Source organism: Schistocerca piceifrons, chromosome 3 (assembly GCF_021461385.2).
Source record: "Schistocerca piceifrons isolate TAMUIC-IGC-003096 chromosome 3, iqSchPice1.1, whole genome shotgun sequence".
In the NCBI taxonomy this organism is placed as follows: Eukaryota; Metazoa; Arthropoda; class Insecta; order Orthoptera; family Acrididae; genus Schistocerca; species Schistocerca piceifrons.
Genome location: NC_060140.1, coordinates 186,612,934 through 186,685,022, shown reverse-complemented (window position 1 = coordinate 186,685,022; position 72,089 = coordinate 186,612,934). Strand labels below are relative to the sequence as shown.

Sequence of the window (72,089 nt, the reverse complement as noted above, 5' to 3'; positions counted from 1 at the left end):
CAATGTGACTGTGTCAAGCGCTACACTACTAATGGAGTATTCAAACATTATGGGATTCTTTTTCCTATTCATCTTCATTAATTTACATTTATCTATATTTAGAGTTAGCTTCCATTTTTTACACCAATCACAAATCCTGTCCAAGTCGTCTTGTATCCTCCTACAGTCACTCAACGACGATACCTTCCCGTACACCACAGCAAACAGGTGCACATTGCTATCCACCCTATACAAAAGATCATTTGTTTCGATAGAAAACAACAGCAGACCTACCACACTTCCCTGGGGCACTCCAGATGATACCCTCACCTCCGATGAACACTCACCATTGAGGACAACGTACTAGGTTCTATTACTTAAGAAGTCTTCGAGCCACTCGCATATTTGGGAACCAATCCCATATGCTCGTACCTTAGTTAGGAGTCTGCAGTGGGATACCGAGTCAAATGCTTTCCGGAAGTCTAGGAATATGGCATCCGTCTGATACCCTTCATCCATGGTTCGCAAGATATCATGTGAAAAAAGGGTGAGTTGCGTTTTGCAGGAGTGATGCTTTCTAAAGCCATGCTGATGCATGGACACCAACTTCTCTGTCTCAAGGAAATTCATTATATTCGAACTGAGAATATGTTCAAGAATCCTGCAACAAACCAATGTTAAGGATATTGGTATGTGATTTTGAGGATCCGTCCTTCTACCATTCTTATATACAGGCGTCACCTGCGCTTTTTTCCAGTCACTCAGGACTTTACGTTGGGCAAGAGATTTGTGATAAATGCAAGCTAAGTAAGGAGCCAATGCAGTAGAGTTCTCTCTGTAAAACCAAATTGGAATCCCATCAGGACCTGGCGATTTATTTATTTTCAACCCATTCAGCTGCTTCACAACCCCAGGGATGTCCATCACTATGTCCTCCATACGGGAATCTGTACGAGACTCAAACAGCGGTATGTTTCTACGATCCTCCTGCGCGAAAGATTTCTCAAATGCTAAATTTAAAATTTCAGCTTTCATTCTGCTGTCTTCCGTTGCCAGGCCAGACTGATCAGTGAGTGACTGGATGAAGGCCTTCAACCCACTTACCGATTTTACATAAGACCAGAACTTCCTTGGGTTTTCAGCAAGATCTTTTGCTAAGGTATGACGGTGGTAGTGGTTGTATGCTTCACGCATCGCTCTTTTTATGGCAGCACGAATCTCTACTAACTTTTGCCTGTCCTCATTCTCCTGATCTTTCTTGTACCACAAGTGCAACAGTCTTTGCTTCCTGAGCATTCTCCGAATTGCACTGTTAAACCACGGTGGGTCTTTTCTGTCTGTAACCACTTTTCGGCACATACTTCTCCAATGCGTGATTTACAATGTGTTTAAAATTTGCCCATAATTCTTCCACGTCCATCGTACCGGAAGTAAATGAAGTCGATTCATTTACTAAGTGGGATGCTAATAACTGCTTATCTGCTCTTTCTAGTAAGAATACTCTCCTAGCCTTCTTGACCGACTTTTTAACTTTTGTAACTGTAGTCGTAATGACAACATCATGATCACTAATCCCTGTCTCAACACTGACACCGTCGATGAGGTCTGGTCTGTTTGTGGCTACCAGATCTAAAATATTTCCATTATGCGTTGGCTGTCGATTTAGCTGCTCAAGACAGTTTTCGGATAATGTGTTCAAAAGTAATTCACACGACGGCTTGCCTGTACCACCTGTAATGAATCCATAGACATCCCAGTCTATGCTATTTAGGTTGAAGTCGCCTCCAACTAATATAGTATGATACGGGTACTTCTGTGATACAGAGTGTAGACTCCCTTTGAATGATTCTAGAACTGTCATAGTGGAACGTGGTAGTTGGTAATAACACCCAACAATTAACTTTATTTCTCCTAGCCCTGTTAAACGTGTCCAGATAACTTCACATGCTTATATGGCCTTAATTAGCATGAAGAGCTTAGAAGATGTTGCAATTTGTGAACAACAACAAAAATTTGATGAAATAAAAACAAAAGATCTCTGCCAGCCATACACTCTGCCAGCCATACAGTCTACGTGAGCAAAGCTGCGGGCAGTAAGATAGTATGGGGTATATGCAGCTGACTAATTTGTTCTAATCTGCTTTTTCAAGAAGATTCATGGCTTGAACCCTACCTCTTTTACAACCAATTTGATCTGCTACTGTCAAAGAATGGTTGTTGAAGATATTGTCAACTGTATCACCTTCATCTACAATGCTTCCATTATGGCACACTTTGATAATATCTATATCTTTTGAAATTTTTGCTGTCTCCTTTTTGACCACCTTCCAAATAGTTTTTATTTTGTTATGTGAACCGTCAGTTTCAGGTTTAATACACGTGCTCTTGGATTTTTGATTACATTCTTTAGGACGCTGCAGTATAATTTGGAGTGTTCACTATCCTGAGGCTTGTTAGAATTTCTGAACGAAAGATAAAGCATTTGCTTTGTTTTACAAGATATTTTGATTCCTTTAGTGAACCATTGTCTCCTGTAATTACTTAGGTTCGTACTTTTTGAAATTTTCATAGGAAATACAGATTCAAAAAGGGTAACAAATTCATCATAGCTATTTTTTAGCCTTATATAATGTGTCCCATTGTAACTGCTGTAAATGTCTTCTTAAGGATTCCAGATTCTCACAGTTGGTTAATCTAAAAGATATGTTGATAAAACAACTCTTGTTAGCATGGCTTATGTCATGCCTTTTCACATCTGCCCATCATGGTTGGAAAGGCCATTTAAGATTTGTGTTACACAAATGTCATAACTTTGGTGCTGTCTACAAAAATACCATCAGTCAGCCTTGTGCAGTCATTTGTCATGCTTGTGGGAAAGACAAAAACTGCCCTTAGATTAAAAGAGCTCATTACAGTCTTAGAACAGATTTTATCATTATTATGCGTAAGAAAATTTACGTAAAGCCACCAAGCATGATTATTTCTTTGGTTTTTGAGAACAGTAGAGTTAAAAGTGATGCTAATTGCTTGAGGGATATACTAAACATTCCTGAGGGAGCTCTGCAAACAGTAATCACATAAATTGGCATAGTATTAACATGAAGTTCAATGCAACAAGCCTCAAAATGTTGGACAACACAATAATTTTTTCATCTGTATACTTGTATGGTACATTATTTATAACATACATTATTACTCCACCTTTATCCATTGTATTCCTAGTGTAATATGCTGCTAAGTTGTACTTATATAGTTGCATCATTTCAATCCTTCCTTCAAATGATGTTCAGTAAAACATAATACATGGGAATTGTTAAATGCATTGCTGTCATTAATGCAAACAGACAACTGGTCCAGTTTGCTTCTTGGGCACATTAGATACTGGTGAAAAATACAAAGTTTACTAAACTCTTTGTTCTGGCATTCCCGTTTTGTTGTAAACTGCAGTTAGACATTATAGAAAGTGTACCTGTAGGTTTATGACTTAAGTTAGTCCTGGAACTGAGGGCAGATACCAAAAATCCTGTAGAGTTGTGTGTTTCATGGTTCTTGTGGTTCTTCTGCTTCGCTCTGTTACTACTGCTGATGATGGAGATACATCAGGTGGTGAAGGGTCTTGCACTGCTGGAGACTATTTGTTTTTGGGGGGGGGGGGCAAGGTTGAAGGGGGGAGGACTAATACTGATCATCGTAGGTCCTGAGATGTTGATGGAAGGTCAACAGCAGATGAAGTTTCTGACACTGCTGCTGATAAATGCAGGGAAACAGTAATTGTAGGTTCGATGACTATGTTTTGAGATCCTAAGATCACTGTTGCTGCACCTGAATTTTGTGGTAGTGTCCCTTGTTGATTTTTCAGAGTTAGGAAATGTTTTAAACTTAATTAAGCAATTACAGTGTGCACTAATAACATTTAGTACAAATAACTGGCAAGTGATTGTATTGCAGCTTTGGTTTGAGCCCCACAGTAACTTTCTCAAAAAGAATAGAAGATCATAATACAACTGTGACTGATAATTTATTTCTAAGTTCAGCAGACTTTCATTAAATAAATGTAAGTCTTATAATAAATGGTTTATCTTACCATGGTGGTCACATAGTGGTAATGAAGCATCCCTATCAACTAACTCACCATCAGTTAGTTACACAACTCAAGGACAATTCAGAGGATGAAAAATGGGAAGAAATTTTTCATGGACACGCACAGCTGACAAACTTAAAATTCTCCCGACATTATGAGCTCAGTGTTCCTTTACAGTGGGACAAAGAAAATTATGGTGGGAGCTGAGAAAAAGGGTGGTAATATCTGTATCTACCTATATCCTCCAAAAACCACTGTAAATTGTATGGCAGAGGATACTTAGTATTGCACCATCACACGTTAGGGTTTCTTCCTGTTCAATGTGCTTGGAGTGTAGGAAGAGTGACAGTTTACATTTCTCAGTGTACCCTGCATTTGTCTAACTTTGTCTTTGTAGTCCCTACAGGAGGGACTTGTAGGGGGCTGAAGTATGCTTCTAAATTCTTCATTTAATACTGGTTCTTGAAACTTTTAAAGTAGGCTTTTGCAGGATAATTTGCAGCTAATTTAAAAAAAACATTTCTCTGAAACTCTTCTGCAAGTCAGACGAACCTATGGGTATTGATGTTGCCTTTCTTTATGTATGTTCAGTATCTCCTTATAGTCTTGTTTGCTATGGGTTCCTTACACTTGAACAGTATTCTAATATGAAACACACAATTTTTTTTCAAACAATCTACTTTGTAGGCTGCCTGCATTTTCCCAGTTTGCTGCCAATAAACCAATGTCTGCTACCTGTCTTATCTACAACCACAACTATGTGCTCTTTTCATTTCATGACCATACAAACTATTACAGTACATTATTTGTAAGTTTTGAGTGATTCCAGTTGTGATGCATTGATATTGTACTCACAGAATACTACTTTTATAAATTTTGTGAAGTGAAAAAATTCTGTACATTTAAAGCAAGTTACCATTCTTTTTACCACTTTCAAATCTTATCATGATGTATCTCAATATTTGGACAGAGTTTTCCAGAGAGTAGTTCATTGTAGATAACTGCATCATCTGTTAATATTGTCTGTCAGGTCATTAAGAAATGAGCTGAACAACTAGGGATTCAGTACACTTCCCTGGGTCATGCCTGAAGTTGCTTTTACTACCATCAGTGATTCTCCATCCAACATAATATGTTGTGTCCTTCCCACCAAGAAATTTTCAATCTAGTCACAAATTTAATTAGATATCCCATTAATTTTTGTTAATAAGTGGTGGTGTAGTACTGAGACAAATTCTTTTTGGAAGTCAAAGAATACTGGATCCACCTTATTTCCTTGATCCATCTGGGATCAAAGTATCTTGTGCCAGGAACAAATAGCTTTATTTAATGCAAATGGGTAGCTCTATTGTCCGCCACTCATAGCCTAGTGGTCAGCTTTGCTGCATCTTGAACATGGGGTCACATGTTTGATCCCTGGGCAGGTCAGATTTTACCCACTCTGGGAATGAGTGATGTACAAGTCACCAAAGTGGCATCAAATAAATAAAAAACTTGCCATAGATGACCAAACTACCTCAGAAGTGTTTCCCAGCCAGTAATGTCATACAATCATTTCTTCATTCACTAACTCCAACCCAGACTTAAAAATGCACTACAAACAGTAACATGTCATCATAGCTGCATAAAATGTGCTAGGTATGAAAAATTCAAAATTGTGAGTACAAGGTAAAACAATAAGAGTAATTACTAGGCAAGAAATGTATAAATTCTGTAAGGCATGCAGTAGCCAGTTCTCAGATGATGGTAGCAATGGGACAGATGATATGAAATTTGAATCATCAGCTCATCAGCTACTAAATTCAGTGAAATCTTACAAACAGTAGCTGCAGACAGAGGGATGAAAAGTGGGTCCATTAGACTTGGACAGGCATTGGAGACTCCACCACCAGACATCAGTTTTGTCTGCTGTTACCACAGGAATGACAATATGACAATTATTTACAATGAAGATGAAGCTGAAACAATACTGTGTAAGTCAAACTAGGTGAAGAAAATGTGCAAATTCCACATAACTGCAAAACAATGAAGTATGAGAAGCTCTTTGAGGCCGTTCACAGATGACACTGTTGTCTAAAATGAGACTGCTATGCCAGAAGACCAGCAAGATTCAGGAACACATATAGGGGATTGAAGATTGGAGAAGTAGCAAGAAGCTGTCAATCACTCCCAAAAAAAAACAAAAACCTCTGATTTCATGCGCTACTTTTAATAGAACAACAATTTCTTTGAGAAGGAAAGTTGCTGCTCACCATATAGTGGAGATGCTGAGTTGCAGATAGGCACAACAAACAGACCCTCACAATTATAGCTTTCAGTCATTAAGGCCTCTGTCAACAATAGACAAGCATATGCACACACACACACACACACACACACACACACACACACACACACACACACACAAATGCAACTCACACACACGACTGCACTTTCAGGCAACTGAAACCACATAGCGAGCAGCAGCGCTCGTGCATGGTGGGAGTGGTGACTGGGTGTGGGTAAGGAGGAGGCTGGAGGGGGGAGAGGGAGGGATAGTATGGTGGGGTGTTGGACAGCGAAGTGCTGCAGGTTAGACTGAGGGCAGGGGAGAAGTGGGGAAGGGGATGGGGAAGTATCAGAAAATGAGAGAAATAAAAAGACTGGGTGTGGTGGCGGAATGACAGCTGTGTAGTGCTGGAATGGGAACAGGAAGTGGCTGGCTGGATGAGGACAGTGCTTAACATGGGTTGAGGCCAGGAGGGTTACGAGAACTTAAGATGTATTGCAGGGAAAGTTCCTGCATGTGCAATTCCGGAAAGCTAATTATCCTCCCAACCTTGTACAAAAACAAATCTCCCGTGCCTTATCTTTCCAGTTTCCCACCACCTCTCAAAGTCCCACCGTCTGGCCACATAGGAGCATTCCCCTTGTAACTCAGTACCACCCAGGACTGGAGCAACTGAATTACATTCTCTGCCAGGGTTTTGATTACCTCTTGACATGCCCTGAAATGAGAAATGTCCTGCCACTATCTTCCGCACCCCTGCCACAGTGGTATTCCGCTATCCACCAAACTTACACAACATACTCATCTATCCTTATACAACTTCTGCTCCCAATCCCTTACCTCATGGCTCAAACCCTGTAATAGACCTAGATGCAAGACCTGTCCAATACATCCTCACCCCACCACCACTAACATCACCCACCCCATCAAAGACAGGACTACCTGTGAAACCAGTCATGTGGTCTACAAGCTAAGCTGCAACCACTGTACTGCATTCTATGTAGGCATGACAACCAGCAAGCTGTCTTTTCACATGAATGGCCACTGACAAACTTTGTCCAAGAAGCAAGTGGACCACCCTGTTGCTGAACACACTGCCAAACATGATATCCTTCATTTCAATGACTGCTTCACAGCCTGTGCCATATGGATCTTTCCCACCAATACCAGCTTTTCTGAATTGTGCAAGTGGAGACTTTTCCTGCAATACATTCTATGTTCCTGTAACTGTCCTGGTCTTAACCTTCATTAGTCACTGTCCTCACCCATCCAGCCCTTTCCATGTTCCCATTCCAGCACTACAATGATGCGATTCCACCACCACACCCAGTCTCTTTATTTCTCTCCTTTTCCGCTACTTCCCCCCTGCCCCCCCTCCCCACCTCTCCCCTGCCCACAGTCTAACCTGCAACCCTTCAGTGTCTGCCACCCCCATCATACTCTCCCTCCCCCTTCTCACTCCAGCTTCCTCCTTACCCCTACCCAATGCCACTCCCATCCTGCACTGGTGCTGCTGCTCGCAGTGTGGTTTCAGTTGCCTGAGACTGCAGTCTTTTCTGTGTGTGTGTGTGTGTGTGTGTGTGTGTGTGTGTGTGTGTGTGTGTGTGTGTGTGTGTGTGTGTGTGTGCGCGTGTGCATGCACGCGCACATGTTGTTTGTTTATTGTTGACGAAGGCCTTAATGATTGAAAGCTATAATTGTGGGAGTCTTTTTGCTGTGCCTATCTGCAGCTCAGCATCTTCACTGTATGGTGAGTAGCAAATTACCTTCTTATTTCCATCCTGGATTTTCCATTGTTTAACAGTTTCTTTCTCAGTGATAAGAGCATCTTGTGAAGTGCTGTCCATTTCCATGAATTAAGCCTTAGTTTATGAAATGTTTTTCAGCACTATGAGATAGGTAACAAGGAATAACAATGTGCTATGCCTAGATGTGCTTTTGCACTTATACAGTGAATAGACACAGAGCCTGTTTTGCAGTATTGCTTCTGCAATGACAATATGTCTGTTTGAGGATGATTCAAAAAGTACAATTAGAAATCCTCTTTAAGAAAAGTTTTATTTGGAAATAAAAAAAGTACACAAAAAAGTTATTAAGGCATTGGCACATTCTAATTTTCCACATGATCTCTATGATTGTCTAAGCATTTATTCTATTGGTAAAGTAATCTATTGAACCTAGCATAAAATAAATCAGGTTTCAGGGTTAGGAGCCACTTAACAACAGCTTACTGAATGTAAGTTTTGGTTTAGTAATGCCAGCTAGCCACATGTTTCTTTAATGGTCTGAAGAGACATAAACCACTTGCTGCAACATCTGAGTTATATGGAGGATGCTACAGTACAAATCATCATAAGTACACCAAATCATGTGTAACATTTATGGTCAGGAGTCATCACAGAATGTTACATTTTTTGAAAGCAATACCGATCATTTCCTCCAAATCACCTTCTGAAACTGTTCCAGAGAGTCATAATAACTAGTAGCATATGTGGTCTCTCCATTAGTGTTAGAACAACAACCAGCAGCACAACTTGTGTGTCCAAAAAGACTGTGACCACTACTGTCTTTGACTACACCTTTGTTTTAAACCTCTTACAGGTGTGAAATGAGGTGTGTCTCTATAAAATCAATGTTTTCTTCATCTTAGATGCCACAAGATGCACCTGCATTTCATTCCCTGTGATGATATCTTGCAGAAATGAAACCTTACCTATTGAAACTCTCTGTATTAGACACTCATAATGATACATGTACATACTAAATTGGTGTTTTGTGACCTGATGACGACCTCATTAATCAAAACTTATAGCACAAAACAGGGATTCTCTTTTCAACTGTCAGTGTGCTTTACAACATGACATCCATAAAAAATTATAGTTATGGATAGAGTCTATCATTTCTGCTTTCAGACTCACCATGTCACATACTTGTAGCCATGAGGTGCAATGAGACAAGAGCCAGCAAATGAAATCTGGTGACAGACATGATGTACACTTTACTGGAAAGTCCCAGAATAAGCTTCGGTAGTTCCAGCTGGGTAATTTCAAGATAGGTAAAAGGTAAAGTTACACACGCATTCTGGATCTAGACAGACCACCTGGGCCTGCCTATCATCCTATGCCGAAGGGTATGGAGGGGCATGTGATCAGCACTCCACTCTCCTGGTCATTGTTGGGTTTCTTGACTGTGGAATCACTACTAATATGTTGAGTAGCTCCTCAGTTGGCCTCATGAAGGTGAGTAGACCCCGTACCTGCCCTCCCACCAAGGAATAATCCCTGGCACTACCACAAGTCAGACCTGCGTCCTCCACATGGCAGACTGCTGTGTTGACCACTCAGCTACCAAGGCAGACAGTTTTGAGGTACCATTTGTTAAATTTTATTAGAAATTTGTGTCATTTCATATCAGATGAATGAGTTACTCGATCAAAAGTCATCAAATTTCCCTTAAATTTTCCTTGTTTGCTCTTACAACTGTCTGGAATAAGTATGCATGAATTTTATTTTCATGACTCTCAGGTAAATATTATAAAAACTGATGCATTTCTTTTGGTTATCTTATTTAATTAAGTTATATTGGTACCACAAAAGCTAAATAGCTCTGTTATTGGGAAAGGTTCAGGAATATGAACAGCTATTACAGTTAAAAAGAATTGAAACTGGAAATAAATTTTGAGAACATAATTAAAAAGTATTCCTTTGATTTAATTGAACAATTTGAATGATATTCCCTATTTATGGAAGGAATCATCCATCAAGTTTCATATTGGAATCATTGTAGGAATCATAATATTTTCATTTGCTTTTTTCTTGCCCTCTCATTTTTGAGAAAAGTGCTTCATTATCTTAAAGGGATAAGAGAAAAAGAGGGAAGCTTATTTGACAGAACAAATCGTAATTATTTAATGCCAGATAGTGGCTGAGAAGGATACTTGTGGTCCAGTAGGTTACATTCAGTGTACTAGAGAGGAATGCAAAGCATTATTGTTATACAAGGGAAGCATCATGGGCATAGTAAGACATAACTGCAAAAATATCTAACACTAGAAAACCTGGCAATGCTTCATAATTGCTAAATATGCATAGGAGTCGCCCTAACCTCCCTCTACCTCCTCTCTCTATCCCTCTCCTCCTCCCCTCTCTCTCTGTCAATCACCTTTCCCCTGCTCCCTGTACATCTCTTATCCCACACTCTTACTACTCATCTCCTCCTCGCTCATCTCTCTGTCCATATCCTCCTTCCTTTTCTTTATATCCATTTCCTCACTCCTTCTCTATCTCTCCTTTCCCCTCTCTCTGACCTCACTTATTGCTATTGATTGGCAATAGAAGTCAAAATAAATCGGTAAATTGGTTGGAATCATTGGTACATGGGGTGTGAGAGAGATCTTTCCAGCAGCTGCGTCTGAGAGGATAGTAAATTCAATGACAGTTTTTCACACAGTTTTAATCGATGAACAGGGAGGACTATAAAGTTAGCCATAAACACATCTTTCCTGCTTTCTGTTAAAAAGGCTGCAAAAAGAAAAATTGCACATTTTCACAACACAGCTTAGTATGTTCTTTCTCACAGCCAGTTTAGCAGAAAGCGTTTATTGTATAACACGATTATATCTCCAGTCATTTAGGCTGTGTGTTTTTTGTCAGCCAACCACTCAGTCAGTCGGTTGAGAAGGGATGCATTCAGCTGGATCTTTCCTTGAATTTGTGTGAACTGAAACAAAACAATCCCAGTAAGATCATAATTTTTTGAAATGAAATAATATGGAATTCATTGTTCCAGAGTTTTAATGTATCCCACTTGAGAAATTCTTATTCAATTTGCCTCCAAATGCTATCTACACTCTTTGTCATCCCCATTGACTCAACAATCATGTAGTTGGCCTGTGTTGCATGTATGCTGACCAATATTTTGACACCTCACTGGCGGCATTTTTTCTAAAAAAAAAAATAAATCATGAACTGAAATTAACTTAATGTTTGAGCACACCAAATCATTATGGACATATAGCAATTCAGTCTTTGCAATAAACCAAAGATGTGATCACCATTGATAACACACTAATATTTTACTTTCACTTGTATTCTTTTTTTGGAAAATATCAGTATTCAATGCGGAGCTTGTTGTTGTTATGAAAAATGCAAGAACAGAACTGTCAAACTGGATGTCACAATTTTTTCTGTTATGAAAACACAGGACAACAGAACTGTCAAACTGACTGACATTTCTCTCATGGCAATTTTCATACAAAAATGCCATCCAAATTTCTGACTTTTCTGGTGGATTTTCCAATAGTTTTCTTTCATACAAACCTTGCCCTAACAAATATGGAGGGAAAAAAAACTGCCAAACTGTTCAAGCCATTCTCAATGTTCACCTTTCAAACATGCAGCAGTTGAGTGTTATTTATACAGATTCAACATCCACTAGGGTTTCAAAGAATGATAAAAAGACAATAAGGAACAAGTGCACCCTAATAAGATAATTAGATCTACATTCCTACAATGTTGTGAGTGGAGATGGCTTTATTAGTCTTTCAAAAGAACTAATTGGGATTGGTTCCGAATATGGTGAAGTGACTGCTCAAAAGAATTTATCCTTTCTGAGAATCAATTTTTGACATATTCAAGATGAAGCCAATGAAATGAGATATGAGATCTTGCCTTCAGTGAAGGAAGCCATTGACCAAAACGAATTCGCTATGATGTGCAGTCTTTAGACTGACAATTATTGCAAGATACATTATTTCAATGTCATATCCAGTATTATTGTAGATTTTGACGACGGGAGTGAACCAAGAAACAATGTGTTCCACACAACAAAAATATCCTTATGTTACAAAGCCAAGCGAAAATATTCTTACAGAGTTATATGACAAAATGTTAGAGCTACTTATGTCTCCTCTGGAACTAAGCAAAATGCCATTTATAATAGGTCAAGGGCCAAACACAAAGAAAGCTTTTGAATGCCACAATCATCTGCCATGTGCAGAACACTGCCTTAAGCCACACATTAGAAGAAAAGTTTCTTAAAGAAGAGTTGCCTCAGAATTTGTTATTAGAGAATATAAAACAGGAAGTGATCTCTTTGTATCAGCTTTATGTAATGGATGTCATAATTAGATCCCTGGTATCTTTTAAAGAAGCCACAAATAATTTGGAGGGTGAAATGAAACCAACCCTGCCTTGTGTAGTGCCACGGGCATTTAGTTTACTAGAGGAGGAAGAGGAGGAGGAGGAGGAGGAGAAGATTAGTGTTTAATGTCCGATCAACAATGAGGTCATCAGGGACAGAGCACAAGCTCACATTAGGGGAGAATGGGGAAGAAAATCAGCCATTCCCTTTGTCAAAGGAAGCATCCTGGAATTTGCCTGAAGTAATTTAGGGAAATAAATTTAAAAAAGACCTAAATTGGGATGTCTGGTTATGAGTTTGAACTATTGTCCTCTCAAATGCAAGTCCAGTGTGCTAACCACTGTGCCACTCACTCAGTTTAGTTTACTAGATTCATGCCAAATTGAAGATGACAATGCTGTATGTAAATCTCTGAAAGGATGTGCAGAAACCTTCCTAACAAAGAAAGTAATTAACAAGCTATTGGATTCTCATTACACGGCTACACTTTTTTCATCCATGTTCCAGAAAACCCCTAATTACGTGTGAGGAAAATAAAGAAAATCAAACTGCTTATCAGAAGCTAGATAGCACAGTTGTCAATAAAGAGATGAAAGATCATATCCGCTCTTCCATAAAGAAGTTCCAGGACTGGTGTTCATCAGCTTCTAAACTTAAAGGTGAATTTTAGAGCTATTTGAGCATGGATTTCCTGCATGATAACTTAAAGAAGGTGATATGTTGCTGGAAGATTAATGCCTGTGCCTTCCCTAAACTCTCCAAAGTTGCAAAAGATGTCATACGTGTTTGCACTATTATTGCTGCAAGTGAAAGAAATTTCATCATGACAGGCTTAGTTGTGTCAGAGAAGTGATGCTGTATTGACCTGGGCTGTGTTAATAAAATTTTATTAATTCATAGTAATAAGAGGGACAAGTGAATTACTGTATCAAGACAATCATACCTTAAGAGGATGAATCTGTGAAAATAGCCTCTACTTAGATGAAATGAAATGTGCATGAGCCTACAGCCTCCCATCAGGTAGACAGGTTGCCTGGTGCAAGTCTTTTTAGTTGATGCTACTTCAGTGACTAGTATGTCAATGAAGATGAAATGATGATGAAGACAACAACCAGTCCGCAAACAGAAAAAATCTCTGACCCAGCTAGGAAATGAACTTAAGCTAGGAAATGAACTCGGGCCCCTCGCATGGCATTCTACCATGCTGAACACTCAGGCGTGAAGGTGGACTCTACTTAGATGATATATACTTTGTAGCCAATGACCTTGCCACATTGGTAACACTGGTTCCCTGCTGATCACTGAAGTTAAGCAATGTTGGGCCTGGCAAGTTCTTGGATGGGTGGCCATTCGAGGAAAACCGGATGCCATTAGTTTTCAGGACACACAAGTTGCCGAAGTGGTATCCTATTGAAAGACTTGCACTAGGCTGTTGTGCTGCATGACATTTATTTATTTTGCATTATATAGAAGCTGTTACACATAATTTTTTGCTTTCTAGATACTGTCATGTACCATATTACGTTATCTTGAACGACTACTACATTAAAATGATCCTTTCTCTTTTATGAACCAGTTATCTCATATTTAAAATTTTATTTTTCATTTAAATATTGTAAAATTGTTATTCCTTTCATTGAACAGTCATGAAATGACTTCACAAATTGAGTATGATTAAAGAAGACAAAGTTTTGGTTCTAAGCAGATGATCAACAAATGAAAAGTGTGGCCAATTTATATTCTGATGCTATGGTTTCTAAAGAGGTGAGCAAGAAAATATAAAAGATCAAAATATTATGACGATGAAATAATGTAATCACTAAATGTGTGTTTGACACACATGCAGTTTTCATTGCATATCACTCATTATCAAACTTCTCTGACTTTGTTCTATCCCACTGTCCACCTTCAACATCATTTTAAAACCTTTGTCACAGAAAAATCAGTTTTCAAACAAAATTTAATAGCTAATCTCTGATCCTTCTCTTTGTACATATCCCAAAACTGGCACACACACCATATTTCACCATATTTGGTTATGCCATATTTCCACACATTTCAGCAACAGTGGTTATATTAATGTCTCTCAACATATCTCTTCAAGATGGTTCAAATTTCACATATCAATACCTCTCTGACAGATGGAGTTTGTTGACTACTCAGTGGAATACAAGGCTATTTTTGACCACAACTTCAATGGTTTTTGTTTAAAACTTTGTAGAGTCAGAAAGTAAAACAAACGAACATATTAAGAGGATTTATTTATAAATACTACATGCACACACTGATTATTTCTCAACATAATTGTTATAATGATTTTCTCAGAAAAAATGTTATTGCCCTTTTGTCAAGCCATGTCAGCATGGTACTCTTCGTTTCCTCATTTGAGCAAAGCACAGTACTTCTTGCTACAGTGACCAAAAATTAATATTGCAGCACACTGCTGTCATATTTTGTGTGTGTGTGTGTGTGTGTGTGTGTGTGTGTGTGTGTGTGTGTGTGTGTGTGTGTGTGTTTTGTATTTATACATAAGCCTTTTCTGATACTCATAAGTTTTATTTCCTAACCCATGTACATTATTGAAGAAACAAACTGGGGCTGTTAAAACATTTATTTCAAAATATTTACCACTGTGTGAATTGAATATAGCTGAAAACAGAAAACAACATCTCTCAAATTAATGTTTTTCAGTTTGTTACCAACTCCTCACAATAACTGGTTAGAAGTTCAGTACATCATAACAGGTGATAATATCTTGCTATTTGCCTTAGAGTTTGGTATTAGTATATTCTGAGAATGATGTGCATTGTATGACGCTAACTGGTGAAACCAGATTAAAAAAGAAAAATTACACGAGGCAGGAAGTTTCAGGCAAAAAACTAGCATTAAAAGCTGGCCACATCCATTGTATTTGGATTAGCCTTGCGCAGGTCCTCCACAGTGCAGGTCTTTGGACACAGTTCAGACTGTAGGTGTCCACAATCACAAAAGAGTCTTTTTATTCTGGAAGCCATGTCTCCACATGTTTTCTTTGGATCTAGCAACTTTTGAGAATCTCATACGTAAAACCACCAGCACCATCATCACAATCATCATCATTAACAGCTAAGGCACAGTGAAGAATTAAAAGTGCAACTACAACCAAGTAACAGCTGGCAACTGTGCATTGCAGACCATGAGCAATGTACCTCCACGATGCATATAACTCATAAATGGTGTTAAAATGGGTCTTTTCCTAAACAAAAAATAATTCACTGTTTGTGACCAATGGTTCTTCAAAGTTTTTTTGGTGAAATCCTGAAATAGCCACTATTTTTAAAAACAGTTCAATGGTACTAACAGATAATGGCATTGTAGGAGGACACAAATCACTATACAGTAAAGACAAACATTGTAGTTCACAAGAAATAGTATTAAGGCCCATTAATGTATTATAGGGAATGTACCCTATTGTATATTTCATATGAAAAACATCTTCACTGCCATTAAATAACTGGTACTCCCAGCAGGTGATTAAATAACAAGCTCTATTAGTTCAGTAGCTACTATAAGGAAGATTAAAATAACAGCTTGCCCATACATATGAGTCTGGTACTACGTGCCACGGAATTTGAATCCCTGCCATACGTCATGGATGTTGAAGACCCCTAGAGGTCCCTGCACCATCGTGCCGTAAGCTGTGACGGCGTGTGCCTCCTGGCCCGAATTTGGTGTGAGGGCACCACAGCGGCGTCCCCGATAGAGTACTTAAGCGCCTGCCTCTCGCTCAGCTAGTCAGTATAACCTTGCGTACATCTCTGGACACATCGCCTTGCCTTAGACAGTTTATTCACATTCTTTTTCTGTCTACAGGTTGTTTCAATCTTGTTGTTGTTCGTTCTGTCCTTTGTTGATCGTGTCTGTCCTCTCCTATCGTGTTGTTGTTCACAGGCCACTCCATGGGTCCCGCCGCGTTTTCCGTCACTTCAACCCCGGGACCGTTCCGTATTTTTTTAAATTTTGACGAAATAAGTTTTCATATTGTCAGTGAAATCAGCAGACAGCCATTTGCCAATTGCTATGACACTTGAAAGTTAAATTACACCATTCAGTTTCTTTTTTATGTGTTTACCAGCATTTAATTGTATCTTCTGAAGTGTGTGTCATTTCATTTCTTCATTCCATTACTTGTGATGAGTATTTTGTGTTTTCCTCTGGTTATTACACTGATACTCTTAAGTTACAGAAATTTGAAAATAGGCTGTGGGAATCAAATATGACATACTAATAACACCACAGAATCTGAATGTATTTCATATTTATTTACAGCAAGTTATTTCATACATGTATGTAAATAACAAAAGAGCATCTGTAAAACATGCCTCTCATTTTGTATGTGATGTATCAATAATATACTGATTCTTTTAGTTGATTTTAACTATCAGATATGTAAAATTACACCTAAGGGAACAACGGAAGTGATGTAATACCTTCAGGACATTGAGTTTTATGAACACAGTTGAATTTATTCATGGCTGTGGTATTTACTGCTAAAGGCACTGTATATACCATTGATTGGAATGTTTTAAGTTTTTATTATTGCTGAGCAGGTTTCCAATGCACTTAAAGAAGACACAATATAAATAACACCTTTGCACATAAGTTACTTTCTGATCAGCTGTTGGATACACTAAGAACAAAAAGTGCATCATCTAGCCAGTAAAATGCTTGATTGAGATCTCCTTCACACAAATATGGTAGTCTGCACCATCGTTCAACATGAAAGCCTGCTGGTTCAAATAAGTCAACAATGGCTGATGCCGCCTGCTCCTCAAATGTTTCTCCCTTGATGGGTAACCATTCAGTTGGACGATGATCTGCTTGTCCACCTTCCAAAAAACAGAACCAGTTCTTAACGTTAATATTTTTATGTCAAGGAAACAATGTAAACTATCAAAAATAATGATTATTCTGAGATCATAAAAACTAAAAATAATAACCAATTAAAAAAAGAAGCTTTTGATCTTACAGGGCTAAAAATTTACAGACTACAGCTTTACAAAAAAAGCATTACAGGATCACACAAAGTGTAGAACTAATATATGGAGTTTTATCTAATGAAATAACAGTGAAAGACAGGTGAAATCTCAATAAATCATATATAAAAACAAAATTTTCTTTTGAATGCTTTTATGTTTTGCATAAAATGAACACTCACTTTTTGCTACCTTATTTCTGCTGTGTACTGAAGATTTCCATGAATGATTTAATTACAACTAGAAATTATACTTCATTCATTATTTTAACCATTTTTATTTCAATGCAGAAAAGTGGAATTTCAGATAATATAGAAACTAGTGCATTTGACATAGTGCCTAAATGTGGAATACTTTTAGAACATAGCACTTTTATGAGAATTGTTATCTGCACAAAAATGTACTTGTTGTTTTGAATAAATGCAAGGAATTTAAGCAGTAGAGATTTAAACAAATTTTATATCTAAAAATGGTCTATTATACTTTACCAGCCGTTCAGTTCTCTGTTGTGGTATATGGTTATACTGCCACTGAGGGAACAGAGTTTGCAGATGATCACAGCTTACACTGACTTAAGGGACATATCAAAATCAAATTAAATGCATAAAAATGAAATGATAGATGAAATTCATGATTTTATTTATACTCTATTACAAGGTAACACATGCATCTGCAGCAACTCAATACCGGTAACAAAGTTAATGTCAGGTGTGGACACATCTTCATATAGTATAATGGTTTCTATTTAATGGAATTCACAATATACTTGGCACAGAGTGTGGGTAACTTATATTGATATGACTGCTAGAGAATTTGGCTGCCTGAAAGGACTGTGTATTCATATTCCCCTTGTAGCTTATTCAATATTGATTTCATATCAGATAGTATTGATTGGGGGCATCCAAAGATTCTGATGTTCAACTTTGGTTACTCCCACACAGTAGCTTTCCCAGCAAGAATAGAAAGACATGGTGGAAAAGTGGCTGGTAATTAATTTCTAAATCCAACTGTCTTTCATAAAACAATTGTGAATACCATAATAAATGGTTTATGTGCACTTGATGGTCAAAAGGCACCAATGCAGCACTCTATCGTTGAGGATTAGCTACAGAGGGACAGATACTCCACAATGAATTTTCACTCTGCACAGAGTGTACACTGATTTGAAACTTCCTGGCAGATTAAAACTGTGTGCCAGGCCAGGAATCAAACCTGGGACCTTTACCATCCACAGGCAACTGTTATACCAACTGATCTATCCATACATGATTCCTGACCTACCCTCACAACTTTCATTTCTTCCAGGAGTGCTAGTCCTGCAAGGTATGCCAGAGAACCTCTCTGGAGATTGGAAAGGAGGCAATCATAATTCCAAGAACAGAGCACAACTACTTTGGAGCATTATGAAGTGTGAAATGAATGAACAAGGTAGAAGAAATGATAATGAGGGGAACAGATTCCAATGCTAGGGTTCGCAGATGGTGTAGCCCATTTGGCAGCATATATGGAAAACTTGGAGACCTATTTAAAGGAATTGATATGATAGTTGGCACAGGATGTGGCTAACTAATAAAAAAGCATAGATGAAAATTATGAATAATAGTAGAACGGACAATAATGACTTATCAGGAGTGACACAGAAGTGGAAGGAAGTAAAGAATTCTCCAACACAGGAAGCAAGATTATACAGGATGATTGAAACAAGAAATATATCATAAGTGAATTAGTACAGGCGAAGAAAACTTTTTTCAATAAAAGAGCTCTATTGTTATCAGATGCAGATATGGAACTAAGGATGACCTTCCTGAAAGTTTTCACCTGGTATGAAAGTCAAATATGTACAATTGCAAATAACAGAATGAAACAACTGGAAGCAATTGGAATCTATTGCTATCAAAGAATGCCTGAAGGTCTGAAATGAAGTACTAAAATGAATAGGTTAGTACATAACAGAAGTAAACTATGGCGTACCCTCATAAGAGGAATGGGCAGGTTATCATCTATCGCATCCAAGAATAATTAATGTAATGCTGGAAGGATGATATTTGGTATGGTTTGTGGGGCACCCAGCTGCATGTTTACCAGCATCCATACAAAGTCCCAAACTTTTCATAGTACAGTCATGTCACTTCTCCTGAATGATGATGAAATGATGAGGACAACACAAATACCCACTCCCGGGGTGGAGAAAATCCCTGACCCGGCTGGGGATCGAACTGGGGATGCCACGATCCAGAGGCAGAAATGCTATTCACTATACCATGAGCTGTGGACTGGATACTGGATGGAGCAGACAGAGACTACAATATAAAAAAGTTTAGAAGATATGTGTAGTAGCTATTGTGGTCATGAAAATACTAGCACACATTAGAGAAAGGTTGAGTACAGCATCAAAACAGACTGATAACCTAAAATTAAATCACAGTTTTGTACATAGGTGGCACCAAAGTACTGCTGACCAATAATCATTCTGACTGAACATTAGGGCATTATACACAGCCTTAAGTTTCATAGTAAATACACTGACAAAATAGACAGGATGACATCATGAATACCTTGACCAAATGCTGCTCAAATGATACTACAGCACTTCCATGCCTGTGTCATATCTGATTAAAATTTCATCCATATTTTTATCCTTATTGTGGTGGAGATCACAGCACAGCATGTATACAGAACACACACCATGCAGCTTATCACCATTTTTCAGACTTTAATCTTTAACTCACAAGGTGTGGTCTCTCAGACTGTGCAAAAATTTTCAAACTTGCGCTCCAAGGTCAGCTGAGGTGGAATGATGGATATACAGATGATGGCTGCTGAAACCTGGGCAGAGATTATGAGCGGGGTACCACCACAAATTGTTGGGAACAGATTACTGGTATCATTTCAACAACTGCTTTACCACTGACACCATACTGCAGACAACAGTGAATTGCATTGTGAACAGCCAGAGGTAACTGGGATGCTGAGTGCTGTCTTGTGGTGTTCAGAGATGAGTCCCATTTCTGTCTGTGCCAGCCAGCTCAAGGCAAACATGTTTGTAGACAACCTGCCGAAAGGGCACAGATAGCGCAGCGACTCTTGAGATCCATACCACACTAATTCCTAGAATCATGGTATGGAGAGCCATTAATATGGCAATAGGACTGATATTGTAATTATTGAAGGGAGGCTGAATGATCACAGAGTGTGGCAACAATGGTAAAACCTGTTCCTGTATGTTTCATGATACCAAATGGTATATTCAACATGACAATGGATGAACCCACACTGTATTTCATATCACAGATCCTTGACTGGCTTTTCTGGTCCCCTGCTTTATCACCCACAGAACATGTCTGGAACGTGATGGTAAGAGACATACTTTCATACCAACCTCCATCCAGCAATCATCATGAAGTGACACAGCATATGTTTCCAGATTGGCAAGAAATTCCTCAAGATGATGTTTGGAAGCTGTTTGCTCCACACTACAATGAACAAAACAGTGTACTTATGCCAATGGCAGTCACACCTCAGACTGACATTGATGATAGGCATCAATTATGAATAGAATGCAAGTATAGTAATGTAATACCAATAGTTTGATGATCATCATCTCCTCAAAGTTCGATAAATACCAGATTGGTGCTTCATGGAGTACCATTTTACAATTCCACCAGCGTAGTAATTCTAGTGTGTTGTACTGAGGCCTGAAACATACAACTGACATGATTCTATGCCTGCTATTCACTTCTCCTTTAAGGTAGTTTGAATATATACTGCCTCTAGTTTAGTTTAGTTTCTTACATGTTCTGTGTATCTTTTTCACAACAAATTGCTATGATGTGGAACATGTCAATAGATTCACAATCAAGTTACATTTTCTTTGTGAAAACATGGCTAGACACTGGCTATTGACAACACGGATTTTTTTGTTTCAGCCTGAATCTACAACATAATGCAATAAAAGCAACCCAACCACATACATTGTATCTACTCTGAAATGTATCACTGGAGTAGGTGTGGTCAAGTAGAAATGATTTCAATTTGTTTCTAAAACTCTTATTATCATGGTTCATGGTGTGGGTTCCTGTAGTCATGTCTTAGTTCATGAACCACGGGCAACGTATGAGTGGCCCAGTAAGTGGTCCCGACAGTCGGGATACCAGTTACTTTGGAATAAGGCTGGGCATCTCGGACATATTCTGAGTCGTGGTCACCTTTGTGCTCATACGGCAAAGACTACCAAATCCACCGGTTAGTCCCTCAGCCGTTAGGGGTAAAACCCAATGGGACTCGGGGCAAGTAAGGCTAGCAACCTGCTTCCCTGGTACTTTAAATATGATGCTGGCAACAATCAGAGCAAAATGCCTCGGACCTTTGGAGGTGACGGAGTCCCACCTCTAACTGACAAACCAGGGACTCCTAAGATACGACTTGGCAAACAAATGGTAATGAGATGGGGAGCTATTAATATCAATGGGGGCTACTCTGGGAAGAAGGTAGAGCTGGCAGAGGCTGCAAGTAAGATGGGGCTGGACGTTTTAGCTGTTAGTGACATTCGGGTAAGGGGTGAGAAAGAAGAGGTAGTGGGAGAATACAAGGTCTACCTGTCAGGAGTCAAAGCAGGAATAGCACAATGGGGTGTAGGGCTTTACATCAGGAAAGAAATGGAACCCAGTGTAGTTGCAATAAGGTATGTAAACGAACGACTGATGTGGATAGATTTGACAGTGTCTAGCAAGAAAATTAGGATTGTGTCAGTATATTCGCATTGTGAAGGGACAGATCAAGATAAGATGGATAGTTTTTATGAGGCACTCAGTGATGTTGTTAGAGTAAAGGACAAGGACAGTGTTCTGCTCATGGGTGATTTTAACGCCAGGATTGGAAATCGAACAGAAGGGTATGAAAAGGTTATGGGTAAATTTGGAGAGGATATGGAGGCCAACAGGAACGGGAAACAACTCTTGGATTTCTGTGCCAGTATGGGCTTAGTAATCACAAACTCCTTTTTTAAACATAAGAACATTCACCGGCATACTTGGGAAGGCAGGGGAACCAGATCTGTCATTGACTATATAATAACAGATCAGGAATTCAGGAAGGCTGTGAGGGACACACGTGTATTCAGGGGATACTTTGATGACACTGATCATTATTTAATCTGCAGTGAAATTGGGATTGTGTGGCCGAAAGTGCAGGAGGTCAGGTCCATATGTAGGAGGATAAGAGTGGAGAAACTTCAGGATAAGGAAATCAGGCACAAGTACATAACAGCGATCTCAGAAAGGTAACAGTTAGTTGAGTGTAGTCAAATACAGTCATTGGAAAAGGAATGGACAAGGTACAGGGACACAGTACTAGAAGTGGCTAAAGAATGTCTTGGAACAGTAGTGTGTAAAAGTAGGATGAAGCAAACAGCTTGGTGGAATGATACAGTCAAGGCAGCCTGTAAAAGGAAAAAGAAGGCGTATCAAAAATGGCTACATACCAGAACCCAGGTAGACAGAGAAAGTTATGTTGAAGAAAGAAACAAAGCCAAACAGATAATTGCAGCATCCAAGAAGAAATCGTGGGAAGACTTTGGAAACAGGTTGGAGACTATGGGTCAAGCTGCTGGAAAACCATTCTGGAGTGTAATTAGCAGTCTTCGAAAGGGAGGTAAGAAGGAAATGACAAGTATTTTGGACAGGTCAGGAAAACTGCTGGTGAATCCTGTGGATGCCTTGGGCAGATGGAGGGAATATTTTGAAGAGTTGCTCAATGTAGGTGAAAATGCGATCAGCAATGTTTCAGATTTCGAGGTAGAATGGGATAGGAATGACGATGGAAATAGGATCACATTTGAGGAAGTGGAAAAAATGGTCAATAGATTGCAGTGCAATAAAGCGCCTGGGGTGGATGAAATTAAGTCGGAACTCATCAAATACAGTGGAATGTCAGGTTTTAAATGGCTACACAGGATAATTGAAATGGCCTGGGAGTCGGGACAGGTTCCATCAGACTGGACAAAAGCAGTAATCACACCAATCTTTAAACATGGAAACAGAAAAGGTTGTAACAACTACAGAGGTATCTCTTTAATCAGCGTTGTGGGTAAAATCTTCTCAGGTATTGTTGAAAGGAAAGTGCGAGTATTAGTTGAGGACCAATTGGATGAAAATCAGCGTGGGTTTAGGCCTCTTAGAGGCTGTCAGGACCAGATCTTTAGCTTACGGCAAATAATGGAGAAGTGTTATGGGTGGAACAGGGAATTGTATCTATGCTTTATAGATCTAGAAAAGGCATATGACCGGGTTCCTAGGAGGAAGTTATTGTCTGTTCTACAAGATTATGGAATAGGAGGCAAACTTTTGCAAGCAATTAAAGGTCTTTACATGGATAGTCAGGCAGCAGTTAGAGTTGACAGTAAATTGAGTTCATGGTTCAGAGTAGTTTCAGGGGTAAGACAAGGCTGCAACCTGTCTCCACTGTTGTTCATATTATTTATGGATCATATGTTGAAAACAACAGACTGGCTGGGTGAGATTAAGATATGTGAACACAAAATAAGCAGTCTTGCATATGCGGATGACTTAGTTGTGATGGCAGATTCGATTGAAAGTTTGCAAAGTAATATTTCAGAGCTAGATCAGAAATGTAAGGACTATGGTATGAAGATTAGCATCGCCAAAACGAAAGTAATGTCAGTGGGAAAGAAATATAAACGGATTGAGTGCCAAATAGGAGGAACAAAGTTAGAACAGGTGGACGGTTTCAAGTACTTAGGATGCATATTCTCACAGGATGGCAACATAGTGAAGGAACTGGAAGCGAGGTGTAGCAAAGCTAATGCAGTGAGCGCTCAGCTACGATCTACTCTCTTCTGCAAGAAGGAAGTCAGTACCAAGACTAAGTTATCTGTGCACCGTTCAAACTTTCGACCAACTTTGTTGTATGGGAGCGAAAGCTGGGTGGATTCAGGTTACCTTATCAACAAGGTTGAGGTTACGGATATGAAAGTAGCTAGGATGATTGCAGGTACTAGTAGATGGGAACAATGGCAGGAGGGTGTCCACAATGAGGAAATCAAAGAAAAACTGGGAATGAACTCTATAGATGTAGCAGTCAGGGCGAACAGGCTTAGATGGTGGGGTCACGTTACACGCATGAGAGAAGCAAGGTTACCCAAGAGACTCATGGATTCAGCAGTAGAGGGTAAGAGGAGTCGGGGCAGACCGAGGAGAAGGTACCTGGATTCGGTTAAGAATGATTTTGAAGCAGTAGGTTTAACATCAGAAGAGGCACCAATGTTAGCACTTAATAGGGGATCATGGAGGAACTGGATAAGGGGGGCTATGCTCCAGACTGAACACTGAAAGGCATAATCAGTCTTAAATGATGATGATGATGATGATGAACTCTGATTATCTGCCAGCACCTTAGTTCTGAGGGAGGTAATCAAATATTTTTATGACTGCACACTTTGCTCCTTTATAGGCAAGTGGATATTGGAGGCTATTGTTATTCCAAATGATATATCAATTAACAGCCTTGCCAAAGCGGTAATAGCAGTTCCTATAAGATCAAGGAAGTTAAGTGCAGTCGGGCTTGGCTAGCACTTGGATGGGTCACCGTCCGAATCTGCTGAGTATTGTTGACAAGCAGGGTGCACACAGTCCTTGTGAGGAGCTACTTGGTTATAAGTAGCAGCTGCAATCACGAAAACTGACAGCAGCTGGGAGAGTGGTGTGGCAACGACATACCCCTCCATATAGTAATCCAGTGACGCCTATCGGCTGAGGAGGACATGGCATTTGGCCAATAGCATTGGGCCTTCCGAGAACCGTTCAGGTGTAGTTTAGTTTTAGTTATATTTCTTAACACTAGTATTACCTTCAAATAATTGCTGACTGTTCACAGAAAACTTAATGATGGAATAAAAGTGCTGTGAATCTGTTGTTAGTATATGTAATATTTTGAAGGTCAAGCCATTATCTATACAGCACAATTAATTACTTTGAAGAGATCTGCTTCAGTTGCACTAATGATTATCCACTGTGTCCAGTTTTGGGATGTTAAAAACCCCATCTTCAGGTGTATAAAATTATTATATTTGGTAAAACACAATGTGCAGTCAGGGCAGTCAGTGCAAGGGCTCCAAATCACTGCATCTTGGTGGAAACTGCCGTTGGGAAGCTGCTCGGTGTGAACACTCATACCATACAAAATATGTTATTAATACTTTGTCTACAAGTGGAATTGCTCCAGAAATCAATGTTTCATCAAAGAATGAAATTATGCACTGTCAGCAAATTTTCTGCTGCTTTCATCACCAAAATCAGCAATTACACATATAGGTGTGGTGGTACTCTGCCCATAACCTCTGCGCAGATGTCAGCAGTCACCATCTGTATAACCATCAGAGCCAGTCGAACAATCCTATGATCTTCTCGTGGTGTCGTCTTTCTGTCAGGATATGTGCCTACTGTTCTTGCCATAAAATTGTCTCGCCCTTCTTGCCACTACTCAGTGTGCAGTCACTGCATTACTGCTAGTTGTCCGTGCAACCTGTCAGTATGATGATCCCATGCCCCTCATGCTAATGATTCAATCTTTTTCAACCCTTTAATATCAGGGTTACCTTTCTGCACAGTGTGCTAAAAAGGGGGGTTCTCTGGGACCATGATGTTTAAACCAAGATTTAAGGCACAAATCATTTGAAATTTTTAATTTATATTATTATGTAACATTTATTTTTGCAGTTCTTTAAGTGTTGTTCTATGCCACTTGTTTATTTTATTGCGCTAAATAAAGCCTGCAGCATTTTACTATTTATCACACAAAAACATACTTCTGTGTAGTTTTTTAAATAGTATACGCAAATGTAGGCCTGCACTGTGATAGTGCCACGCAAAACAACAAGGAGTGCAAGCCCCCTCCATGAAAAACACGACCACAGCATAACACCACCGCCTCCGAATTTTACTGTTTGCACTACACACGCTGGCAGATGACGTTCACCGGGCATTCGCCATACACACACTCTGCCATCGGATAGCCACACTGTGTACCATGATTCGTCACTCCATACAATGTTTTTCCACTGTTCAATCGTCCAGTGTTTACACTTCTTACACCAAGCGAGGCGTTGTTTGGCATTTACAGGCGTGATGTGTGGCTTACGAGCAGCTGCTCGACCATGAAATCCAAGTTTTCTCACCTCCTGCCTAACTGTCATAGTACTTGCAGTGGATCCTGATGCGGTTTGGAATTCCTGTGTGATGGTCTGGCTAGATGTCTGCCTATTACACATTATGACACTCTTCGACTGTCAGCGGTCTCTGTCAGTCAACAGACGAGGTCGGCCTGTACGCTTTCGTGCTGTACGTGTCCCTTGACATTTAGACTTCACTATCACAACGGAAACAGTGGACCTAGGGATGCTTAGGGGTGTGGAAATCTCGCGCACAGTCGTATGGCGTAAGTGACACCCAATCACCTGACCACGTGGGAAATCCATGAGTTCCGCGGAGCACCCCATTCTGCTCTCTCACGATGTCTAGTGACTACTGAGGTCGCTGATATGGAGTACCTGGCAGTAGGTGGCAGCACAATGTACCTAGCATTAAAAACTTATGTTTCTTGGGGTGTTGGGTTGTTTGGGAGGGAGGAGACCAGACAGCGAGGTCATCGGTCTTGTCGGATTAGGATGGGGAAGGAAGTAGGCCGTGCCCTTTCAAAGGAACCATCCCGGCATTTGCTTGGAGCGATTTAGGGAAATCACATGATGGCCGGACGCGGGATCGAACCATCGTCCTCCTCAATGCGAGTCCAGTGCGCTAGCCACTGCGCCACCCCGCTCGGTCTTTGGGGGTGTCTGGATACTTTTATCACATAGTGCATATTTCCACATAAAACTAAGTTCCAGGGTTTTAATTAGTACGTTAAAATTTCACTAGATAGGTACAAAAAGAAAGTCTGCAAAACTGACATTCAGCACTGGATCTACATTTTTCTTATCACTACTCAGAACACATTTGACTATAAGCACTGGAGAAGACGGGTCGCAAACAGTACTGTGCCAATTATAAATAATGTACGGTATGTGTAATTACTAGTGCGTTAACCGTGGTAACTGTTACGTTGTTGGCACACCTGTCTCGACGTAGTGATGGTAGGGCAGCACGAGCGCGACCAGAGCGCGCCCCCCGGGCCTGAGTGTCTCTCGCAGCTGCCGCAGCAGCGTCAGCGGACGGTCGCAGCGGTCCAGCAGATTCAGCGCGCTAATCACGTGTGGCCGCAGCTCCAGGTACGGCCACTCGTCCGCCTCCACCAGCCTACGGACACATTGCACACAATAATAAAACTAGAAAAAAAACCACAAGGAGGAGAGACGTGGTCTTTTGGAGAGGCAAGGGGCTGGAAAATCACTGTGACCTATTCACGAAGAGAACACGGCAAGTGCCATTTCGCGATTTCCCAGAAACTTCAGTCAGTGGAAGACGGGTCAAAATAATCGAAGGTGTGTCTCTGCTTATTCGTAGATACTCGACAGTTTCTGAGAAAACTACGATCAAAGGCTGACCGGGGCGGTCGAGCGGTTCTAGGCGCTACTATCTGGAACCATGAGACCGTTATGGTCGCAGGTTCGAATACTGCCTCGGGCATGGATGTGTGTGATGTCCTTAGGTTGGTTAGTTTTAATTAGTTCTAAGTTATAGGGGACTGATGACCTTAGAAGTTAAGTCCCATAGCGCTCAGAGCCATTTGAACCATTTACGATCAAACTTTTCCAGGTACTGTGCCTTTTAGAAAGTAAACACGTCGACCAAAGTGGCTAGCGTTGCGGCTTCATACTTTTGCGCCTCATGTTGAATATCCGATTATTAGTTTTATTTTTGTTTTTCATTAATCTACCCACGTCCATAGAAGATTACTACACAAATGCTTCCCAGTGTATACTGAAATAACGTTGTCGTTTTCGTCTACTAATTGTATGTCTGCTAGATGAATTAAACAAATACGGTAAATGAATGGAAAAATTATTTCAAATTGTTTTCGGTGCAATTCCTGGAGTGAATTTTGATGCTGCAAGCGCCAGTTTTTGTAAAAGCTATCCGTTACGCGTAGTTTGCGCGAAATTATTGCCAAAGCGTGAAATCTTCAGCAATGTTAGCGACGTTTCTTTTCAGAGTGAGATTAATAGGAATAAATGTCGCTGTGACAAAGTTGCCTTCTCGCGATGCTCATGGTGTTCGGAATTTCTGTTTCCAATGTTTATACGATCAATATCACCCAGGCGATTGCACTAAATCTCCCTGAAGAATAAGAATAAAATATAAGAATTAACAATGAAATTTAAGAATATGAGGAGTTAAAAAAATGGTAACCCCTGAAAATACAAAACACACTTTATTATGTGATTATTGCGAGACCCAGTTGTAATTTTACATTTAATATAACTCCCTTGTACCCCCCTAACCTGATAAGAAACATTCGTGTAGTAACCTTCTACGGATATGGGTAGATAAATGAAAAAATAACATAAATGAAAACAGTAATGGAGTTTCGAACACGGGACGCAAAAAGTGAGAGACTGCGACCCTAACCACTATGCCACCAATTGGGTTAGCTTATAGCGTGTTAAAAAGCATTTAAGTATTTCGAAAATGTTGACGGTCGTTTTCTCACAAAAGGTCAAGTATTTACGTATAAGCTGAGCCACGTGTTCGCTTATTTTGACTCCTTTTTCACCGAGCGAAGTTTTTGGGAAATCGGGGTATGGCACTGCCGTCTTCTGCTCTTCAGACAAACCCTCTCCACATTTGTCTCAAGTGATCTTCTGCAACCAGTAAAAAACTCGATCAGTTCACTGATAGAACCGGAACGAAAAACTAATCTAATCTAATCACGAGGCCTAGCGGGTCAGATTATCCCAACTGTACCACCTTCAGACATGCAGCTACCAAGAAACACCTGGAGACGCAGCAACCGGATCACAACTAAACATGCAAGATTTGTGTCAAAGCATCCTTTTACAAATCGAATCTTGCACACAGCGCTATGACTGTGTTGCGGTGGAATGAATGACCAACAAGAAGATTTGAAGGAGACTGAAAGCACTTAATGAAGGCACTCATGTCAATGTGCAGCAGACCCTTGCAGTCAGAGAAAAAGATCATGACTTTCCCAGAGGTGGCGTGCACGGCTTTGGATTTTTGCTGTGAGGGTGAATCCATGTGTCTCCATGGTTGAATATGACGCTTACTCTCTGGCTCAAAATGATGACGCCATGTTTCATCTCCAGTGACAATACGAGACAGCAAACGGTATTCTTCAGCGTGATACCGTTCCAGTCGCTGAAGTGATGTCGACATTCTCTTTAACTTCTGTTCCTCCGTCTGGCTGTGGAGGACCCATTGGGCACAGATTTTCTGGAACTTCAGATGCTCTTCCATCATGGCATCAGCGGTACCGTGACTGATGCCGAACATGAGCCGGATGTCTTTCGCCGTCGGTCATTTCTGACGGCAGCATCCACCACAGCAATGACAGAAGGGTTAATGACACGACGAGCCCGCCCTGGCCAACCGCTGTCTTTCAACGACACCCGACCTTCTTGAAATCGTTTATTCCATGCAAACACACGGACACAAAAATGGCTCTGAGCACTATGCGACTTAACTGCTGAGGTCATCAGTCGCCTAGAACTTAGAACTAATTAAACCTAACTAACCTAAAGACGTCACACACATTCATGCCCGAGGCAGGATTCGAACCTGCGACCGTAGTGGTCGCTCGGCTCCAGACTGTAGCGCCCAGAACCGCACGGCCACTCCGGCCGGCACACACGGACACGTGACATACTGTGTTCGCCATACACATACATAAGTGTACACGTACCTAAGTGTAATGTGAAATGAAATGGTATTGTTTACACCGTCTGTTGAATTTCATGTTGTTTCCTTATTTATGGAGGCCCGATGATGCCTAGTACGAACAGGTGAAACACGTTTGGTTACAAACAAAATAAACATTTATTACAAAAGATGGATTTGTTCTTATCTACGCAATAAGCATAACAACATCATAATTAACTCTCGTACGGAGCGAAGGAAAGCAAAATTCCTGTATGTCTCCGCATGCGCTCTAACTTCTTTTTCTTACGATTCCTATTTTTGCCACATAATACGATGCAGGCAGTAGAATTGTTGCACACTGCACTTCGAATATTGGTTCTCCAAATATCCCACCATTTTTCTCTGGAACATATGCCTTTCATTGAACGATTCCCACACGTTTTCTGAGTATCCGTACCACACTTTCGATGAAACATACCGACCTGTTCGATCCAAGCCTTCCGATCTCTCGATCCTCTCGACTTATGCCGTCAGGTCCATCTGATAAGGACTCAATACACAGAAGCAATATGCTAGAATAGGGCACACTCAACTAGAGTCTCGTAATGCAGCTTTCGAACATATGCGATACATTGGCACCCTTGCCGCACCTCCTAATACTTATTTCATATGTTCATAGTTCATACCGCTCTGTAGTTTCTCTGGACGACCTTTACCGTTACGATGGAAAGGCGAACACAATAGGCAATGAAAGACTGACCAGACTAGCATTAATGTCAAGTCTTCACTCGTTTCATTGTAGAAAACTGACCACAATGACACAAGTGAAGATTTAATTACAGAATACAATGGGCAATGAAAGACTGACAAAACTAGCGGCAACATCAGTACATAGCCCTCTTCCTTTTACAACAGAATATTTAAATGTCATTGCAAGAGGAGGAAAAAAACAAAGATTTTACTATAGTTATCAAATGAAGTTTTGTGGTGATTATACTCGTACATGCACATAAATAAATTTAATGTTGATTAAGAAAAGTAGTCACAAATTTGAATTACATCAAATATATATTTAAATAATTAATTATATAAGAAGTCCATCTTTCATGTAAAACGAATACCTGTTTAGATGATATATCTATCTAATCTTCAATGAACACCCTGATTTTATGCGACATGGATAGCATAAGGGAATAATATTTTCATTTTGTTGTGGTACATTAAAATATTTTAATTAAATTGGTTAACTCATTTTACAATTTGCCTGCTGCCTTCATGTGAAGACAATTGTTATATAAATCATTCACATAACGATTATTTTTACTCATGTCCTTTTGTTTAGTAGTTTTTATTCTTTTTCAAATGTTCTATAATTGCCATCAAACAGTAATTTTCTAATTTTTAGAAACAATGATATAAAAATTGTTTTCATTACTTTTGTAACAGTACTTATCTTGAGTTTGGGAATATTTCTTTATTTCTTGGTCTGACAGTATTTAAATTTAATGTTGGTTTGAGGAAGATTCCCAATATGCTTAGTTCAGTGATATTTACATCGGATGGTGGCTAGTGATCAACAATATGTACTATGCATCTGTGCATAAACAGTGATATATCATGACTTCAAGTTTTATCAGAAGAACAATGTTCCACTGTGACATGTCTTATTCATAATATCTTGGAACAGTGAGTCCAACCATCACAACCACAGAGGATTTCTGAATGAAGAACATATAAATGACAATATATGTTGTATTGTAGAGGAGTTTATTAGCATTAAAGAGTGTATAAGTATGATATTATGAATAAATACAAACTCTTTATGAGGTCGCTTGTATCAGAAGTCTAGTTGAAATCAACGTGTAAAGCAATGTTACGATCCTAAAACTGTAGCTCACAATAACTGTCTATTCGGATTTAAATAAATTTGATTGCTATAGTTACAATCTGACTTTTGGATCAATAATCTTGTTATTGATCACTTAGAGAAACTGAAGAATTTTGATTAAATGAAAGATACTTTACTGAAATTTGATGTTGAATTGAGGAACTTGAGAAGCTTTGATGTGCTGAAGGAATTCTGACTTGGTTTTATGTAAGCTTTAAATTTAAATACAAGATTGTAGTACGAAGAAAGATAGCTATTGTCAATAGAGTTTTGGACCCATTTAACTTGACAAGTTATTCAACGCAAGTCAAGATTCTTCTCTGTTATAGTGAGTCTTGTATTAGAAGACAGCTGTGTTTTGTTAGCAAAGAGGCAATACTTTATATTAGAAATTTAATTTGTCTGGCAATAGAGTGAAATTATATTACCAAATAAAGAAATATTTAACTTTGCATTGGGGTATTTGTTATATATACGAATACATGTCACACTTTATTAAGAAAAGCTTTTCTTGCTTAATTTTATGGACGAAATACTATTTGTATGAAGTTCTCCCAAAAGCAAATTGTAGGCAGAAAATTAAGGAATAAATAAATATGTTTTCAGAATAAATAAAAAAAAACATGAGCCTTTTTAAAGTCCTCTTTAAACCTTGGGTAAAATCCTGGATACATACTTACGAGTCTTCGCTTACTTCTGTACATAATTTTAATAGTCACTATACAGAACAAGCCACATGAATCAACACTATATTTACAAAGGCTACTTCTACTACGAGCAATGGCAGCTAGTATAAACATTCTGGAACGGCACGACGTCAGCCGACTTTCACTGACCAAAGAGGGTCAAGTTAAAGAGTGAAACTAATAGTCTATCTGCATGGTATTAGCCATATGGCATAATCAGTCTGGCGTCAGGTGTCAAAAGGGTCACAAATGCTTTGGCAACATCGGCAATTATTTATTTTGTATAAAAATGGATCAGTTCATATTAAATGTTGGTATAAGAACGGAATAAAGAGACGAAAAGTTTTTGAACGTTAAATACTGCATTTGGCGAATCTGCTATGAGTAAAACAAAGGTTTTGAAGTGGCTTAAGCGTTTCGAACAAGGCCGTTCATGAAGATCACGAGTGCCCTAAGCTTTCCAGCACGTAATCTGCTGATGAAACTGTGGAAAAAATGAAAGAAATGATTATTAACAGTCACTGTATCACAATCAAAGAAGTTCTGGATAATGTTCTATATCTATTGGTTCATGCCGTGAAATTTTGTCGGAAGTTTTGGGCATGGAGGATATGACAGAAAAGGTAGATTCGAAATTATTGAAGTTCGAAAAAGAAACCATCGGAGAATGAAAGTTGCTTAGCTAACAACGATGCAGAATTACTGAAACGTATCATGAACGTAATGGAACATGAGTTTATGGATATTCAGTCGATACTAAGTCTCGATCGTCAGAATCGCCAGGATCGAATAAGCTCGACAGGGTGAATGTGAAATGTTCAAAAGAGCTCGGCAGCTGCGGCGAAATGTGAAACGTTCTTCGATTCTAACGGCTTAGTGCACGACGAGTTCTTATTATAGGGTTGAAAGTGCAATACGCAGAGCTACCTACAAGTTGAACGCCCTTTGCGTGAAGCAATACGAAAAAAAGACTGGATTTGGAGAAACAATTCATACTTTTTGCACCACTGTATTGTAGCTGTTCACGCTGCTTGCTTGTTCGTGAATTGTTGGCCAAAAATATAAAATTAAACTTTACAGAAGCTCTCCTCGCAGGAGAGCGTCTGTAAAGTTTGGAAAGTAGGAGACAAGGTACTGGCAGAAGTAAAACTGTGAGGACGGGACGTAAGTCGTGCTTGGGTAGCTCAGTTGGTAGAGCACTTGCCCGCGAAATGCAAAGGCCCCGAGTTCGAGTTTCGGTCCGACACACAGTTTTAATCTGCCAGGAAGTTTCAGTCTACAGGGTGATTCAGTTGCCCCTTCCGATCAATTTTATGCAACCCGCAAAGCATTCAAAAACCACACGCGAAATTTTGATATACCCTCGCTAACTACGCGCTAACTATTATTTCTACAGAAAAAATGAACTGCATCTTTTTGTAGGTAATTTAATGTGGTTAAATTGTGTACTGGGATACGTTTTCACTGGAGAACGCGGTTTTCGAGTTATTCACGAGAAACGTGTTTGAAGATCACTTTTACGTGTTTTTATTGGGTAATTCGAAAACCACGGCCTCTAGCGAAAACGTATCCGAGTACAAAGTTTAACTACATTAAATTTCCTACAAAACAGTTCTGTTTATTTTTCCTGTAAGAATAATAGATGAGTATAGGACAATATCAACAGCAGCAGAAAATGGTTAAACAGGATAAGGATTCGTTACGAATAGGAAGTAGTACAGAGAGTAAGTTCCCGTGACCAGTTCAGTGAGAGGGTTATTCTCGTCATAATAGACAGCAAACCAGCAACGACAATTTCTAGTATACATGCCGACGTCAGAAGCAGAATATGAAGAGACAGAGAAAGTATATGAGGATATTGAACAGGTAATACAATAAGTAAATGCATATGAACATCTGATAGTCATCGGAGATTGGAATGCGTTTGTAGGGGAAGGAGAAGAAGAGATTGTTACAGGAGAATATTGTCTTCGTAGTAGGAATGAGAGAGGATAAAGACTTATTGAGTTCTGCAATAAATTTCAGCTAGTAATAGCGAATACTCTGTTCGAAAATGCCAAGAGGCGGAGGTATACTTGGAAAAGGTCGGGAGATACAGAAAAAATTCAGTTAGATAACATCATGGTCAGGAAGAGATTCCGAAATCAGATACTGGATTGAAGGGTGTACCCAGGAGCAGATATAAATTCAGATCACAACTTAGTAATGACGACGAGTAGGTTGAAGTTTAAGAGATTAATCAGGAAGAACGAATGTGCAAGAAGGTGGGATATGGATGTACTAAGGAATGAAGAGATACGCTTGAAGTTCTCTAAGGTTACAGGTACTGCGATAATGAATAGCTCAGTAGGCAATACATCTGAAGAGAGATCTAAAGAGAGCAGTCACAAAAGTTGGAAAGAAAAATATAGGTACAAAGAAGATAACTGCGAAGAAACCATGGGTAACAGAAGAAATACTTAAGTTGACCGATGAAAGAAGGAAGTACAAAAATGTTTTGGGAGATTCAGGAATACAAAAATAAAAGTCACTTAGGAATGAAATAAATAAGAAGTGCAGGGAAGCTAAGATGAAATGGCTGCAGCAAAAATGTGATGGTATCGAAAAAGAAATGATTATCGGAAGGACAGACTCAGCATACAGGAAAGTCAAAACAACTTTCGGTGACATTAAAAGCAAGGGTGATAACATTAAGAATGCAATAGGAATTGCACTGTTAAATCCAGAGGAGAGAGCGGATAGGTGGATAGAATACATTGAAGGCCTCTATGAGGGGGAAGATTTGTTTAATGTGATAGAAGAAGAAACAGGAGTCGATTCCGAAGAGATAGGGGATCCAGTAGTAGAATCAGAATTTAAAAGAGCTTTGGAGGACTTCAGATCAAAGATTGGATCGATAACATTCCATCAGAAATTCTAAAAGCATTCGGGGAAATGGAAACAAAATGACTATTTACGTTGGTGTGTAGAATGTATGAATCCGGCGACATACCATCTGACTTTCAGAAAAGCATCGTCCACACAATTCCAAAGACAGCAAGTGCTGACAAGTGTGAGAATTATCACACAATCAGCCTAACAGCTTATGCATTCAAGTTGCTGAGAAGAATAGTATACAATAATGAACAAGAAAATTGAAGAACTGTTAGATGACGATCAGTTTGGATTAGGAAAGGCAGAGGCACCACAGAAGCAGTTCTCACGTTGCGGTCGAGAATGGAAAGAAAGGCTAAAGAGAAATCAAGACTCGTTCATAGGATTTGTAGACCTGGACGAAGCGTTCGACAGTGTCAAATGGTACAAGATTTTCGAAATTCTAAGAAAAAGCGGGGTAAGCTATAAGGAAAGACGGGTAATATAAATATGTACAAGAAACAACAGGAAACAATGTGACTGAAAGACAAAGAACGAAGAGCTCGCATTAAAAATAGTGTAAGGCAGGGATGTAGTTCTTCGCCAATACTGTTCAACATTGCTGTCCTCAGTGAAAAAAAGAAGAATTACAGATTCTGATGAATGTGATGAACAGTCTAATGAGTACATGATATAGATTGAGTGTAAATCGAAGAAAGACGAAACTAATGAGAAATAGTAAAAATGAGAACAGTGAGAAGCTTAACATCAGGGTTGGTGATCACGAAGTATATGAAGTTAAGGAATTCTGCTGATTAGGAAGCAAAACAATCCTCGGTGGTCGTACCAAGGACGACACAAAAAGCAGATTAGCACTGGCAAAAAGGGCATTTATTGCCAAGAGAAGTTTTCTAGTGTCAAACATAGAACTATAGAACTTAATTTGAGGAAGAAATTTCTGGGAATCTACGTTTGGAGCACTGCATTGTATGCAAGCGAAACATGGATTGTGGGAAAACCGGAACAGAAGATAATCGAAACTTTTGTGACGTAGTGTGGACTGATAGGATAAGAAATTAGGAGGTTCTCTGCATAATTAGCGAAGAAACAAATATATGAAAAACACTGACAAGAAGAAAGGACGAGATGGTGGGACATCTGTTAATACGTCACCGAATAGCTTCCACGATACTAGAGAGAGCTGTAGAGGGCAAAAACTGTAGAGGAAGACAGAGACTGGAATACATTCAGCAAATGATTCAGGACGTATGTTGCAAGTGCTACTCTGAGATGAAGAGGTTGGCACGAGAGAGGAATTCGTGATGGGCCACATGAAACCAGTCAAATACTGACGACTCAATGAAAGGTTCGGGCATAGCAAGCGAAAGAATATGAAAAACTTGCGTGTAGTATTTGAATGCGTCGCAGGTTGCATAAAACACAACAGTAAGGGCAGCTGACTCTCACTGTAAGAAAGGTAGTAGGAGTAATCTACTAAATTACAGGCCCATATCGTTAACGTCGATATGCAGCAGGGTTTTGGAATATATATTGTGTTCGAAGATCATGAATTACCTCGAAGACAAGTCTATTGACACACAGTCAACACAGCTTTAGAAAACATCGTTCTTGTGAAACACAACTAGCTCTTTACTTGCACAAAGTGTTGAGTCCTATTGACACGAGATTTCAAATTGATTCCGTATTTTTAGATTTCCAGAAAGCTTTTGACACTGTACCTCACAAGTAGCTTGTAGTGAAATTGCGCGCTTAGGGAATATCATCTCAATTTTGCGACTGGTTCAAATGGTTCAAATGGTTCAAATGGCTCTGAGCACTATGGGACTTAACAGCTATGGTCATCAGTCCCCTAGAACTTAGAACTACTTAAACTTAACTAACCTAAGGACATCACACAACACCCAGGCATCACGAAGCAGAGAAAATCCCTGACCCCGCCGGGAATCGAACCCGGGAACCCGGGCGTGTGAAGCGAGAACGCTACCGCACGACCACGAGCTGTGGCCTTTTGCGACTGGATTCGTGATTTCCTGTCAGAGAGGTCACAGTTCGCAGTAACTGAAGTAATTGAAGGAAAGTCATCGAGTTAAACAGAAGTGATTTCTGGCGTTACCCAAGGTAGTGTTGTAAGCCCTCTGTTGTTCCTTATCTTATAAATGATTTAGGAGACAATCTGAACAGACGTCTTAGGTTGTCTGCAGATGATGCTGTCTTTTCTCGACAAGTAAATTCATTAGAAGATCAAAACAAATTGCAAAACGATTTAGAAAAGATACCTATATGGTGCAAAAATTGGCAACGAAAAGTGTGAGCTCATCCATATGAGTGCTAAAAGGAATCCGTTGAATTTCTATTACACGATAAATCAATCAAATTGTAATGCCGTAAATTCAACCAAATACCTAGGAATTACAAAAAAAATTTAAATTATGAGGAACACACAGCAAATGTTGTGAGGAAGGCTTATTGACAAGACACTTAGAAACTGTAAGAGATATACCAAAGAGACTGCCTACACCACGTTTGTCCGTCATCTTTTAGAATACTGCTGCGCGGTGTGGGATCCTTATCAGATAGGGTTGACGGAGTACATCGAGAAAGTTCAAAGAAGAGTAGCATGTTTTGTACTATCACGAAGTAGGGGCGAGAGTGTCACTGACATGACACAGGATCTCAGGTGGAGATCATTAAAACAAAGGCGTTTTTCGTTGCGGGGGAATCCTCTCACGAAATTTCAGTCACCTACTTTCTCCTCCGAATGCGAAAATATTGTTGACACCGATCTATATAATCATCATAATATAAGGGAATCCAGAGCTCGCACGGTAAGATATAGGTGTTCGTTAATTCCGCGCGCTGTACGAGATTTGAATAATAGAGAATTATTGTGAAGGTGGTTCGATGAACCCTCTGCCAGGCACTTACATGTGATTTGCAGAGTATCCATGCAGATTTAGAAAATGACAGTTTTTCACTCTGGTAGGCCGCCAAATTTTCTGCTTGCCCACGCACGCAGTTACAGGTCCCTTCCGCGCAGCCCTACAGGTTTCACGCGGCCAGTTACCGCGCACCTTCGGAAGGTAGAAGTTTGGCCCGCTCAAGTCCGCTAAGAGCACGAGCGCAACTCTGGCAGTAATTGTCGCAACTGGGGCGACGCGAGACAGGAGACAAGACGGCGGCCGGCCGGACCTGGCGTGCATTAGCGCTGATTGGCCGGCGCGGGCCAGCCTTCGTTACTGCAGTAGTGGGCCCCGCGGGGCGGCTTAATTTGATGGCAGCGCCTTACGCGGACAACTTTAGTGCGCGGAGGAGGCGGCGCGCGCATTAAGACAGCCGCGCAGTAAAACCTGCCGGGAGGCTCCGCCATCTAATATGCCTGCGACGGTGTAAACACTTTTAAGGCCGGAGGGTCTCGCCTGCATGTAAAACGCAGCCTGGCAGCTACGCCGCGCCGCCCTCGCCCGAGGCGCTGTTGCTTCTGCTTCACGATAGCACGGGACCGCGACCGTAAATTACGCGCGCTTGTACTGACGTCAGATTTGTTCGCTTCTGCCAACAGACACGACAACACAGTGCGGGAATTTTGTGGACAAATTCGAATACCAATAAACTATCTCTCCGAATGTCCTTTGTATCCACTTTTAAACATGTACGAGGTGTGTGAGGAAAGTAATGAGACTGATTTTTGAAACTGAAGAGCCAGAAAAACTGGTACACCTGCTTAATATCGTTTAGGGCCACCGCGAACACACAGAAGTGCCGCAACACGACGTGGAATGGACTCGACAAATGTCTGAAGTAGTGCTGGAGGGAACTGACACCTTGAATCCTGCAGCGCTGTCCATAAAGAGTACGAGGTGGTAAAGATCTCTTCTGAACAGCACGGTGCAAGGCATCTCAGATATGCTCAATAATACTCATGTCTGGGGAGTTTAGTGGCCAGCGGAAGTGTTTAAACTCAGAAGAGTGTTCATGGAGCCACTCTGTAGCAATTCTGAACGTGTGGGGTGTCGCACTGCCCTGCTGGAATTGCCCAAGTCCGTCGGAATGTACAATTGTCATGAATGGATGCAGGCACATGTCACCTGTCAGAGCCGTATCTAGACGTATCAGAGGTCCCTTATCACTCCAACTGCACACGCCCCACACCATTACAGAGCCTCCACCAGCTTGAACAGTCCCCTGCTGACAAGCAGGGTCCATTGATTCATAAGGTTTTCTCCGTACCCGTACACGTTCATTAGCTCGATACAATCTGAAACGAGACTCGTGCGACCAGGCAACATTTTTTCACTCATCAACACTCCATTATCGGTGTCGAAGGGCACAGGCGAGGCGTAAAGTTTGTGTCGTACAGTCATCAAGGGTATACAACTGGGCATTCGGCTCTGAAAGCCCATATCGATGATGTTTCGTTGAATGGTTCGCACGCTGACACTTTTTGATGGCCCAGCATTAAAATCTGGAGCAATTTGCGGAAGGATTGCACTTCTGTCACGTTGAACGATTCTCTTCAGGCGTCGTTGGTCTCGTTCTTGCATGATCTTTTTCCGGCCGCAGCGATGTCGATTTGATGTTTTATCGGATTCCCGATGTACATGTGTGAAATGGTCGTACGAGAAAATCCCCATTTCATCGCTACCTCGGAGGTGCTGTGTCACATCGCTCGTGCGTCTACTGTAACACCACGTTCAAACCCACTTAAATCTTGATAACCTGCCATTGTAGCAGCAGTAACCGATCTAACAACCGCGCCAGACACTTGTTGTCTTATACAGGCGTTGCCGACCTCAGCACTGTATTCCGCCTCTTTACATATCCCTGTATTTGAATACGTATTCCTATTCCAGTTTCTGTGGCGCTTCAGTGTATCTATTACAGTTTTTATTTTTTTTCCAAACAACAATACTGTCCTCTTCAAAGTAGTTCTCTTCGGCAGGTATACACCAGCAGAGTCGAAGTTCTCAGTCTTGGTAGCAGCGCTGAAAAGCTTCAACTGGAAAAGCGATTAACATGTGGGCCACATTCTTTTGAGAGTTCTCCAGAGTCCCAAAATTACGCACTTTTAAGACATTTTTCAAGTTCAGAAAAATGAAAAAGTCACAAGGGCTCAGACCAGATAGACATGGGAACTGTGGAACAACGGGTATGCCTTTTGAAGAAAAAAATTCCGTGACGTAAATTGCCGTGTGACATGAGGCGTTGTCATGATGCAGCAACCACTTGTCTGGAATGTCCAGTCTCACTCTATTGACCCCTTTTTCCTGAGACTTTCAAGGACAGAATGCAAACCACTTGGTTGACAGTCTGTCCTGGAGGAACAAATTCCTTATACACAACACCCCTAGTATCAAAAAAGCAAATCTCCATTGCTTTCAGTTGTTCATTTGAGCTTTTTTCCGTCGGGGAAATGTCTCAGTGCGCCACTTCTCACTTCGCCACTTTGTCTCAATATCGTACTGTAAATCCAGGATTCATGACCTGTGATCACATGCGTGAACCATTCGTGGTCATTATCAATCCTCTCAAGAAGATCAACGCACACGTTTTTTCCCTTGTCCTCCTCCTCAGTTGTGACGTTTTTCGGCACCGTTTTGGAAAAAACTTTTTCGCATGTTCAAATCTTCGATCAAAATTGGATACACGGCGAAAGTGTTAAACAAGTCACCCATCATCCTTATTGTTAAACGTCGGTTTGATCTCACGCGAGCACACACACTTTTTGAAGTTGAAGGTCTCCCAGAGTGAGTTTCATATGCGTTCTCGGACTTCCAAAAACGATTTGTGCCAGCGAAAAGCATATGCCATTGATTCGCAATGTTCCCCATAGGCCTGTTTCAACTTTTCAAAGAGCACACTCACGAATTCTCAAAGTTTAACACGAAACTTGAGTGCATAATGTAGCTCTAAATTACGCTGTTCCATTTTTGCAACACAAAACAAAGACACAGCCTCATTGATGGAGCTGTAAAAAATCACGTGATCGCTTTACGGAGCTGAAACGCGGACTGAGCATCTGGAAAGGATGAACACACCGGTCTACACATGTAGAACAACACAGCGTTGCCAGATCGCTCACAGTGTTGTCACTCATTACTTTTCTCACACACTTCATACTCACACATTTTATATGCACACGGTAGCCTGGGATGAATTTGGAGTAGTTAATAGGCAGCCTCACCACTCCCAAAGGCATATTAACTTCGGTCAAACAGCTTTTATTTTCTTTTAGAACAATCTTTCTCGGGCATATATTTTGAAATAAACTAATTTCTTACTGCGTTTGCAGAAGCACTGATTAAGAGACTGTAGTTGTTTCAACAACTTCTAATTCAATTTTACATTGTTCATCAACAGTAGCTAAATTTTCTGCAGAATTCTAAGGGGCCCATCAAAAAGTTTCCTTTCGATGGCTGTACAATCCAGAATCGTTATGCCAGTCAGACAAAACTGCTGTCAGCACTGAGGCAATTATCCAACCACCACAAGATATCCTTTTGGTGAAACACAATGTCATACTGAGTGAAGAATTTCATAGCTGCTTCCAGCACATCCTCGTCCAACAGGGATCGTCGACCCTCCAAGATCTTTATAAGGGGCTGAAGGCGTGATAATCGCATGGAGACGTATCAGGACTATAGGGGGGGATGGGTGTTCGATTGTCTCCCCCAGATCGAGCAGCGCCTTGTGTTGAAATGCGACTAGCACGGAATTTGGCTCACCATTCCACAACGGTAGTTTTCACCAGACATGCTGCCCCATACACATTTTTCATTCCCCGATAGGTCTGCTGGTATGTAAGCTTGCAGGGTTTCGTGGCCATTGTCACTGAAGTTAAAATCTTCTGCCATCTCATATTTCCTCTAAGACAAACGATGTTTCGACCCCTCTGTTGGGATCTTCTTCAGGATCTTCCGCTGTCCACTACTGCTAGAACACTGTCAGAGACCAGTGTCGCGTTCTCTTATAAAGAGGAGTTTTCCCGCGTTTGTGCTGGAGAAGTGGTAGTATTGGTTAAAATTCTTATGGCTACCGTTGGTGGGCCATCGTCATAAGCTAATGTTCCCGCGCTGATGCAGAATAGGGGGCGTTATTGGCTAAACTCTCGTGGATACTATTGGTGGACCATCACAGTAGGAGGAATTTCAAACAATAACCCTTCTCCAGCGTAAGTATGGAATAGTGCCTTTCTAATCAATGACGAAGAACCACCAACAGTATCCACAAGAGTTTAGCCAAGAACGCCCCCTCTTCTGCATCAGCGCGGGGATATTACCTATGACGATGGCCCACCAATGGTATCCATAGGAATTTTAACCAATACTACCACTCCTCCAGCACAAACGAGGGGAAAACTCCCGTTTACAAGAGAACGCGACACTAGTCTCTGACAGTGTTCTAGCAGTAGTTGACACTGGAAAATCCTGAAGAAGATCCCAGCAGAGCCGTCGAAACGTCTATTGTTTTAGAAGAAATACGACGCGGCCTAATAACCCAGAAGATTTTAACTTCGGGTCTTCTGGTGTTTGACCTTCGGCAATCAAGAAAAGAATAACAGCACATTGGTCTTGTTTGAACGCGTTTGGTAACGACATCGTCGTAGTTCAAGCTTCTGCATTTACTGCACGCATATCGGAGAGACATGAATATCACACTCACCCCTTGGTTAAATGTCGGTGCTTATACCCGCATCGCAGTCGTGCTAAGTTGCATATACGCAGGAGCAGGTCCCTTAACAGGAAATTTTTCCACTCTTGAAGCAAGGAATAAAATTTCTAGACATTAGTGTGGCAGAGAATGAAATTTTGGAAAAAACTGTTGAGTTTCATATGCTTTGGGTAACTTTCAAATAGCATATTGTGATCGTTCACAACAAGGTGAGACTGATTTATTCCTTGCAAAAGTGTTAGTTTTTGGAAAAAGCTCCACGAAGATTGATGGAAAACATAAATCCTACTCAGAGGAGCAGCTGCTTGCGATGGGCTACAGAAGCGACTGAAAATCCCAGTATAAGCATTAGAGATCAGAGGTACACCCAGGAAATATGGATTAAAGAAGGACTTATTTTCTCATCGCAGATTCTACGGCTGGAAGCAAGCCACTTATTCCAGAAGATAAAGAAGTGGAATTAGCAAACTCAGGGAAATGTATCACCAAACGGGTATTTGGACTAACAAAAAAAAAGTCAAAGACATTAAAAAATGTATGCGAGTCAGCACAAAATTAATATTCCTTTTACCAAAAGCAGACCACGAGACGACCCGTTCCAAAACTTTAAGAAGCATCAGTCCAGAAGTCAGAGTCCTTACAGAAAGATACAAGAGATGGCACAAATGATCCATTTATAATTTACAGCTTTTATGCTTTGGTGAAAGAAAAATGAAGTGACGTGGTACAAAAGACGATCCAAAAGGTATTTACAACCTTTATGAGACCAGTTACTGCCTACAGCTATGTAAAACAAACGAAAGATGTGATGGAAGTTGAAATGAGATTTTTTAAGTGATTCCGAGAGGGTAGACACTCTTGGCCACTGAAACAACTAACTGAAGTTGTTGCAAAATCCTCCTTGTTTTTTGGGTCACTCAAGACAGTCGAAGAACCCTTTTCATGTTCAAACCATTGATTACGTAAAATACTCTACACAAATTTCAAAAATTTACACAAACATCTCTTTAAAGTTCAAAAAAGTTAAATTCTTTTTCCGACTGGTGACTTAACAACAAAAAACATGGAGTTTCATTGTTCTATTCTAACTCACCGAGTCCAGAGTCCTTGATACAAATAAACAAACACATATATACAACATACTTGTTTTTGAGAGAGCTATGCTCCCTAAAAATGGTAGCTTGAAATGCGTTGCTCATCAGTCAATCTGAAACGGCCTGTGGTAATGCAACGGTAACTGGAATACGGCCATATGTTACCAAGACACGTCACTCTTCACTGAGTTACGGAGACTACAGCTCTTCGTGAAATGAACAGGGTTTACACCCTGAACTCATTTCGGAATTAGTAATCCTGGATTCGCAGCAAGATTACACGACATGTTAAGCAAACATCAAGCAAAAAGCAATCTAAAAAGGTCGCTTTCGTGGTAGACGCTGATCCTCATCGTTAAAACAGAAACCAAGCTTATTAGCTGCAAAGCGAATATCTGGAGTCCTGGAGATAGAAAACATGCACCTGCATTTCCATCTCAATAGTTTTCTTGCGTTTTCGCTGTCTTTACATTTCTCGAAATTACGTCGTGCCTTCTTCAACAAGTTATAAATCTTTTACTTACTGTATTTATTTTATTTGCTGTCTTCTTTCAGCCCATACCATGGATGTCTAAAAGAGTTCAGACAATGTTAGGATAAAATACAGGAAACAGAAGAAACACACAAAATACTTTTGCATTCGCGCCTTCAAATTCATCTCGATCGGACACAACAGTTTCTTGAGAACACTTAGCAGGCGTCACATTTCGAGACCGTTCGTGTAAATCTGATGCCGTCAGCCGAGTACTGTGAGTTGGCCGCCTACCCGACACACTGCCACAACGTCTCATCTCCTATAATGATGGCCTGCACCGAAGATTGGTGTCGGTCCCATGTGTCAACAAAATTTCGAGCATTTTACATCAGTGTTGCCTTATACTCGTCAAACTGTGCGGTACAAATCAAGAATAAATGCGTTAACATCCTCCTCCTGTCCGCCCCCGGTAGCTGAGTGGTCAGCGCGACAGAATGTCAATTCTAAGGGCCCGGGTTCGATCCCCCGCTGGGTCAGAGATTTTCTCCGCTCAGGAACTGGGTGTTGTGTTGTCCTAATCATCTTCATTTCATCCCCATCGACGCGCAAGTCGCTGAAGTGGGGTCAAATCGAAAGACTAGCACCCGGTGAACGGTCTACCCGACGGGAGGCCCTAGTCACGCGACATTTATTTATTTATCTTCCTCCTAATCTCCAACCTCACCGATCTTAACGTCGGAGAGAAACGCCAATCTTATGTAAAATCTGCCTCACTGCTGTTAGGCGTAATGACAGTTGCCGCGAACCTGGCACATAATCAGCAGTTTCTTTTCGGCATCAAAAATGCCTGAATCAGATGTAAAGACATTTTCTCCAAATAGCTTCGTTTCCGTCCACTTGAACCAACATAGCAAGTATGTATACCGCCTATTTTTTGAGCTTTTTAAAATAATCTGACACCTCTTGAACATGGGCCTTTAAATTGATAGTTTACCTTTGTTTTTACACTTTGCACCCATTACAGTGGCCTCTGATCTGTAACCGGAATTTCCATTTTGTTGTTCTTTAAATGGCTGACACATTCTCAATATGAAATATTTGAAAATATGAGAAAAATACACCGGCTGTTTCAGATGATGATAATGATGATGATAATGACAGAAGTTTTCATGGATCATGGACTCTTGATATGATCGTGATGAAAGTTAGGATGGGAAACGTATTTATTATTATTATTATTATTATTGTTATTATTATTATTCCTCTCCGAAGAAACAGGATTCATTGCAGCAATACAAGTGTACGAGACTCGAACTCTCAGTACGGGCAGACTTCTAGCCGCTGCTCCACGGCTGGCGCTCTCGGATGGTACTGTACTAGACAGGGTCGAAGAGATTTCAATCTCGATTTCTCTTCGACGCCTGAGAAGGGCATCGTACTAAAATAGCATTAGCTTCTAAGTGTGTACTAAAATCGTATGAAATACGAGCAAAATCAGTGACCTTCGTCTCTGAATTTAAGTGAAGAATTCACTCAACTTTACTGCTATCGGACTAGTGAAACGGGTTATTTATGGAAAAGCACTGAGCTCGCTTAACCACAGATACTGGTTACAGTCACCTCTCGTTACGAATAATTTAACTACTTCACCAAAAACTCAACATTTAAACATCGTCATCCAAGAAATTTATATGCCATGCTAACATTCACATAAACGCGCCTGTAAACGATCAATCTTGTTTGTGAAATTAGCTGTCTGTTATCCACGGGCTTTCTCAACCAAGCGCGCAGACCTAGCAACCAAGTTTGTCAAACTTAACTTCATTTTTGAACTAGTTGTCACATGGTGTTTATCGTGTCACGAAGTATCCTGACATTAGAGGGCGACGTACGTGGTGCAATGCAAGGTATAAACTATATCTTCGAAATCTGCTCCAGTTAAGAGCTATACATTACAGTTCGACAAGAAACCAGCTAGTGTTTTATAAACGCATACGCAAACGATCACAGTTGTTTCTCAAATCGGCTGTCATTTAGAATTTCTTTCAAACAATATGTTTGACAAACACGTAAAGCAATGTAGCACACTGACAAATAATTTGGCAAACATATTTGTCAAATTATTTTGTCGTCTACGGGAACCTTAATGCTCAGACTCGCGGTTCTACCCTTTTTACTGCACATAATGACTTCGTTTGAATATTAAAGGACAAATGCTTCTAGTTTTAGCACACTTCAGAATCAAACTTTTGTTCGCAGCTCTGGGCTACAGCCCATGTAACAACACCGACAGACACTTTCACTACTCGAAATTCAAATGGCTCTGAGCACTATAGGACTTAACATCTCAGGTCATCAGTCCCCTAGAACTTAGAACAAACTTAACTAACCAAAGGACATCACACACACCCATGCCCGAGGCAGGATTCGAACCTGCGACCGTGGTGGTCGCGCGGTTCCAGACTGAAGCGCCTATAACCGCTCGGCCACCAGCGGCCGGCACTACTCGAAAGGTCACGCCGTCTTCCGATGATCCGCTACCTGTAACTTCCAGACCTTCTACAGCACCAGCGATATTACAGGCATCACAAATGAGCTGCTGATATCGATATTTTCATACGGGTATCGATAATGGTGCCCTTACAACAGGAAAGGAATTCATGGCGGATCGTATCAAACCCGTCAGAAGAGTGATGACGCACCTTCCCCCAAATAATAATAATAATAATAATAATAATAAACTGAGTGTCCACATTAAACCTCCGCGATTTTCAGATCCGATTAAAAAATTACGAGACACATGTACCTGCGGTTTGCGTCATCATGTGAAGCATATTGCGTGGCGTGGTACGCGGAAAGGAAATCATCCATTGCTGTCCAAAGGAATTTACGATGTGAATTTCAAAAGGAGTCACCATATCTTAAGACAATTAAGGGTTGGTATGACATGTTCCTAGTCAGTGTGGTACAATACACAGACAGACACGTTCTGGCAGAAAACGAGCATCTGATGAACTGGTAGAGGAGTTCAGGGAAACCTTCCAAAGAAGCTCGTTGTAGTCAATTCGCTGAGCATTACGAGAGCTAAATATCCCTCGCTGAATAATCAGAAGGTGCTGCATATACTACTTCGTTTGCACGCAGTTCACATTGTGCAAGCACTGAGTAGAACCACTTCCAGCTTCGCTATGAGTTTGCTATCGCAGTGTTGGACTACATCGGACAAAAACCCCAACTAAGTATTTAAGAAATGTCGTTTTCTCTGACGAAGCAACCTCTCATAAACGTAGGAAGGTTAATCGGCGCAACTTTCGCACTTGGGGTTCAGAAAACCTGCTCAGTTATCGGGAACATGTGACAGACAGCGAAAAGCTGAATGTGTGGCGGCTCTGATGAAATACAACACAGTTAAGCCATTTTTCTTCATCAAGCAAACAGTAACAGGGACCGTTTATCTGGACATGCTTGAGCAGTTTACTGTTCCTCAACTTCTTCCGCATCAACCAAATGTGATCCTCTGCCAGGATGGTTCACTGCCATGTTTGCGACTTTCTGGATCGGACATTTCCAGAGCGATGGATATGACGTGATGGACCAACCAAGTGGTCACCGCGATCTCCTCTGGATTTCTTCTTGAGAGGTCTACTGCTCGCCTGTACGTGAGCTTGGCTATATAAGCAGGAGAATTGTGGATGCAATAGCCTCCATCACCCGCAACGATTGTTGTGCGCACAGAAGTTGAGACAGAGTACCGTCTAAACATTTTACGAATGCAGAAGTAACAATGTATTATTTTTTGTACAAAACGTTTTGCGTTACTTCACATGATGCTGCAAACTGCAAGTATGTACGTTTCGAAGTTAGTTCCATGTCCCTTGGACCATTCGCACGATAAATCGTAATGGTATGGAAAGAAATGATTTTATATTCATATCACAAATTTCTCTATAAGTGTGCCCGCATGCTGTTCATTTACAAGCTTGGCTTTTTAATGAACATAAAGAATTGTGTTAGTAATTGCTACCCACCACCCCTCACGCATTACAATAACAGAAATTCTTCTACGGAATAAGAGTTCCCAAGGAGAAACTTTTTCAATTTATTCAAATTTTACTTTCGTGTCTGACATTTTATAACACTGAGTAAGTGATCAAAAATTCTGGATGGAGCACTGTACATCCCTTTTTGTGCAAAAGATAATCTTTATGAATGTCACTTTTCTTCTGGTACTGTAATTATGTCATTGTTCCTTTTGAATTGCAGTGGATTATTTACAACAAAGTTCATGAGGGAACAAATATATTGTGAAGCAATATGCAAAATGACTAACTCCTTAAACAGGTGTCTTCAAGATGATCGTTGGTGAGCACCACACATTATTCCTGCAGCAAGTTTTTGAACAATTAAGACTTTCTTTGTTAAAGATGAGTTACCTCAGAACATTATCCCACATGCTGTTATTGAATGAAAGTATGCGAAATATGTCAGCTTACTCATTTGTCTCTCCCCAGGATTCATAATGATTCAAGAAGAAATGTAGCTGAAATAAGTTGTTTTAGGAGTTCCCGAATGTGTTTTTTCCAGTTTAATTCTCATCAATATGGACAGTTAAGAATTTTGAATTTACCACACTATTTATCATCCTCAACATGTGTTACCCATATCATTGGTGTAGTATCCCTAGGTTTGCAGAACTGAATATGTTGTGTCCTTGTAAGACGAGTGTGGGACCATTCGCAGAATACCAGACAATGACACTTTCAAGCAGACTGTTGACCATTTCTTGTGTTGCTTTTGTGTACCTGGATTGAGTACAATTCTAGTGACGACCGCAAAAAATATTAAGGTTACAGAAAAATTGGATGATTTATTCACGAGGAAGAGCTTCACAAACTGAGTAAGTCAATAACTCGTTGGTCAAACTTTGGTCCTGATGCAAGCAGTTATTCGGCTTTTTGATTTTCAAATGCAAGTAAAAACAGAATGAAATCCGGGGACATTACTCCAACTGGAGAGGAATTACGTTTGGAATTCCACAAGGCAATCATTGCTGGGTCCACCATTCTGCCTCGTATACACTCTAAGAGAAAAAAGACGACGCACAACGAAGGAGTGGAACGAAACACGGCCGATGTGATGTACATGTACAGCAAACAAATGATTACAACTTGAGAAAAATTGGATGATTTATTCAAGAGAAAAAGCTTCACAAAATGACCTAGTTAAAAAAGCCTTGGTTCACTTCTGACCCTTATAATAGCAGTTATTCGGCTTGGGAGTGCTTCATAGACTTGTTGGGTGTCAGGCAGAGTGATATCGTGCCAAATTCTGTCCAACCGGCGCGTTGGATCGTCAGAATCCTGAGCAGGTTGGAGGACTCCGCCATAATATTCAGACTTTCTCCATTGGAGAGAGATCTGGCGACCTTACTGGCGAAGGTAGAGTTTGGCAAGCACGAAAACAAACAGTAGAAATTCCCGCCGTGTGGGGGCGGGCATGATACTGATGAAATGTAAGTTGAGGATGGCATGCCATGAAGGACAACAAAACGGTGTGTAGATTATCTTCGACATACTGCTGGGCCGTAAGGGTACTGCGGATGACAACCAAAGGTGTCCTGCTACAAAAATGGCTTGTTGAGCCGTATGGTAGACGACAGTCAGGTTGATATCCGACCACTGTCCAGGGAATCTCCAGACACGTCTTCGCTGTCATCGGGGCTCATTTCGAAGCAGGACTTATCACTGAAGATAATTCTATTCCAATCAATGTGACTTGCAGGCTGAAGGCTTCTTTGTTTGTCATCCACGGCACCCGTACAGCTCAGAGGTACGTCGACGATATTCCACGCCTCGTTTTGTTGCCCTTTATGAAAAGCCATCCCACCAGGCTTACGTTTCAGCAACATAGTGGCAGCAACATAATGCCCGCCCACACACGGCGGCAGTTTGTACTGCTTGTCCTCGTACTTGTCAAACCCTGCCTTGGCTACCAAGGTCATCAGATTTTTTCCCCAGTTGAGAACGCTTGGAGCATTATGGACAAGGCCCTCCAACCAGCCCAGTTTCAGTGGCGTCTGGCGATTGTCCGTGGCTGACATCGCTCATGCCCTCTTCGTCTTCATCCAGGATATCCATATTAGCAATTAACAGCCCTTTGTTAATCCTCCTCAAAATAATCTGTAGAAACCGGTACCTTCTTTTCAAACTTTATTTCTTCTGTGCGTACAGTACCTCTTTTAACTAAGCAACCTAACAGATCTAATACTTCATTCTGTTCTAACGGTCCCAACAGGGCCAAAATTCCTACCATCAAGCCTGACTCAACGCTGACCCAAAGTCATTTCACAGAACCCTTGTATGCACGGTCGTGAGAATCAAGTCTAAGCGTGGTTATTCGAGGTTTGATCGGTTCGTCTTTTGCGAAAGGCTCACTTCACGACACCGCAACCCTGGAAATGACTTCATTTAACTGAAATATTTTTCCATCAAGTTCCAACCTGTGTTGCCGAAGATCGAATATGGCACATTGCTGATACGAGAAAACTAACCCCAGATCATGTCGTAGCCCCCACTCATGTGCGGCATAATCTTTACACATTGTTTAAACTCAACCATATCTAGGCAGGTGTCTATGTCCACCGATCCTATATGAACCATACGAGCTTTCGTCCTATCAATTCTCCTCTGGTGATCGTACTCTTCGGCGCTCGTGATGCGGTCGCGAGATGGCGCGGACGAGAGGGGTGATGGGCCCAGCGAACGTGCAGGGTGAAGAGTAGTGGGCACGAGGAGCAGCCTTGGGAGCGAACACCGTCGCTATCAAAACGTCCGTTCGGGTCGGCGTCGGCTGTATTGAGCGCGTTTGGGGATGAACTGCGTAGCGAAGAAGTTTGGTGGTCGTTAGCCGATTATACACTGAAGTGCCAAAAAAAAGTATAAATAAACAAATAAATAAATAAAATAAAATAAAAACTGGTATAGGCATGCATACTCAAATACAGAAATATGTAAATAGGCACAATATGATGCGCTAATTGGACAGAATAACTGCTTGTATAAGAGTCAGAAGTGAACCAACGCTTTGTTAACTTGCTCAATTTGTGAAGCTCTTTCTCTTGAATAGATCGTGCAATTTTTCTCAATTTGGATTCATTTGTTTGTCTGCACATGTACATTGCATCGACCGAGTTTCGTCCCACTCCTTCGTTGTGCGTCGTCTTTTTTCTCTTAGAGTGTAAATGAGGTACCTTGGTGGACCCAGCAATGAGCCTTGTGGAAGCCCAAACGTAATTCCTCTCCAGTTGGGGTAATGTCCCCGAATTTCATTGTGTTTTTACTTGCATTTGAAAATCAAAAATGTGTCATATGGACATGCTGTAGTAACTCTCATGTGTGGTCTCAGCGTTGTGCATGCCTTCTAATACGATGTCGGCTTGCGTATCGCCGTTGCTGGCTGCACCTCGGTCCACCTTGTCGTACAGGGGCCCCAGCACCAGTATCCAGTTGGTCACGAAGGCGCTTGCGGCAGTGGCGGAGACTTACTGGTAGCCCCTCCTGGCGAGTATCCAGCGCATGGGCACGGAGACCTCGGTGACGTAGACCTGCGAGAAGAGCGAGGCGATGGCGCTAGTGGCGCGGCCGTCGCCGGCGCCCAGGTCGAGCAGCACGCCGCCCCACAGCGAGGGACCGGCGTCGCCCACCAGCCGCTCCAGCTGCCGCCGCGACACCACGAACATCGAGCCGCGGCCCAGCAGCCTGCCGTGCAAACACACAGGCGTCTCAGTCGTCTGGCCTCGGTCAGGCAAACGTGTTCACAAAGCATCCCTAAAGGCGTGACAAAATTAGAATAGTACAAGTAACACCCCAAATTAGAATAAGTAGAAGTAGCATCAAAATGTGCCACATCAAATACAGCCAATTAGCACACCATGAATACATAAAAATAACATACATAAACATGACATAACCACAACTAGTAAACCCCTCACCGTGGATTATTTAAAGAATCGGACTGCGATGTACGAAACAGCTTCAAACTTCCAATTTCTTTACAAATGAGTTAATGTGTTAAATACGATGGCGTTCAAAAAGTAATGCAACCCTTTTTCCTGAAAGCAGGTGGGGTTTTATTCACGATTCCATGACACCATATTACAGTACTGGCCATTAAACTTGCTACACCACGAAGATGACGTGCTACAGACGCGAAATTTAACCGACAGCAAGAAGAAGCTGTGATATGCAAATGATTAGCTTTTCAGAGCATTCACACGAGGTTGGCGCCGGCGGTGACACCTACAACGTGCTGACATGAGGAAAGTTTCCAATCGATTTCTCATACACAAACAGCAGTAGACCGGCGTTGCCTGGTGAAATGTTGTTGTAGGAGTAGAAATGCTTACCATCACGTTTCCGACTTTGATAAATGTCGGATTGTAGCCTATCGCGATTGCGGCTTATCGTATCGCGACATTGTTGCTCGCGTTGGTTGAGATCCAATGACTGTTAGCAGAATATGGAATCGGCGGGTTCAGGAGGGTAATACGGAACGCCGTGCTGGATCCCAACGACCTCGTATCACTAGCAGTCGAAATGACAGGCATCTTATTCGCATGGCTGTAACGGATCGTGCTGCCACGTCTCGATCCCTGAGTCAACAGATGGGGACGTTAGCAAGACAACAACCATCTGCACGAACAGTTCGACGACGTTTGCAGCAGCACGGGCGATCAGCTCGGAGACCATGGCTGCGGTTACCCTTGACGCTGCATCACAGACAGCAGCGCCTGCGATGGTGTACTCAACGACGAACCTGGGTGCACGAATGGCAAAACGTCATTTTTCCGGATGCATCCAGGTTCCGTTTACAGCATCATGATATTCGCATCCGTGTTTGGCGACATCGCAGTGAACGCACATTGGAAGCGTGTATTCGTCATCGCCATACTGGCGTATCACCCGGCGTGATGGTATAGGGTGCCATTGGTTACACGTCTCGGTCCCCTCTTGTTCGCATTGACGGCACTTTGAACAGTGGGCGTTACATTTCAGATGTGTTACGACCCGTGGCTCTACCCTTCATTCGATCCCTGCGAAACCCTACATTTCAGCAGGATAATGTACGAACGCATGTTGCAGGTTTGTACGGAAGTTTCTGGATACAGAAAATGTTCGACTGCTGTCCTGGCCAGCACATTCTCCAGAACTCTCACCAATTGAAAACGTCTGGTCAATGGTGGCCGAGCATCTGGCTCGTCACAATACGCCAGTCACTACTCTTGATGAACTGTGGTATCGTGTCGAAGCTGCTTGGGCAGCTGTACCTGTACACGCCATTCAAGCTCTGTTTGACTCAATGCCCAGGCGTATCAAGGCCGTTGTTACGGCCAGAGGTGGTTGTTCTGGGTACTGATTTCTCAGGATCTATGCACCCAAATTGCGTGAAAATGTAATCACATGTCAGTTCTAGTACAATATGTTTGTCCAATGAATACCCGTTTATCATCTGCATTTCTTCTTGGTGTAGCAATTTTAATGGCCAGTAGTGTATTCTCCACTCTTGATTTAAATAATGAAAACTGTGCAAGTTAATTATGTAGACTTGAAAATGAGAATAAATACTCGAAACGCGTTGTGCTAAGCACAAAAACCTAAGTATCTGGCGCGTTTTTCATGATCTAAATCATGAATGACACAACTGCAGACTTCCCTCAATCATCTAATATGATGAACGACATTAAATTCCCTACTCTTCTGGCTACAAAAACTTGTTTTTCAACATAATCAGAACGACAGCCCGACGTCTAGGAAGGCCAGTATTCCCGCATAGAACCACTCTGCTCGTCGACGTCGGAGCCAACGTCTTGCTGCATTAATAATCTTCTCGCTCAGTCACTTAATGCGCAAGCAATTCCGCGCAGATGGCCGTTCGTTGCTCTTTATGGTCTTCCGTTAGGCGGTGACGAACCCAATAGGCACACACCTTTCAGTACCCTAACTAGTGGATTTTATTTATTTATTTAGCGTATGGCATTTAAGTACATTTCATTATTGGATCATGTTATTCTAGATTACGTAACATTAAATATATTCACAGACAAACATCTAGTCCTTGTACATATTCAAGGGTTTTTTTGGGGATGCCATGAGGAATTCTTCAAAGTCCCCACTGAACGCTCTGGCACTGCGTTCTTCTCTGATGTGTTGGATGGTCTGGTTAGGCGCGCCGCAGTCACATGCTGGCCAAGGCAGCAGTCCCCTTTTTAAGAGTGAGTCAGTAGGTTAGGTTAGGTTAGCACATCTTCCATGTCCAGTTCTTAGACCAGATCTTGCGGGGCTGATCAAACCCAGGAACTGCCTCAGTAATAAAAGGCTTTAGATGGCAAGTTGTTGGGGCATTTTGGAGCCATTCTCTTCTCCAAGGGTTGAAGTCAGCCCCAGTGAGGCTGTCGAGATCAAGAGCAGGATGTCTTGAACGAAGCCTCTTGAAACTAAGATCAGGTATATCGATGTGTACCGGTAGTTCAGGGTTTGCTTCGATCTTCTTGTATTCCCTGACCAAGGCTGTTTCTCGTCGTACTTTGGGGGGTGGTATATGACTCAGGACAGGTATCCATATGTTAGATGTAGACCTAACCGTTCCTGAAATAATGCGCATGGTGTTGTTAAGTTCGACATCGATTTTGTTCACAGTTTAGCCATACTGGTGCAAAGTACTCCGCCGCAGAGTATACCAGGTTCAGCGCAGACGTCCTCAGAGTTGTTACTGTTGATCCCCCGGTAGTTCCGCGGAGTTTGTGGATGAGGTTGTTTCTTGTTCTCACCTTGGCAACTTTTTTAAGGTGTGATTTAAATGGCAAGGTTCTGTCTAACGTGACCCCTAGGTACCTTGGTTCCTTGTTGTGGTTAAGGCGTGTATCGTCAAGGTATACTTTCAGAGCTCTGTCGGCTTCTCTGTTATTGAGGTCGAAGCAAGTTACTTCTATCTTCGTGGCGTTAGGCCTAAGCCTATACAGGGTGTTACAAAAAGGTGCGGCCAAACTTTCAAGAAACATTCCTCACACACAAAGAAAGAAAATATGTTATGTGGACATGGTCCGGAAACGCTTACTTTACATGTTAGAGCTCATTTTATCACTTCTCTTCAAATCACATTAATCATGGAATGGAAACACACAGCATCAGAACGTACCAGCGTGACTTCAAACACATTGTTACAGGAAATGTTCAAAATGTCCTCCGTTAGCGAGGATACATGCATCCACCCTCCGTCGCATGGAATCCCTGATGCGCTGATGCAGCCCTGGAGAATGGTGCATTGTATCACAGCCGTCCACAATACGAGCACGAAGAGTCTCTTCATTTGGTACCGGGGTTGCGTAGACAAGAGCTTTCAAATGCCCCCATAAAAGAAAGTCAAGAGGGTTGAGGTCAGAAGAGCGCGGTAGCCACGGAATTGGTCCGCCTCTACCAATCCATCGGTCACCGAATCTGTTGTTGAGAAGCGTACGAACACTTTGACTGAAATGTGCAGGAGCTCCATCGTGCATGAACCACATGTTGTGTCGTACTTGTAAAGGCATGTGTTCTAGCAGCACAGGTAGAGTATCCCGTATGAAATCATGATAACGTGCTCCATTGAGCGTAGGTGGAAGAACATGGGGCCCAATCAAGACATCACCAACAATGCCTGCCCAAACGTTCACAGAAAATCTGTGTTGATGACGTGATTGCACAATTGTGTGCGGATTCTTGTCAGCCCACACATGTTGATTGTGAAAATTTACAATTTGATCACGTTGGAATGAAGCCTCATTCGTAAAGAGAACATTTGCACTGAAATGAGGATTGACACATTGTTGGATGAACCATTCGCAGAAGTGTACCCGTGGAGGCCAATCAGCTGCTGATAGTTCAAAATGGTTCAAATGGCTCTGAGCACTATGGGACTCAACTGCTGAGGTCATTAGTCCCCTAGAACTTAGAACTAGTTGAACCTAACTAACCTAAGAACATCACAAACATCCATGCCCGCTGCTGATAGTGCCTGCACACGCTGTACATGGTACGGAAACAACTGGTTCTCCTGTAGCACTCTCCACACAGTGACGTGGTCAACTTTACCTTGTACAGCAGCAACTTCTCTGACGCTGGCATTAGGGTTATCGTCAACTGTACGAAGAATTGCCTCGTCCACTGCAGGTGTCCTCGTTGTTCTAGGTCTTCCCCAGTCGCGAGTCATAGGCTGCAATGTTCCGTGCTCCCTAACACGCCGATCAAGTGCCTCGAACGTCTTCCCGTCGGGACACCTTCGTTCTGGAAATCTGTCTCGATACAAACGTACCGCGCCACGGCTATTGCCCCGTGCTAATCGATACATCAAATGGGCATCTGCCAAGTCCGCATTTGTAAACATTGCACTGACTGCAAAACCACGTTCGGGATGAGCACTAACCTGTTGATGCTACGTACTGATGGACTGTAGAGCAATGAGCCGCATGTCAACACAAGCACCGAAGTCAACATTACCTTCCTTCAATTGGGCCAACTGGCGGTGAATCGAGGGAGTACAGTACATACTGACGAAACTAAAATGAGCTCTAACATGGAAATTAAGCGTTTCCGGACACATGTCCACATAACATCTTTTCTTTATTTGTGTGTGAGGAATGTTTCCTGAAAGTTTGGCCGTACCTTTTTGTAACACCCTGTATTTACGGAAGTATGCTGCCAGGGCAGACAGATCTGAAGTCAGGGTTTTTTCCATTGTTTCAAGATCGGTGTGCCTCGTTGTAATACCCAGTCATCAGCATAGATAAACTTCGTACAGTCTGTACTAGTGGATGAATGTGTCAGCACTACCAACAGAGACGTCCAGTTGAGTAGCGAGCTGCTTCATAGTGATCTGTCGATCACCTCGAACGAGACTGTCCGCATGTTCCTCACAGCTGTGTGCGGCCGTCTGGCATATGGGAGATCGGACACGTTTGGCGCGACGTTGTTGCGATGATGTCAGATGCCTCGCCCAACAACCCACCGGTGTTTTACTCACCGGCAGGTCTCTGTAGACTTTCTGCAACCGCCAATGAGTGTCTGCGATGCTCTGGTTTTCCACCGAAATGACCTCAATGATAGCCATCTTCACGGAAGGCACATCCGTTACAGACGCCAATTTGATGGCCACGTACAGTGCTGCCACCTTCGGAACTTCATGAAACTACAGGGGCTGAAGCGGGAATATTCCAAGATGATCCACGACAAATTATACGAGGGCAGTTCAAGTAATGCAACACATTTTTTTTTCTGAAACAGGGGTTGTTTTATTCAGCATTTAAATACACCAGGTTATTCCCCAATCTTTTAGCTACACAACACTATTTTTCAACGTAATCTCCATTCAATGCTACGGCCTTACGCCACCTTGAAATGAGGGCCTGTATGCCTGCACGGTACCATTCCACTGGTCGATGTCGGAGCCAACGTCGTACTGCATCAATAACTACTTCATCATCCGCGTAGTGCCTCCCACGGATTGCGTCCTTCATTGGGCCAAATATATGGAAATCCGACCGTGCGAGATCGGGGCTGTAGGGTGCATGAGGAAGAACAGTCCACTGAAGTTTTGTGAGCTCCTCTCGGGTGCGAAGACTTGTGTGATGTCTTGCGTTGTCATGAAGAAGGAGAAGTTCGTTCAGATTTTTGTGCCTACGAACACGCTGAAGTCGTTTCTTCAATTTCTGAAGAGTAGCACAATACACTTCAGAGTTGATCGTTTGACCATGGGGAAGGACATCGAACAGAATAACCCCTTCAGCGTCCCAGAAGACTGTAACCATGACTTTACCGGCTGAGGGTATGGCTTTAAACTTTTTCTTGGTAGGGGAGTGGGTGTGGCGCCACTCCATTGATTGCCGTTTTGTTTCAGGTTCGAAGTGATGAACCCATGTTTCATCGCCTGTAACAATCTTTGACAAGAAATTGTCACCCTCAGCCACATGACGAGCAAGCAATTCCGCACAGATGGTTCTCCTTTGCTCTTTATGGTGTTCGGTTAGACAACGAGGGACCCAGCGGGGACAAACCTTTGAATATCCCAACTGGTGAACAATTGTGACAGCACTACCAACAGAGATGTCAAGTTGAGCACTGAGTTGTTTGATGGTGATCCGTCGATCATCTCGAACGAGTGTGTTCGCACGCTCCGCCATTGCAGGAGTCACAGCTGTGCACGGCCGGCCCGCACGTGGGAGATCAGTCAGTCTTGCTTGACCTTGCGGCGATGATGACACACGCTTTGCCCAACGACTCACCGTGCTTTCGTCCACTGCCAGATCACCGTAGACATTCTGCAAGCGCCTATGAATATCTGAGATGCCCTGGTTTTCAGCCAAAAGAAACTCGATCACTGCCCGTTGTTTGTAACGCACATCCGTTACAGAAGCCATTTTAACAGCTCCGTACAGCGCTGCCACCTGTCGGAAGTCAATGAAACTATACGAGACGAAGCGGGAATGTTTGAAAATATTACACAAGAAATTTCCGGTTTTTTTTAACCAAAATTGGCCGAGAAAAAAAAATGTGTTGCATTACTTATTGAACTGCCCTCGTACATTCGTTCAACCGAAACCGGCCGAGGAAAAAAAATATGTTGCGTTATTTATTGAACGCCCCTCGACGAAGAGCCACAACCCCTGGAAGCCATTACATTGGTAACCAGGAACTGGAACTTCGCCGTGTGTTATTAGTTTAGTAATGCTGATTTAGCGTTAATAGTGAAAAGTCTGTAGAAACACAGGACTGTAATTTTAGATATGAATGGTATTCTAAGCTGGCCTATAGCCACAAACAAAGGGGTATGCAGCAATTCAAAAATGTTCAAATGTGTGTGAAATCAGTCCCTAAGCTTACACACTACTTACAAACACACACACCCATGCCCGAGGAAGGACTCGAACCCCCGCCCGGACCAGCCGCACGGTCCACGACTGTAGCGCCTTAAACCGCTCGCTTAATCCCACGCGGCTATGCAACATTTCACCAATACTTTTTAACATTTATTTCGATGAGGCAATTCGGAAATAGAAAGAGATTTCGGACATCGGAATTAAGATAAACAGTGATTGCCGCTAAACTGGCTTATTGAGATGTGTACAGACATTCGCTCACCCTTGTCATCTATGACAACAGGTGCCTCAGCGTCTGTTTTGGATAGGGTCTTTTGCCATGGACGCTGTACTTTAACCAACGTGGCATACAGACAGTTTACGAACTTAGCCGTTTCGTAAATGCTCCCACTCTTGACTCGAAAGCCAATGATCATGAGCCGGCCGCTGTGGCCGAGCGGCTCTAGGCATATCACTCCGGAACCGCGCTGCTGCTGCGGTCGCAGGTTCGAATCCCGCCTCGGGGATGGATGTGTGTGATGTCCTTAGGTTAGTTAGGTTTAAGTAGTTCTAAGTCCAGGGGACTGATGACCTCAGTGTTGAGTCCTATAATGCTTAGAGCCATTTGAACCAATGATCATTCCCTTTCGACGTCAGATAAACCGCTCCGTTTCCGCATTCCGACAATGACTACACTGTTTTCCGCGTCCCTCCGACATTGTTTGTATATCGTCCACTGTTGTTGCTGGCACCTGCCGTCTGCGAGTGGTGATTGCACGTTGATGTCGAAAATAGGCGGCAATCAAGTCAATGTGAGTGGACCGTGTAGGTATGTTTCGAAAGAAGGTCTTAGATTACGATATCCAGTTGTAATATCTCTTTATATTCGATGAATTATTCTGATACAATTCCACCCTTGAATGACGTTTACTAATTTTCTATCTTCATACTCGCAGAATCCATGCGCAAAGTAGTTTCATACAATAGCTATGCCATGAGCGCATAATTATTCTTTCTAGTACTCTGTCTGGTGGTTGTTAGAAAAAAAGCTTCCGAGATTGCCTTCGTGCCGATTAGCATGATCATTGTTTGAAGAATTGTAATCTGAATATTGAGATTTTTGACAAAAGATAACTGATACGAAATTGTACGATTAAAAGAGAAATTATATATCTATATATATATATAGATATATATATATATATATATTGCTCCTTCATACAAAAGGTGTGTAACAATTTACATTATTTGACATTTGAGAATTAATGATATTCATCGATATATTGCATAGTTGTTAATCAGAAGGGAACTTCCGAAAGACTGGATACGAACCTGCATTTAATAATCCAAGAGCTCCATTACTTCTTCGGAAGGTTAAACTTCATCAAAGCCAAATATCTGCTTGATCTGTGGTTTCCCGACTGATTATACAACGCTCCCAAAATTACGAGGCATTTTCTTTGTACAGATTAGCAGACTGGCGCAAAGCACGAGCCTGCAGAGAAGAAGAATCATCGCCTGATTTCATTGTAAGAAGTAAAATTTCTGAATCATTTTGAGTGACTGAGTCATGACTGTGTTTCCTATTATGAATGTTGCTCGAACGAATTGAGAACTCCATAACTACATAATTACATATATAGGAGGAAAAAATTACACAGTGAAAGCCAAAAAAGCGAAACTGGTTCAAAGTGAAACTTTCTGGCAGATTAAAACTGTGTGCCGGTCCGGCACACAGTTTTAATCTGCCAGGAAGTTTCATATCAGCGCACACTCCGCTACAGAATGAAAATGTCTTTCTGGTTCAAAGTGGTCAGTAGTTCGAAAACAGTAGCACTCAGATAGAATGAAAATTATTGAAAAAGCGGAAGTTAAATCACGAGTAGTTACTTTCGGGTTCCTTAGGAGGCTCAAATCGACAAAAAAAAGGGGGGGTAGCGGAGAGAAACGAATTTTAGTGTAATCATGAATAGGAATATCGAGCAAGGATACGTGCAAACTGTGTGTGTTTATACGATGTTTCTTAATAGATGCAGTGTTTGGAAGCTACGCAGGTACGCAGCGTCGCGGACTAATTTATGTAACGGCACGCGCCGTGTAAGCACTCGCGGCCGATAAGCTGTTTGCTCTCAGGTATGCAGAACTTCATCTGCGAAAGCAATCTGCCCGCGCGGCACGGCCGTAACGATCCGGCCCGTCTCCCTCCCGAGAGGTCTCGCGCGAATCGGCGAATACGGAATGCGACGGGATCGCGGGGGCAATAAAACCTTTTTAAAGAACGAGAAAATGACCCTGGCGCGCACGCTTATAAGGGAGGCGCGCGAGGCGCGAGCCGGCGACGGCGCATTTAAATTTGCTTTTGTTCGCAGTTCTAAATGCAAATGACGGCACGGGGAGGGCCAGCCAGGTGTCGGCTGCCCCGGTCCTCCGGGTTCGCCAGCTCGCCTCGGCTCATTGTCCATTCTCGCCGGCGGTCGCCCGGCCGGGGCAGACCCCGCCGTCATTACCAGCGCAGGGTCTTCAGTCCGAGCCGTCGATAACACACACCTATTCAGCGCTGAGGAGCGTGCTGAGATTTTTGTTTCAGTACTTCTGGGAAGAATGTAACTGAGAAATTGGAAATGTGGATTCTGCAACAAAATCTACACCCTTTCTCTGCCAACCACTATGAAGTCCGGCGCGGATCCAAGGAGAAAGGGTCTCACCCCACCCCCCTATCCACCCCTCCACCTCCCACCCACAAACATTTCACCAAAAACGTTTATATTTTGAAACTTCCTGGCAGATTAAAACTGTGTGCCCGACCGAGACTCGAACTCGGGACCTTTGCCTTTCGCGGGCAAGTGCTCTACCATCTGAGCTACCGAAGCACGGTTCACGCCCGGTCCCACAGCTTTACTTCTGCCAGTATCTCGTCTCCTACCTTCCAAACTTTACAGAAGCTCTCCTGCGAACGTTGCAGAACTAGCACTCCTGAAAGAAAGGATATTGTGGAGACATGGCTTAGCCACAGCCTTGAGGATGTTTCCAGAATGAGATTTTCACTCTGCAGCGGAGTGTGCGCTGATATGAAACTTCCTGGCAGATTAAAACTGTGTGCCCGACCGAGACTCGAACTCGGGACCTTTGCCTTTCGCGGGCATGTGCTCTACCATCTGAGCTACCGAAGCACGACTCACGCCCGGTCCCACAGCTTTACTTCTGCCAGTGTCTCGTCTCCTACCTTCCAAACTTTACAGAAGCCCTCCTGCGAACCTTGCAGAACTAGCACTCCTGAAAGAAAGGATACTGCGGAGACATTGCTTAGCCACAGCCTGGGGGATGTTTCCAGAATGAGACGTTTATATTCTGGACGTTTATATTTTTACGTATATCAACTAGCTACCTACCCTGGCTTCGCACGGGCAGCAGCATGTGTCCACGGCCGGACGACTTGTCTGCCGTAGCGTTAATCTATACTACTATGTAAAGACAAGTCCCCTTTTAACGTTGTGCTCAGTTGGAAACAGATCTGATGGTCACTTAGGACAAGGTAACATATCGACACTCTGTAGAGCATGTTGGGTTACAACAGTGATATGTGAGCGAGCGTTATCCTGCTGGAAAGCACCCGTTGGAAAAGAGTCGCTGGAATCCTGTTCATGAATGGCAGCAGAACAGGTCCAATCAGCAGACTGACGTACAAATTTGCAGACAGGGTCCAAGGCATAACTACGAGAGTGCTCGTGCTACCATATGAAATCGCACCCCCGACCATAACTCCAGGTCCAGTGTGTCCAGCACGCACACAGGTTGGCTGCAGGTCCTCAATTGGCCTCCTCCTAACTAACACACGGCGGTCATTGGCACCGAAGCAGGACGATCTTTCATGAGAAAAGACACCAGATCTCCACCCTGCCCTCCAATGAGGTCTCTCTTGACGGCATTGAAGACGCAAATGGTCATGGTTTGGGGTCAGTGGAATGTACGGTACGGAGCGTCTGGTTCAGAGCTGTCCTTGAAGTAACTGATTTCTTAACAGTTCGTTGTGTCACTATGGTGTCAACTGCTGTTCAGATGGCTGCTGCAGACGCAGTACGGTGCGCCAGAGTGGTACCAGATACGTACACCGAAGACGACGGACTTCCCTCTCGGTAGTGCCACGTACGGAGCCCCGCCTTCTTGAGACCGCATATTCCGGTGACCACTGCTGCCAGCAATCAAATAGAGTGGCTACATTCCTGCGAAGTCTTTCTGCAACATCGCAGAAGGAACATCCAACTTTTCGTAGCCCTAGAGGACGACCTTATTCAGATTCAGTGAGGTACTGACAATGGCATCTTTGTCGTCTTAAAGGCATTTTTAACCAACATCAACCCACTACGTCGAATCTCGAGGGCAACAAACGCTTACGACCGTTACAGCGCTTATTCAAAGCAAAGCTGATTAGCATCCTCATAGCGACGCTACCAGCACCACTCTTATGCGACTGGTGCGAAATCTGAGTAGGCATTGACTTTCAGATGTAACATCACACCTACCAGCTTTACGTCGCACAACTCCTTCTTCAAACTGTGATTTTTTTTCCCGTCAGTGTATTTTATACGTATTTACTTTTTTGATCTTCGAATCGTACGCTTTGAAAATTGTACCAACAGAAATGAGAGTTGCTCTGAAATTATTTGTGTTTTAATGTATTCCGGTCCATTTTCAGATTCCAATACTAAACGCAATAGCAGCTGCGAATTTAATCTCCTGTTGACAGTTTATTCAATGGCTAACTCCCAGAAGTTGTGGAAAAGTCTGAGTTGCCGTTCTGCATGCATTCCAAGAAATGATTTTTCATTATCGGTTTGAGTGCGAATCAGCGCTATTTGGAATCTCGGGACTGTTCTCCTACCGTGGTAACGGTATTTTGTGACTGAACAAATTCTGAAATAAAAGAGTCTCTTGAAGACGGAAATTAGTTGGGAGTTAGCGTAGCTATTGTAGTCGACGGCCACTACAGGCTGTAACAAATATGTACGGCGCAAATTATAGGACACATTCTTCACACGCAGACGAAGAACTTATATGAAACGGGACGTGAAACGCTTTGTTTCCATGTTACAACTCATTTCTCCAACCCATTAATCATGGGAAACGCACACGAACTGAACGCACAAGCATACCATATGCAACTCCTTCTCACAAGAGATGTTCAGTGTGCCCTCCGTGGGCACTGATACGTGCCTCGAGCCGCCGTCATAGCGAATCTCGGATGCGCTGATGTATCTCTGTGGTATTGTGGGTAGTTCGCAGCCTTCCGTAACCCGGGTACGGAGAATCAGAACATCTTATACTGGGGTTCCATACACAACCGCTTTCAAATGCCCCCACAAAATAAAAGTCCAGTGGGCTTAGGTCCGGAGAGCGCGGAGGCCACGCAATTGGTCGATCTCTGCGTATCCACCCGTCACTGAGTCTATTATTTACAAGCCGACGGACGTTAACACTATAACGAGGAGGTGCTCCATCGTGCATGACGCCCATCTTTTGTCGCACAGCTAAAGGCACACCTAACAGGTCACGTAGATCTCAATTCGAAATTATGATAACTTTGTCTGTTGAGCCTGGGTGGAAGAAAGTGAGGCCCTACCAACAGTCACCACCAATGCCGGCCCAAACTTTGACACAAAATCTTTGTTGATGACAACCTTCAACAGTTGAGTGAGAATTGACGTATGACGTACTTGCCGATTGTGAAAATTTGCAATTCAGTCTCGTTGAAACTCGTTGGAGGAAATGAATAACAACATGCAACCAAAGCGTTTCCAGACACATGTTTAATAATTTCTTCGTCTAGGTATGAGGATGTGTCCTGCAGTTTGTGCCATACATTTCTGTTATACTCTTTGTATCTACCAGCACCTTCAGTGAACTCTTCGAATTCTGTCGATGCTGATCTTTGAGTTCTAACTCGACAGCCTTTACTATTGAGGGATTAACGGTGAGCGAGTACCACACCGCTTAATCCAAGAACAGAAAGCTTTGCGTTTGAAACTACCGTAGTCGGTGGCTAAATGTGGCTATATATCACGAGACGAGGCGGCAGTCGCAGGCCTGTGTCTTACCATTCTTGTTGGTTCAAAAAAATTGAAGTAGTATAATTTGAAGTACAAAGAGTCCTTCTGTGGTTGAAAATGGACTCGCTTGAACATATGAAAGTAACGGCAGGTTCGTATGGTGGCGTATGCTTTATCGTAAAAACCCTAGAAACGTGTTCAAAATCAGCTGGTGCGAGGTTATCTCCAACGACAAAAAATGCTCTTGTTACCACACCTGGAAAAAATTGATACTTGTACGGACATTCCTTACAACCGCCCACTTCAAATACTTCCGAACCCATCTTACATGGCACGTCTGGTCTGATACGCCTTGTTAAAAGTAAAAGGAACCAACGGTGGGCGCTGAATGCGGCGCTGTCCAGTGCAGCAATACCTTAGAGAAAGTGGTCTAGGAGGATACATCAGCTCATAAACCTTGGAAACATGTACTCTAAAACAAGTATAAATCTGGCTTTTAGGAAATACATGAATTATATTACTTTATCCAAACTTGCACTGTTCTTTGTATATTGAATGTTGAATGCGCCACAGTTTACGTATTGTTAGCATTATCTGCACCAGTAGTCACCAAACGAAGTAGCGCAGCGCTTAAAACGCTCGATTTACGTCTGGTGATCCCGACTCAGATGTCCTGTAACTCTACTAAAACGCTTTAGGCGAATTCTTATTCCATGGCTGATTCTTTTCTCCTCCTCAAGTACCCTCGTCACAGCGCGTCCGTTAATAAATAGGGCTATCCTTTCACCGAAATCATTTTTGTTGCGTGATATTCGCGCCTTGTACTGAGCACAACATTCGAAAGTACTATTCTTGTTACCTTTCTGGTCCAGTCGCATCAGTACTTCGTCTGTCACGATCTGTACATCTACGACAGCTATTTTTTTTTTCAACCTCTGATCGATCGCAGAATTGAAACCATAGCGAAAATCTGGCGAAGCACATGTGTTGCGCAGTGTCTCTTGTACCCCAGTCTATCGCGACGCGTCGCTCTTCTTAGTTCAGAACGCACAGTAAGCACGCAAGGATGCCTAGAAAATAGTGTCTCTCGACAAGTGTGAAATGAATGTTGGAGGGTTTCGCCTGATTTCATACACCCCACATAACACATGTGTCATGCATTTCCCTCTCCATGACAATTCTCGGCCGCACACGAATGTAAGTGTAACGAAGAAGGTTCTGCAGCGGTTTCGATGGGAAGTGTTTGATCACCTACCATACAGTCCAGACTTGGCTCCCTCTGATTTGCATCTCTTCGTTCACATAAACTGCTGGCTATGAGGACAGTACTTTGGCACAGCTGCAGACCAGCGAAGGGTATTGGTGGCAATAACAGGTTGCTGCATTTAATGACGAGAGTATTGGAAAGTTGGTGTCACGCTACGACAAATGTGTATGTCGCACCGATGACTATGTAGAGGAGTACCTGTACGGTGTAGCTAAGCGTTGCTAATAAAAGATTTTTGATTGTCGCTATGGTTTCCATTTCGCTACCGACCAGGGGCTGAAAAAATAATAGCCGTCGTAGCTATGTGCTCAGCAAGACAGTTTACAGTGCATGCGGAGTGCAGGTAGTGCCAATATTACTGATTTTCTGCCCTGTTCCATTTGAAAATAGAGCGAGAGAAAAACTGCAGTCTCTACGCACCCTAATCTCTCTAATCTTGTCCTCACAATTCCTACGCAATATATACGGTCGCACAGTCTTCTGGAAAAACACGTTCTCTAAATTTAGCTATTGATGTTTTGCGAGAACTAGGTCGTTCTACCGAAGACTCCCTTTCAATGTCCCCGAACATTCCTGTCACATTTTAGTGAGGGCTGTACCGTCCTCTTACGATTCTAGTAATGCGTCTCTGAATTAGATATCCGTTCTCGTGCCTACTTGATAAGGACTGCATGCGATTTCTTGTTCAGACAAGCTGCATTTTCCGTGAACCCTACAGCAAAACCTAAGTTTCCCATTCGCCTACTCTGATAACTCTCAGATCTCTTGCGGCGTTCAAACATTGCTTCGGCAGTACCCTCAAGAGTCGAGACATTAATCTCTGACCTAATAATCTTAGCTCTTTATTTGTATTTCGAGGTTTGCTTTGCTCAGAAAGGGGCAACAGACTATAGGTTCTTGGTGTTTTCCGTTCCCTATCTGTGTTACACTAATCAAAACTAATAGTTTTCTAGATGGTACAATACAGAACAGGAAAAATGAGGCAGGTAATTTTATATTTCTCTTGCTCTACACTTACTTGATGTCGCTCATTACCGGACAGTTGCGAGATTCTCCCTCAGCCAGGCTTCGCATCGTTCACAGGAGAGCGCGGGAGACACCGGCAAGCCGACGAAAAACACGTAATTTTCTTTTGTACCGTACATAATTCCAAAGACTCCTCTTTAATGGAGGAAAAGAGACAAAGACGTCACGTAATTTAGTAGGTAACAATGGCGGGCGCGTGTTTGACGGATATGTGTAGCAAATTCGTAATTCGTGCCGGGTTTTGTACGACCATCAGGGCTATCCGGGACCGGTTTTTAATTCCATTGTCGAAAAATTACTGAAAAAGCTGGTATATCCCGAGGCGCGGCTATCGGAAGTAAAGAGCGGCAGGTGGAAGTGGGGGCGGGGGGGGGGGGGGGGGGCGGCGAGGGGGGACCGTGAAAGAGCGTTAAGCACAAGAGCATTACGTCTGCGTGACAACATAATCTCCCGCTACAATGGAGTCGTCCGCGCCGGGCGTCCCGCCTAGAGTCGACACCATGACCGCCCAAAACGAGACTCCGGTATTGTGCCTATACAGACAATGGAAAGATGTGAAGGCAGCACTTGAGAAACTGATCTAACATTGCCAGAATGTACAAGTTATGGTGACACAAGCGTTCGTATTTTGCACGGTCAGTACATGTTAATACAGCAATCTGTACACCTGGAGGACAAAAAGGAAAATAACTCTTGGGCTACGTACACGTCATCAGCGCAAAAGAGATTCACTCAGTCGCCTAGTATAATAGCGCCATCCACCTCTATCGTTTATTAAATTTTTAATTTCTACATACGGCGAAAAACTTTTAACACGAAACATCTTAACACAAGAAATCAGCTGACGCGAAATATTACTTAGGTCCAGGCAAAATACTATGCAATTTGTTACATTTTTTTCTTTAAAGGCAAAACAGATATTAATTTATACGGAAAGATTTAGCTTCTCGGATAAGCAAATGTAAATGCTCTCTGCAGACTAACAAGCCTACCACAACAAAGGTCAGCATTTAATAACGATTGTGGTGTTGCTCACGCTGCATTTTCGGGCAACAACAGTCATATTATGTGGCAGGTGTCATTAGAGCACAGTTAATAAAGTCATTTCACGTAATAATAAAAAAACTAGGCACTCATCTTTTTGTGTTTCCCACGCTGGTCTCGTATAATCATGGCTCAATCGTTGAAAATCTAGGTGGTTATGATTCCAAGCTCGGATGCAAAGAGGCCTAGGTTTTATTCTGCTATATTCAAAAGTTTTGTAGATGCGTTTCACAAATCATTCTTGAAGATTACACTTTTGCAGGACAATGGTGATGTATAAAAAGCAATCAGCACTCCGAATTTAAGTTACACTTCCTTTTAATTGCAATATCACGTAAACACAAAACATAACTTCACAATACAAAACATACTTGAAAACATCTTCCTCACAGTCACTGTTAAAGTTCACATTTTATAAGCGGACTACAATACGCGTCTTTCCTACATGACGTCCAAGACTTGACTTTTTCAAAGTCCGACTCTCTAACAAGTTAACAACTAACTAATAATCGCTTACGCGCCCAAAAATCAGAGTTACAAGTACGTCAAAGATCATAGTGACAAAAGAAAGAATACACATAAGAATAATATCATTGCAATATAAACATATCGATGTATCACAAATGAAATCAAATCTGAATGTTGTCTCAGAAATATGTTAAGTAGTTAACAGAAACACAGTAGAATATTACTGGTATCGAGAGGTTCAGATGAGGTGCCGTAATGGTTACGTAATTCAAGTACCATTACAAGACGCAATGTCACAGAAGTTTATCGGTTTATTTATTTTTGCTGCACAGAACAAGTAAAGAAGCGTTGCTACTGCTGTTTTACAATTTGTCTTTGGGGACTGACATAGCCAAAACATCCCAATAGTTTTCGAATTCGATGTTGAGTGTGTTGAAGTCGGTGAATTTTGTGTCGAAATCATTGAGTTTTGTGTCTAAATTGTTTTGTGTTATGGCTTTTTTTTATTTATTTCTGCATTTATTTCACTTGGCACGATTCAAAAGTAGTTTTATTTTAAGAAGTTATTCACGAAAGAAAGTTTCGAATTACAGAACAGTCAACTGTAACTTTGAAAACTATTTAAATAACCAATATTATAATCTTAACATGCTAAATTTCAAGTTTCTGAAAATATATAATGCTCTCAAAATTAATTTACTATTTATAAAATTATTGTAATTAAAAAGTTTATGTTTCTAGAAGTAAGCACGCTAATTCTTAGTTTGCATTCTTAGTTTGACACTGTCTTCAACACGTAAACACGACTGGTGTGTCATTTTAACTTGTAAAAGTGTTATGTCTTACCTCAGAATTGTAGTTTTGTTCTACAGACATGTAGTTTTGTTCTACAGACATGGCGTGATAATTCTTATGGAAAGCTAAGCCGGCGTGAATAAATGAATAATCAAAAATACAAGTGTTTCAATCACTACATAACAGACCATATCTTGCACAACGAGTTGAAAGCAAAGAAGAAAGATAAGGAAAATAGTAATTCATTTGCAATTATTGTTCCTGTTCTTAATTACATAGTTCAATAATGGTGAAAACCTAACCTAAAATGCACTTACTGTGACGTTCATTATGGATTATTGATGTAGGAAGAAATATTACAAATGTATTGCTCGTCTGAGATTAAACATTACAATTGCTTGCGTTTTGGGAAGATGAATCGCAAGCGATACCTTTCAAATGGTGCGAAAGTAAACTTTCTGTATCGATGTATAAGTTAAAATTCACACAAGTTTTTATCTTCATTCATCCAGAAGATATAAATTTATGAAATCTGATGGATATTTTTGAAACACCCAGTTTATCACTCGTCTTCCTCTGTGCTCCATTCCAATTCTTAGCACCGTTTCCAATAGCTTCTGTCTCGCTCGATACAGTGCACAGAGTAACGGAAATACGACACGCGTATTTCGACAGTGAAGCTACACTTACGCGCCAAAGAAACTGGTATAGGCATGCGTATTCAAATACAGATATTTGTAAACAGGCAGAATACGACGCTGCGATCGGTAGCGCCTACATAAATCAACAAGTGTGTGGCGCAGTTGTTAGATCGGTTACTGCTGCTACAATGGTAGGTTATCAAGATTTGAGTGAGTTTGAACGTGGTGTTATAGTTGGCGCACGAGCGATGGGCCACAGCATCTCCGAGGTACCTATGATGGGACACAGCATCTCCGAGGTACCTAAGAAGTGGAGATTTTTCCGTACAACCATTTCACGAGTGTACCGTGAACATACCAGGAATCCGGTAAAACACCAAAACTCCGACATCGTTGCGCCGGAAAAAGATCCTGCAAGAACGGGACCAATGACGAATGAAGAGAACGTCACAGAAGTGCAAACCTTCCGCAAATTGCTGCAGATTTCAGTCATGGGCCATCAACAAGTGTAGGCGTGAGAAGCATTCAACGAAACATCATCCACACGGGCTTTCGGAGCCGAAGGCCCACTCGTGTACCCTTGATGACTGCACGACACAAACCTTTCGCTTCGCCCGGGCCCGCCAACACCGACATCGGTGACTGGAAACATGTCACCTGCTCGGACGAGTCTCGTTTCAAATTGTATGGAGCAGATGGACGTGTACGGGTATGGAGACAACCTATTGAATCCATAGACCATGTATGTCAGCAGGGGACTGTTCAAGCTGGTGGAGGCTCTACAATGGTGTGGGGCGTGTGCAGTTGGAGTGATATGGCACCCCTGATACGTCTAGATACGGCTATGACAGGTGACACGTACGTATGCGTCCTGTCTGATCACCTGCATCCATTCGTGTCCATTGTCCATTCCGACGGAC

General features: G+C 41.9%; 1 protein-coding gene across 1 annotated transcript; it reads right to left on the bottom strand.

Annotated features, from left to right (window-relative positions):
• Positions 1 to 16,824: 16,824 nt before the first annotated feature.
• Positions 16,825 to 68,723, bottom strand: LOC124788503 (protein-L-histidine N-pros-methyltransferase-like). Its single transcript, XM_047255772.1, has 4 exons — positions 68,650 to 68,723; positions 52,545 to 52,757; positions 27,611 to 27,792; positions 16,825 to 17,338 (listed from the first exon to the last, which is right to left on the bottom strand). Exons 1-4 carry the CDS (start codon positions 68,721 to 68,723, stop codon positions 17,124 to 17,126), a joined length of 684 nt encoding a protein of 227 aa, XP_047111728.1. The 3' UTR covers positions 16,825 to 17,123.
• Positions 68,724 to 72,089: the final 3,366 nt, after the last annotated feature.

Bases quoted from the DNA above. Each gene is read 5' to 3' on its own strand.
- LOC124788503 (XM_047255772.1), bottom strand. From the start codon at position 68,723: ATGGTGTCGACTCTAGGCGGGACGCCCGGCGCGGACGACTCCATTGTA. The intron at 52,758-68,649 runs GTAATGCTCTTG...TTTGCACGGCAG, and splicing joins GATTATGTTGTCACGCAGAC to GCTGCTGGGCCGCGGCTCGA. The intron at 17,339-27,610 runs GTGTGCCAACAA...GTTTTTTGGAAG, and splicing joins CCATCACTACGTCGAGACAG to GTGGACAAGCAGATCATCGT.